This window comes from Muscardinus avellanarius, assembly GCF_963383645.1.
Source record: "Muscardinus avellanarius genome assembly, chromosome: 18".
Taxonomy (NCBI): Eukaryota; Metazoa; Chordata; class Mammalia; order Rodentia; family Gliridae; genus Muscardinus; species Muscardinus avellanarius.
In genome coordinates, this window is record NC_137804.1 from 2,251,210 (window position 1) to 2,323,298 (window position 72,089).

Consider the following 72,089-nt stretch of genomic DNA (forward strand, 5'->3'; position numbering starts at 1 on the left):
TAAAAAGGTCAGTTCCATCTTCTATTTTAATTCCAATTCCATCTTCTGAGGTAACTCAGCCTCATGCCCAGGGCACTGGTGTCCAAGACCTGGACTTTGTGTCTCATCTTTGGCATCATGGCAGGCACCTATTGTCCACTATAGAGATATTTTGACTCATTCTCAAAAGTCCTATTACGAAATAGATTCTGTACCAGAACCCACTGAATAGCACCTATCTTTCTTCCCCCATATGGCCTTGTCTCAGTTGATAGTCTGAATATAATTGTGTTGTCTTCTCCACTCCTGTTTTCTTTTTCTGGTGATTAGCCATGATATTTTATCATCACCTTTTAGTGCCATTCTTTTAGTAAACAGTAAGTTTGTTCCACCTAGGTCTGTCTGGTTTTCCACTTTTGTGTGTGTGCACACACACCATCCAATATTCTTTTTGCTTTCGACAAGTAACATCCATTTCAGTAGAACTGTTTATAGACTTTTGTATTGCCATATACCCACATCAATCAAAGACAAAATGTCTAGAAATTTGCATTCCTCTTGTCCTGAATGGCCTATCATATGCAGAAACATCAAAACCCAATCTCCCATTTTTGAGGATTTCCTGGTAACATAACTTCTTTGTGGCATAGTTTATAATCCAGAGTTCTACTACAGAATTGGGCTAAGGGCTACCCTCTGTGGGACATTGTTTGGTTAGCTCCTCTTTCTTACTTCTTCTCCTTTACTCTGTCCTTGAGAAGCATGCTCTCAGTGAATCACTTGCCTGTGGATTCTTTCTTAGGTTCTACTTCTAGAGAACCCAACCTAAGGCTGCCCATCACTCCATACAGGGACTTTCTCCTGTTGCCCACTGGGCATAGAGTTGGAAAAATCTACTACCCTAGCAGTGATCTGCCCAAGTAAGCAGGTTTAGTTACACACCAAGAGTGTTTCCATCCATCCCTCTCCAGGGGTTTGGCATGCCAGAAAACAAAAGAGCCAGCTTCCAAACCATATCTTAGTTTATTCTTTTTCAACAGGATGTGCAATAGATCTTATGAAGCTTTTAAGCCATATTCATCTCTGCACAGGCACCTAGCTGTTCTTCATTTGGGATTCTGAGCTTTTCCCCAAACACTATTAGTATTGGAAGTATGCTAGGTATTCTGCTACTTGACATTTGTTCCTGGAACACTGATTTACTACCTGTCATTTTGCTGCTATATATTCATAATGATATACCTTCAAAATACCCAAGACATACAGAAAAAAAATAGAATTCATTGTCCTGCCAGTGGGATTGGTTCTTAAAGAATGGGTTGTAATGCTTTCTTTGGCACAAACTGTTTTGCTCTGTGACATCGAAATTATGAGATGGAGAGGTTGGAGAAATAATGGTTACCTCTCATTAGAAGCTGGAAAAAAGAGGACATAAAAAGAAAGACTTGGTCAAGTCCACTCTGAGAGGCAATGAGAAAGCAAGAAGGGCATGCCTATCATTGTAGAGGGTCCAACTCTACAATGAGCTTCCCTCTGGATTTCATGCCTATCATTGTCATGCCTATCATTGTAGAGGGTCCACCTCCCTCTAACTCTTCCATGAACAGAAACAACTATCCTCTCGTCTTCTGGACCCCCACAGCCCATTTCTGATGTTTTCAGGAGCAATCGATGGCAAAATGTAGTTTCTAGTATGACCTCAAGCCATTTGAGGGATGCTGCCGACTTGCTTGTCCCTTTACTTCTAGCATCTTGCAGTGAATGGTTCTCACAGTGATGGTCTTTATATATGCATACGTGTGTGGGTTTAAGTAAAACGTAATAAGGTGCTCTTCTTGGCCTCAAAATATTACAGACTAGCCAGGTGTGGTGGCGCAGGCTTGTAATCCCCGCGCTTGGGAGGCGGAGACAGGAGGATTGCGCAGGTTCGAAGCCAGCCGCGCTGGCTTAAGAGACCCTGTTTTCAAATAAAAATATAAAAAATGGGTGTCTGGGAGTGTATCCCGGAGGTAGAAGGGTTTCCAGGAACCCCAGTACCACAAAAAAAATATTACAGACTAAGGAAAGAATGAGAATACAAAAGATTAAATAATTGAAACTAGAGATAGATCAAGACAGAATGTTCTCCCTTTAGACTTTCTCCCCTCTCTCTTCTCAGGATTGAAGACATTTGTGTAAGAAAAGAGACCTGGTGTAAGATGTTGTGGGGCCCCATAAATACCACTGTGCTGTGATCATTCACCACCTGTTCAGCCACTCTATCAATGTATATTTATAAGAATAAGAATAACTTTTTTCAGAGAAAATGGTTTTCTGGACAATGCATAGTAAATGATGCCAGTGGCTAGTCAGCTTAGGATGACTCTGGGAATAAATAGATAACTGTTTATGGAAGGGAGGAATCGGGAAGGGCAAGAATATATGCCCACCTGATGGGTAAAGTCTGAGGATAGCCCCAGGAGAATGGGAATAGGAGGTAGAGGTAGGTGACACAGGAAGAATGTAGTAGTGTCAGAAATGTTTTGGCCCAAATGGACAAACTCCATAGATTCAATGCTAAGTAAAATAAGCAGACACCAAAGAGTATACTGTATTATTCCTTTTATGCAAATTGGAAAAAGAGATGAAGTCAATTTATTCTACACAGTCAAGATAGTTACCATCTTTTGGAATGGATTAAGCTTCAAAGGGATATAGCCTCTGTGTTAGTAATATTCTGCTTCTTAATCTGGATTCTGACTGCATGAATTTGTTCTGTTTGTGAAGTTTCATCATGCTGTCTACTAAATGGGCACTTTTTTGTGAGTATATTACTCTTTATTCAAACATGACAGATTATTCTTGGCTATTGGCTAGGAGAAGCTCCTTTCCTCATTCTCAAGGATACGATAGGAGAACTACTTTTCATATCTCAACTTCAGAATTTTTTGGAGAATCATATTCTAATGGTGGGCTTTCAAAGAGTTCAAGGTCAACATTCATTCTGAAGCATAGGCTAAGATTTTCTGGAAATCTTTTTCTCATTAATGTGTTTTCTTTGAACTACCTTTCCTCACACTAGAGGGTAAAAGCTACACATTATTCTAACACACTTTCTTAAATATGAGTTGCGCTTTCTATCCTCTATTGCACATGCATGGATATAAAGTAAAATAACCATGAATTTCTGGACCTTTCTAAGCCTGGGCACTACTGTTCAATATTCCATCTGCTTCTCTGTTTAGATTCAAGTTCTTCTCTGAGTATTCTTTACTCTTAACTCCAATCAGCTTTCTTAGAGAAAACATGTTTGTCTGGATCTTGGTTCTGCTCCCTGTGGGTAAATGAGTCCCATCATTGACTCAGCTCGCCTCATTCTGCCTGGCCACAGCCCTCCAGACCCCGCACAACACCCTGCTATTGATGATTCGCTACCACCAAAGCAAAATGTTCTTGTAGACTGCTGGAGAAGTTTGAGTTATTTCATCAGCTTGCCACAGTGTTGGCTGGCTCAGGCCTCCATATCAGAATACTAAGAACCGGGTGGCTTCAACAGCAGAACATTTATTTTCTTGCAATTCCAGGAGTTGGAAATCTAAACTCAGGGTTGGTTTCTGGTGAGTCTCATTCCAGAATTTACAGAAAGCGTCCTCTCATTGTCTTCACAAGGCCTTTCTTGTGTGCATATAGAGAGAGGAACAGAGTCAGAGGCAGAGAGATATCTAGGAGAGATTTAGTTGCTATTCCTCTTTTCATAAGGACACCAATCTCCCAGATTAAGATGCCATGCTTAGACTTCCTCTAACCTTATCTCCTTAAAGGCTCAGTCTGCAAATATAGTCACAGTGGGGGGTCAGGATTTGCACTTGTGAATTTTAAGAGAAAAATTCAGTTTCTAACTGTCCCATTCCTTTCTCTTCTTTTCTTTAACATTCTTGGGGCAGAGAATTTGTTAATTATGATTTTCCTCTGCCCATGGGAAGCTGTTGTAGAAGGCACTAGTGTAATCTTAGCATACTCTTAGGAATATATTTATGATACCCAGTGTAATCTTAGGAATGTACTTACAGTATTGCTCTCAAGTTAAAAATAATGATATCCCAATGATTCGATCAGAGGCTGCCAAACTTTACAGAAATCTAGTGCTCTGTAAGTACAAGTTTGCAATATGTGTGTTCAAGCTTGTAGCGTTTATAATAGAGTTTTTCATATTTCTTCTTGTCCTCCAACTGTGCACAGGGGTGAAGTCAGTGAAGAGGCTCTTGAGACAGTGGCAGTAATGGAAGGCATCTCCAGATGGATACATGGGTAACTGTTCAGCTTCAAAATCACTGAGCTCACAGCCCGCAAGGGATCTTGGGCTCCTGCTTTTAGGGAATGCTATACAACTACTCATGAACTTTCATCATGGAATGATCAGGAAAGCTGAACTCCTAGATGTTCTTGGATCTGCCTCTTAGAACCAGGAATAGTCTCCATGCTGGGCATCTCATAGAGACACCAAGTGTCTGCCTCCCCCAGCTTCCAATCCTAGCTGAGGTCAAGGTTCAGCTTTGTGTTGGGTGGGTAGGATTGGTTGCTCAAAATGCAACATAAACCCAATCGTTTATTATCTAAAATGTATGTCTAGTGATTATAAAAAATAGTTTTCTTTTTTTTTTGCTGACCACCTTATTTCTAATATAAAAAAAATCAGAGCTTTCTACTGACTTTATAGTCTTATGCTTATATGCCTTTAGTATACATGAAATTCTAAAAGTACAGAAAGTTTCATGGACCAGAATATTGAAAAAGCTCACTTAATAATTATATATATCCAGTTTCCCCAGCTCTAAAGTTGGGTTTTATACAAAATTAATTGGTATATAATGTGAAGGCTCTTTTATTGGCTTTGCTATCATAATTGTTTATGTTGTTATTATCATTAACATTTTTACTAGTAATCCCCAAATATTTATTAGTTGCATATCACGTGCAAAGCATGCCTTATATAAAATATCATATTCTTTGGTTCATGTCTCTAGAATTAAGAGGCAATTGAGTTAAGTCAACTTTGTTTTATTTATTATTATATTTATTATTATTATTATTATTATTATTATTATTATTATTATTATTTTCAGTGGTGGTATTGGGGTTCCTGGAAGCCCTTCTACCTCTGGGCTACACTCCCAGACCTATTTTATACTTTTTTATTTTTGGAAACGGTTTCTTAAACCAGAGCGGCTGACTTTGAACCTGTGTGATCCTCCTGTCTCCGCCTCCCAAGCGCAGGGATTACAAGTGTGCACCACCACGCCCGGCAGTTAACTTTGTTTTAAATAGTAAGAAGCTAAGACTCAGAGAGTTTATCTAAGGTTCTATATGGCCGCTACCTTTATTGAATTGATAGACTCCATGTAAAAAGAAATTAAAGCATAGCATACTTAGTCAACCAACACCATTTCTAACCTGTCCCTGCTACCTGTTGTCTCTGAAACATCAATACTGGAATAAGCAGATTGACTGAATTAGGGGAATTCACTGAGAAATATTAGAGCATTCAAATATGCCCTTGTCCATGTGATCTCTGCTTTCCAAACCCTGAGGCTTTCTTCTGCCAGCTTACAGAGGTAGCTCTTTGGTGGGCAGCTGAAAACAGTGCACTGTCCACTGACAAGATAACTAAGCACCAGCAATGGACACTGCTGTGAACATCTCAGCACTGTGGGATGCTCCTCACAGTCCTCAGGGCAACAGAGAAAGAAGGCCACTCTCAGGTCTACTGGGAGTACATTGGTTATAGAAACAAGACACTTCACTGGTTAAAGAAAAAATGGTTTGGTCACTCACTACTTTTTATTTTTAAGTTCTAAATTGACTCGCGATTTTGACCAAGATAATATTATGGCCCAAGAAACAAAAGAAAAAAAAACTCAATCATGTGCCTAAAATGCATGAGTTAGAATGGAGAATTCCAAGCAGCTGAAACCAGGCCCTGTGGAGAACCTAGAACTATTTGTGTCCAAGCTGGCTTCTGTTCAGGGTCTTCAGTTCATAAATTGGTCCAGAATGATTTATATGCCATCTCTACAGAGAAGGATCTTTTGTCCTTAAAATCCCCAAGATCAAAGCAAAAGAGGGTCAAAGGCAGAAGCAGAAGAAAATTAAATTTGCTCCACTGAGAATTCATAAATACAAAAGAGAAAACTTTTTCCTCTCTCAAGAAACTATCAATGACTACATTCCCTGTACTAAGGAACCAGGCTGCAGGGGAATAAAAACACGCGTGAGGCTGGATCCAAGCCTCTGAAGAATCAGTATGCTAACTGAGAAGGTGATAATGAGTTAAATGCTAATCTAATGAGGACAGTTGGGTAAGATAAAACTGCAAGAGATTTATAGAAAATACATCTCACCATTTATGTTTGTGAATATAATCCTAGTTCTTGGCTGCCACAGACGTCTTTGAGATTCTAACGAAAGCTTTGGATCCTTCTTCTCAAAAATGTATATGTGTGTACAGTAACACAGGTGCATTTAAAGTCAGGACCTCATTAGAGCCAGGATTAAAGACCTATGCCCCAGCATTAATGATGTATGTTTGGACTCCAGAGTGGCAGTTACTTTTCATGTATATTTATATTCTTGGTCAAAATCAGCTGTCAAGCATGGAATATTCGAATAGACGAATGTATCAGAGACCTGAATATTTTGAGCCTGTATCAGAGACTAAGAAAATGGAGAGTAAAAATTTTAAAAAGAGAAGAAAAAGTATTTAAAATATATGCTTATAGAAGTGATAAAATAAATTGAGATGTATTCACAGATTATATAGTTGTATATAAGAATATACAACTATAATCCAACAACAAAAAGTAATTCATAAAAGATTCCATTGAGGTTTGTTTCATAGTTCATTATATAGGGGATTTTTATAAATGTTCTATATATCATTGGAAAAAAATGTAAATTCCGGCTTTTTAGGATTCAGAATATCAGGTTTTTCTTAATTGAGTTTTTTAGTACTTTTATTTATATAATGATTTTATCAGACTATTATTAGTTGCTGAGGCTAGTATGTTAATGTTTCTTTATGATTATGAATTTGTCAATTTCTCTTTTTAGTTTTTTCAGTATTTTTGTTTGTGTTATAGAGTTTAAAGCTATATATTATGTGTAAATAGTTGTAGGATAATTGCATCTTCTCATTGAACATGCTGACTTCTTTACTATTATTCAGGTAACAGTTTAAATAATGCTATGCTTATATATGAAATTCTCAGCGCCAATCTCAGTGACATGTATAGGGAAGAGGAGGGAGGGAGGATCCAGACGGAAATGCACTGTGTCCTATCACGCTATACTTCAGTAAGATGCCTAATTACAATATACCAATAAAAGTATCAAAACAGTCTGGCCAGGCATGGTGGTGCATGCTTGTAATTCCCACACTTGGGAGGCGGAGACAGGATCTCGCAGGTTCTCTTAAGCCTCGTTGACTTAAGAGACCCTGTTTCCAAATAAAAATAATATAAAAAATAGGTATGGGTGTGTAGCCCGGAAGTAGAAGGCTTTCCAGGAACCCCAGTACCACCAAAAAAAAAAGTATTAAAGCAGTTTAAAAGCATGAAGAATATTTCACAAGATATAAAAACATCAAGGGAGAAGTTCTGAAAGATCATTTATGATCTGACTTATATAAAAATAAAAATATTGTTTATCAAGTAGAGAATTTTAGTTTCTTCATATTACTTCACCCTGGTTAATATTAACATGACCATAAATTATGACTTGTTTTTTAAAAAACCTAGTTTATTTTATATTTCAGTTGAAATGTGTACAAATATAAAGCAAAAATGGTTTTAAAAGTTTTATTTTTATATACTTAAAATTTCTGTGACTTCTGAATTTATATTTTGTAGCAAATTTAGAATTGAAATCCCAAGAAGAAAGAATTCTTCAATTTTTATGCTTTTTTTCCTAAGTGAGAGGCAGTTGGAAGACTTATTTCTCATAAGGAAGCATATAGGAATCTGACATGTTTAAAACTGGTTTCGATGATAACAGATATTTACTCTCACGTTGTTTGTTTATTCAATAAATATGTAATGAGTTGGGGTCCCTTATTAGTTACTGTGGCTGTGGATAAGACTTCTTTTCAGAAATATCCAGGGAGCTCTAGAAGATACACATGCAGTCAGTAGTTTGGTTTCCATTCTTTTGGGTAGATACCCAGAACTGTATCGCTGGATCATATAGTAGGTTCATTCCCATTCTTCTGAAGATCCTTCATACTGTTTTCTAAAGTGGCTGCACTAATGTGCAATCCCACTAACAATGTATTCGAGTTCCCACTTCTCCACATCCTCACCAGCATTTGTTATTGTTTGTGTTTTTAATAATTGTCATTCTGATGGGAGTTAGGTGAAAGCTCAGGGTAGTTTTCATTGCCAAACTACGGAGCCATCCAAGATGTCCATCCACAGATGAATGAATTACAGAACTATTGGATATGCACACAATGGAATTTTACTCAGCCATAAAGAACAAAATTACATCATTTGGGGGAAAATGAATGGAACTGGTGAACATTATGCTAAGTGAGATTAGTAAGTTACAAAAAGTAAAAAATCGGATGTTGTCCCTAATGAAGCTAGGGAGGAAAAGGGTCATAGGAGGAACTCTGGATGAAGAAGGAGAAACTATATAGATGAGCAAATAAGGTGACCTAACTGAGAGGGATGAGAGAGGAGGAGAGGGAAATCCCCTAATGTACATTCACAAACATATCAATCACTGAGCCAGATATGAGATGGAGGTAGGGAGGAGAGAATGGGGTGGGAATTGGGAAGGGGCTAAATGAGTGATGTGTGCATGTATGCCTGTACCATTTTGTGCCCCAATAAGATGTATGATTATAATGTACCAATAAAAATGTTTTTAATGATGTATAAATTATGTCAATAAATTATTAAAAATAGAAAAGAGATATTAGAAAAGTGATCCTCTCTGAACTGCGCAAATCAAAGGAGGTGTCAGTGAAGAGGTGATTTTGTACCTGGATCATGAAGGAAGAGTAAGGATTTAGGAGAAGCAGGTAAAGCAAAGGCAGTCTTGGAAATGAAAATATTATGAGAAAATCTGTGGATGTGTGACATGGTTAGGAAATCACTAAATATTAAGCTTAGACCACGGTAAATAGTTTTGTGTCTCTACAGCCTTAGAAATATGAAAGATGACAGGTGGCTTTAGATCAAAATGCTGTGGGAAAAAGTGTCTGGAATTTATTCTTTACTCTTTTTTATTTTTCTTTTTTAAAATGCATGCACAGATTTTAGTGCAATTTATTCAATTCTGTTAGACAAAGAGCAAATGAAAAGCAGCAGGGGTTTTTTTTCCCTTTTCTTTTTTTAAGCCTTTCTGATCACCTGCTCCATCCTCTGCGATTTACAAACTTCATATTATCTTTGTTCTTCCTGGTTTTCATCAGGATGATTATTTATTTATGAGCAATCTTAATGTGGCTCTTTCAGGCAATCGGAGTCACCCTGACAGCAGCTCTGTAAATAGATAAATTTCTGCCTTTAAAGTTTGATGTCTTCTGTCCTAATAAACCGTTACTTTGCCTAAACTCAGAGAGAAGAATTCTTCATATTTGGCAAAGAATCACTAAGTGAGTCTCTGAAGGGCTGAAGTAATAATCATAGTTACAGCAAGAGAAAGTCACTGAGCATGTTGGACTTCATTAAAGGTCACTTGTTTGTTGTGGTAGCTCTGCTGCCAAGTTAACAATGAAATGGGATAATACCATAGCTCTTGGAAAACTGTACTAAGCATCACCTGAACTTAAGAAGAAAACAAGAGTCATGGTCACCGTTGCCACAATTTACCCATAATTTGAGGTTTCAGCAACCTAGAAGGAGCAATTTTTTGTATATATAAAAGGTAAGTATCATTTTTTGGGGGGGTTGGAATTTCTAGAACCTTCCCAACATTTCCTTTTATTTGTCATAGAGCCATACTATTAATAATCCTGTTTTTAAGTCCTTAAAATTCTTAGGAAAAGAGGATAACAGGGTAGAAAGAGAATCTCAGTGCTAAGCAAACTTGACCCCACCTTTCGCACATTAATTTACCAGCTTTATGGCAATAGGCAAAAGCTCGGTTAATGTGTTGAAATTCTTCTCCATTCTATAAAAAAGAGAGCATGCCCTGTCTTCAGGGTTGTTACAAGGAATGAGGTAATGCATGTGACAGTGATTTGTAAATCATGCAACTCTTTATAAATGTAAGACATCACCACTGTTCATTAACCCTGCAATCTCAAAAGGGTCAGAGATAGGACACAATTATGCTGATATCACCATTCCTAGCATACCATCCATTAACGTTGTCTGGTTGGTCAAGGACTATGGAAGAACACATTGCATTTTTATGAATCATGTGTGAGATACCCTCCCCCAAGTAGAGGAAAAGACAGGTGAAAAGCCAGGGGCATTCTCCAGGGCCAAAGCATTGTCTCCTCACTTTGTGGGGAGTGATGTCCTACCCCATTTTTTTCTCAGATAAATACAAATTAAAGCAGTATACACATTGTTGTTTTAATCTGTTGTAACCTCCTTAGCCTTAGCCCACTTCTCAGATGAGATTCAGGATATATAGAAGAAAGGGAAGTTCTTGTTTGCTTTCCCATGGAGAGTTTCATGAATCAACTTCCATGGGGAGAATCTGTTATCCAGCCATGGATACAAGTCAGTGGTCAAAAATCTCTAATTCCAAGTTCTGTGTTAGGAAACCCATACTTTAAATTTGCCAGAGAGAGAGAGAGAGAGAGGGAGAGAATGCTATTTTGATCCTCACCTACTTAACTTTTTTTCTGTGTATCAATGTATGTCATTTATTTGACTCCACCAGAATCCTAAAATGTAAGCACTAGGCTATGATCTTAAAATACAGATGGTAAGTGTCAATTGATAAGCAAAGGAATTGGAGACGTTAAGGATTTTTATGGAGTAGGCCTTGTGGGCTTTTGACTTTGATTGCTTGCCAGGGCTCACATTGCACGTGGCAGGTTTTCATCTCCTCTGGAGAGGGAGCTGTAAGTTACTTTTAGCTAAGTGCTGCCCTTAGGCCTTGTGTACATTATAGCTGTTAGTACCATGGAACGCAGCTAAGACAGATGCATAGAGTTCCTAATAGAACACAACCCACTCAGGTCTTAAGCAGATCCCCTGAGTTCAATAAACACAGCATTAGCAAAAGACACAGAGGCCACACAAAGGCCTTGATTAGCAACTGCTTCTGCAACTTGACTTTGAAACAGAGAATCACAGCTTCATCGAGTGCCACTGGGAAGATAGAGGCAAGAATTGTTTATTTTATGCTCTGGTGAGCCTAACAATATTTTCTGCCTTCATAAAATACAAAGAGTTATGGTTGGACTTCAGGCGACTTATCCATGAATCCAAAGTAACCACCTGCCACATGTATTCAAGGTGACTGGATTCACTGTTTACTTTAATTCTAACAATGTCTTTAGATTTCAGATGCCCAAGCGTCAGGCTTTGCTCACAGAAAGATGACAGGCTTTACTTTTAAAAATAAGAATAAAGCCAAGTATTGGTGGTGCACACTTATAATCCCAGCACTTTGAAGGCTGAGAAAGGAGGGTCACAGGTTTGCAGTCAGCTTCAGCAACTTGTGAAGCTCTCTGCAACTTGGTGAGACCCTGTCTCATAATAAAGAATAAAATAGGATTGGGGGCATAGGTCGGAGGTAGAGTGCCCCTGGGTTCAATCTCCAATAGCACAAAAAGTAAATGGAATAAATGAATAAATAAAGGTTTTATCATAAATATTACCATCTTCTTGGGATAAGAAAAGTAAACATTTCAAGGAAATTTTTCCAGACAAAAAGGCTATGAGTAATTTTTGACAACTTGTGCTTGAAACGTTAAGATCAATCATGACATTTGGTAATAGCAAATGCTTTGAAAAATGATACTTTAGCCTTATGTCAGAATAAGAAAAGGTGGGTTAATTAAGCTAGATGAAAAAAGTTATTCTTAAAAGAAAGGTTAAAATTTTATAATCTAGACAGATTTTACAGAAAAAATAGATCTTAAATGTCATGATAGAGTGAATAAAAAGAAAAAAAGACATATCAAAGTTTAATCTTAAGAAGGGTATCAGGAGAAAAGAAAACTTTTGTAGCTACTAAGAGGTTTGAAGCAGTGACCAGAGTCCAAGGAATTTCACAGAGGAAGGAGAAAAGGAACTCCGGTAGACTAAAATATCTCCAGCAGATGGAATATTGATCCAAGATCTTAAGAAAAAAATAGGCCTAAAAAGTCTGCTGATAAGCCGGAAGTGGTGGCGCACGCTTGTAATCCCCGTGCGTGGGAGGCTGAGACAGGAGGATCACACAGGTTCGAAGCCAGCCTCAGTTACTTAGCGAGGCTCTCAGCAACTTAGTGAGACCCTGTTTCCAAATAAAATATAAAACAGGTTTGGGAATATAGCCTGGAGGTAGAAAGCCTCTGGGTTCCATCCCCAGTACCACCAAAAAAAAAAAAAAAAAAAAAAAGTCTGCTGATAGACTTTGATATGTTTGTTAATGTACATCATGAACTAAGCCACACATGAAAAGGAGAGAGGGGGAGGGAATGGGGCAGGAATTGGGTAAGGGCTAATAGGGCGATGTGTGCATGTATGCCTCCACCATCTTGTTCTTCATTAAGATGAATGACTACAATGCACCAATAAAAAGCTAAAAAATTTCTGCCGATAGGAAGACCATGGCGATAGCAACTGGGGGACCTCTCCTGAAATATCATGGAAGCTCTACAGAATGTCTCTGGAAAATCTGGGCAGCTATAAGAGGAAAAGATCAGGAAGATTAGCACGAAATAAATAATGCACTATAAAAGCAAGCTTTAAAGTGACATAGCCACCCTAAGTGGAGAAAAAGTATTGCCTGCACCCTCAAATACAATCGTAGCCACAAATGCCTCCCCAGACAGACCGAAAGCAATCTGCGAGTTCCTTTTGGCATTTTTGCCTTTCTGGGAAACCAGAACTACAACATTTTATATTGTATTGAGTCTTGCTTTTATTTTCACTAAAAGCCATTTCTAGCCTCACAGAAGAAAATTATCTTCTTTCTCATTGTAAAAATAATGCCAAATTTTAGACAGTAAAAATTCACTTAGCCTTAAAAGATAATAAGTAATACAAGTTGTATAACTGAGAGGCTGTAATCACAAAATCAACAAATAGCCCACCTATACGGAAACCAGAAGATTCAGGGAAATTAGTGTAGATTTGTTCAGAAAAAAAAATTGATTTTGACTTTAATGAGCCACACAATATAATAAATGTGTTTATGGGGACAAAAGTGCTCTCAGCAAAGGTTTTCATGAGGGGAAAGAGCCCAAATAAAAGACAACAATTTCTCTCCTTTTAAGTTGAAAATTTTTTAAGAGCAGCCATCTCTTAAAGGAGACAAAATTTATCTGAATAAATAAAGGGGACAGGTGAGTCTCCCAAGATTCATTTTACCCTCCTATTTTCCTTTTCTTTGCAAGCATCTTGAATAAGTTTCTAAGACCACACTTAAAAAGTCATTCATTTATTCTTTTTCTCATGTATCAAAACTTCTGCTCCACGACTCCATCACAGGCCACTTAGATAGTCTACCAGTGGAGGAAGGTTGGCATCAGGCAACTATGGTCCTGACCTGGTGGGTCCATAAACAGATTAGACTGGGGGTCCCTAGAAACCTTAATTAATGAAACTGAAGACTGAGTTATAGCTGTGACCAAATATTGGAACGTACCTTTTAAGCAACCTCAGTTACTGTGCTCTTCTCTGAGAGGTCTTTAAGGAGCAGAGGTGTCCCCATGAGTGAGGAAGTTGGTATTGATGAGGAACAATTGTTTCCTTTGGTTTGTCCCTTCTGTTTCAATCTTTGCAAATCACAACAATCTACAAGCCAAAAACTGCCATTAAAATATAGCGAGACAAAGAGCCTACCTAGATGATCTTCACCCACTGAGTGCACAATTACTGGGCAGTGTATTAAAAACAACAAAAAAAAAAAAGGATGCAGAAAACACTGCTGCACAGACCAGTTGGATTCACAGGCTCACTGGGCCTGCGCGATTACAACCCAACAGTAACTTGGTGGGACTCAGTTTTCAATTAAGAAATAAAAGTCATGCATGGTGGTGCATGCTTGTAATCCCAGTATTTGAGAGGCTGAGACAGGAGAATCGCAGTTGCGGACAGCCTCAGATACTTAGTGAGGCCCTTTGCAACTTAATAAGACCCTGTTTCAAATTAAAGAATAAAGGCCGGGCGTGGTGGCGCACGCTTGTAATCCCTGCGCTTGGGAGGCAGAGACAGAAGGATCACGCTGGTTTGGAGCCAGCCTCGCTGTCTTAAGAGACCCTGTTTCCACATTAAAAAAAAAAAGTTAAAAAATAGGTCTGGGAGTGTAGCCCGTGGGAGTGTATCCCGGAGGTAGAAAGGCTTCCAGGAACCCCAGTACCACCAAAAAAAAAAAAAAAAAAATTAAAGAATAAAGAATAGGACCGGGGGTTGTAGCTTGGAGGTAGAATGCCCCTGGGTTCCATCCCCAGTACCACACACACACAAAAAAAAGATATAAAATAAGGCTAAGGGTATAGCTGTATAGCTTAGGGGTAGAATGCCTCTAGGTTCAACACTCAGTTTCAAAAAATAGGAAAGGAAGGAAGGAAGGAAGGAAGGAAGGAAGGAAGGAAGGAAGGAAAGAAAGAAAGAAGGAAGTAGGGAGAGAGTGAGGGAGGGATAGAGGGAGGGAGGGAGGGAGGGAAGGAGGAAGGAAGGAAGGAAGGAAGGAAGGAAGGAAGGAAGGAAGGGAGGGAGGGAAAGGAAAGGAAGGATAATTGCCTATGAGCTAGTAAGTAGATGGGCCAGGATTTAAACCGATTCAAGGTTCAAGGTGTCTACTTCTCAATGTTATCAGGCTTACATCTTTTATGGTAGCTTTCCTTCCAGATTTCAAAAGAAAATTTGGAAAGCCACATAGCACACGGCAATATCAGACTCCCTGCAAGCAGGCCCAAATGGGTCACTTGGTGAAGTTTTGAGAGCGAAGTCAAGGCTGCAAGAAAACCCCTGAGATTTAAAAAGGCCAGAAATGTGGAACAATTGGGAGAAAAGGCTGCTAGCTGTGAACCATGGAGCCAGGCTGGGAAAGCCAGTGTACTGCCCACTGCAATCAGCCGAGACCTGCCAAGACTTCCTGCTGCCTCGGCATCTATGTGTTGAGGACCCCCACTCCACATAGTAAAATAGGCAGAACGCCCCGAGAAAGAGGTATCGTCTCTGGCAAAAAATATCCCCCACTTTAGATATCCTTCATAACTATTATTCTCTTGGTATTCTTTTAACTCTCTACACGAATTGCTCTGATGATGTGAGATCAGAAATTGAGTCCGTGGAAATAAACGTCCTTGGCTTTGCTCAATAGTAAGGAAAAAACTGGCCAGAACTCAGATGCTGTGATAAGCATTCCAGCTGCAGCAATCACAAAGGGTCTCCGATCCTCACTCCTATAACTAGGTTAAGCTATTAACTCCGGTAACCGGTAGCTCAGTTTAAGGAAACTTTGTTTACCCTTGAGATCCTGCCTAGAGACAGAGAAGATAAAATTTTGGGTGTGACTTCAAAGCAATTTAACTGATGAACAACTTAGTTGCCAAAATACAATAGAGCCAAGGAGAAAGATTGTTGACCTTCACGCCCAGTGTGAGCGTTCCCCGAAACAGGGAGAATGCCGCATGGCTAGAAATGAAAATGACAAAATAAAGGACAGATATTCTAAATATATATGTATGAAGGAAAGGAAATACCATAAGAGTAAGAAAGCACTTTTTCATGAAGAAGAGCTTATCATAAGAACGTCCCAACTGGGAAAGAAAGGAATTAGAAAGTTAGAAGCAGGTTGCAGAGGGTTTGTGATAAGGAAATGGATTATTAGAGACCAATAGGCCTTTAATAGGCTTTTTGTCTAAAAAAGAGTGTTCAGCAGTCAAGGAAATACATCTGACAACTAAATCCAAGAACTTCACAGTGTTATTTGTGGTGTCTTATTTGCCAAGCTGTGTTGTGAGTTTTTGTAAGCTTTCAGACTTCAGAAGGCAAGGCGGATGAGATCTGAGAGACGCCCATCGCATCTCCCTGGACGCCACATCTCCCCATGCTTGTCATTTGGATATAGATGGAAACTTCAAAAAAGAAAGCAAAAGAAGATTCCATGAGAAGGCGTATTCTCCAAGCCCTGGGCCTTGGGCGTGCCTGTATTGCCTTTGGAATTTACCTTTGGACCTGCCCTGCTGCGATAACGGAGGAGTTAATCTCCTAAATGCTGGACTAGTCATTTACTTTGTTTATATGTAATTTACTATTGTTTTGCTGTGATTGCCCCCCTTCCCTTTCCTTTTTCTCCTATTATTAATCTCACTGGTGAAGGGTATAAATTTCTCTGGGTTCCTGTAATAAATTGTCATTGGCTCAAGAAGCCTTTGTCCACCTCAAATTCTTTCCCAAGCGCCGTACCTAAAAACTTAGGGAATTCATAGAGGGGAAAGAATTGCTGCCGATAGCCTTCTGCAGAACTCCACCTGCCTTTTGCCCCATCTTTCTGAGGCTCCCGGTCGTGAGTGGACTTGCCCCCACAGGACTGAGCTCGTCGGTAACAGAGACCCATTGGAAAAGATAATTTAATACTGTGACAATGTTGAGAGATGGACTCAATGCATTTTGCATTCTGAAATGAGTATGCGCTTTTCAAGGGTCCAGGGCAGAATGTTATAGTTCAATATAGAATAGCCCCTTGAAGAGCTCATAAATCGGTGGGTGTTTGGGGCTGATGTAATTGAGTCGTGAGTGTTGTAATCTCAGAAGTGCATAAATTCATCACAATGGATTTCTCTGGGTGTTGGCCTGGGCTGGTGGGTGCAGCTGCAGAAGGTGAGGTGAGTCCTTTTCTGGTTTCTGGCATTTATGTTGTGAGAGCAAAACCTTGTGTGTTCTCTCTCTCTCTCTCTCTCTCTCTCTCTCTCTCTCTCTCTCTCTCTCTCTCTCTCTCTCTCTCTCTCTCCCACTTCCTGCTTCTGTTATACCCAGAGATCAGCTGTCCCCATCCTCACATGGACTGAACCCCCAAACCATGAGCTTTATTTAAAACTTTCTTCTTCTAAGATGGCCAGATCTTTGGTTGATGACTTTGAAAATGCTGGCTAATACAGCCTGTAAAAATCTTTTTACCTGATACCTGGCATCTGCAATAAATATTAGCTTTTCATTATTAGTAATTCTTTGTTCAGTGTGTTGAAAGCAGCATTCCTTTTTTGGATGTTTCTCAATTAGTCCTCAGTCATCAGTGTTGTTGAGTGGCTACTATGAGACAAGCACAGTCCAGAAAATAGAAAATATTAGGCCATAGTTAGCACATGTATTTATTCAAAGGCCCCCTAAGCTATTGCAAAATATGAACTATTGTAATAAGGCTTTAAAGTATCTTTAGGTTATTTCAGCTTTCTAAACAAAAGTCACTTTCAAAGTCTGAGAAATGTTTACATTTTTCTTCTATGTTAACATTTAGAGAAATCTATAAAAGGACAACTTGCTGTAAATTCTCATTATTCCAGTAGCAGAATTTTATCTCCTGTGTCTAAGTGATTTTTGTTTTTGGCATTTTGGACATTTTCTCTGCGTTGTCTAGCTGCGGGTAGACTTTTTTATTTGTATCATATGGAAAGCAACATAGACAAGAAAAACAGAGAAATAAAAGGAATAAGCGACCTTAGCATACCCATATGCTTATTTTTCCCCCTGGTTTGAGCAGCGATGTATACCAGGTAAATGGAAGTTGACAATACTAACATATTCCATTTTTCACCCTCGACGAACATATAGGGAGTCTCTGCCATGGACCAGGCAGTGTGCCAGTACTTAACAAGCAGAAAGGACTTATCAGTCCATTCAGGCAGCCTAGAGAACAGCCAAAGAACAGGCTGCCAGTCCCACCAATGTCCACTTCCACAGTAGCTCAGTAACTACAGGTTGAGAAGGCTCCAAAATCAGAGAGACCTAAGCTCAGACCCCAGGAGGACAACACACTGGCTGCATGACATTTAATATGCAATCAGAGCCTCAGTTTTCTTACCCTTAAAATAAGGACTAACAGTGCTATTTTGAAAGCTGTGAAGGTGAAATGGGGTACATGCTTGCAATGTTCTTAGCTCAACACAAATGCAGGTCTTGTAGCCTACAAGATCGATGCTATGCTAGTCTCCTTCCCTGCCTGTGACTTTTCTTCTAGGTATAGCCTTGGAATACAAAGAGGTCATTGCAAGAAAAACTCAATCATATTCCTAAATTGAGAGTGATTTCTGTTATTTTTGGAGAAAGGTGCTGGGAATTGAGGGGGGTGCTGGAACAAGGGCATTCTACCTCCAAACTGTACCTACAGAGCCCATTTGTTATCTTGAAACAGGGTCTGATTAAGTTGCTGAGAATATCACAAAGTTGCTGAAGCTGGCCTCAAACTTGCAATCTTTTTGTCTCAACTTGCTAAGTACTGGAATTTCAGGCATATGCTACAATACCAGCCTTAATGTCATTCTTTCGAAAGGGCAGAATATATTGCTGTGAATAAAGACCACAAATATCATCTGGAACTTAAGACCAAAATCCTAGTTGCAATTTTTGTTTAGTAACAATATCTTATCAGCACCATAGACTTAATGAATCAAGAGAGCAAAACAGAGTTGGCTTTCTACCTTCCTGCAAAATGCCAGGTAGAACTTGCTATAGCCAGAGTTGAAGGTTGGTTTCAAATCAAATTGTTCACCATCTGTTCATGGACAGATAAAATCCCTTCTTCCTGTATTAATAGATCAACAAGGATTTCAAGCAGAAAGGGTTGTCTCAAATTTCAGCATCAAATGACTGTTTATGTGACTAAAAATTGTGCATAGGGAACAAATATAAAAAGACCAGCCAGTAAAACTAAGTAATATAAACTTTGAAATCCCTTTCTGCATCTCTCAGGAATGATTCATTTGTGTTTTATGGAAAAACATAGAGAAATGGTAAAAAAAAAAAAAAACATAGTTAAGGAGTGCCAGGTAGTTAAAGTTAGTTTTATTATTTTAAGATTTGAACCTTCAAAATGCTGTTTCTATGAATTCCAATTGTTAAAGTCATTTCAGGTCTTGGTTACTTTTATACTACATATATAGGGTGAAATTTCTGTATAATATTTTATGTCCAATTAAGTAACCAACTTATATTTAGAAATAGTAAACAACTGAAAACAAAACACAAAGACCAGAACATTCAAAAGAATCTACAACATATGAGAATCAACAAGAGAAATTAGCAAACACAATTTATATAAAATCAATGAATCAAATCAGTATTATTCCTAATGAAAAGTAGAAGATAAAATTTAATACTGAAATAATTTTATATAAACATCAAACACATGAAGTACCTTGAAATTAGTCTAAAAATTGCACATTATTAAGAATTTTTATTCATCAAATTATTTCATTAAGAGATTTTAAAAGCAACCCAAGGAAGAAATAAGATGTTTGGAAAACATGTATTCAAAATTTAAACATACTGCAACTTATAAATGGCCAACAACCCAAAATAGAAAAATTACTTGAACTAATATTTCACAAATGGGGATATCCAAAATGCTAAAAAGTACATCAGAAGGTGTTCAATTTTATTCATCATAAGAAAAGGCAAATTAAAACCACAACTTAATACCGCTATGCACACACCCAAATAAAAGAGTTTATGTTTTAGATTGACATTGAAATTGCAAGTGCAGGCAATACTATGGTTCAAGTCCCTATACAGTTGTAAATTGGGACAATCACTTTGGGAAATTATTTGTTGATATCTACTAAACACTCTGAATCCCTTCATTCAATTCCTACTTTTATAACCAAGATCATTCACTAAAACCCTGGACCAAGATATTGTTAAAAATGGCTTCAAACATTCTAAATAGCCCATATCTTATTCATGATAGAATATTAAATTAGTTATGGTTTATTCCCTCAAACAACTGCTGTAAGAAAAGAGAGTGAAACACGGTATTACTATATACTGCAAGGATGAATCTCATATAGTTTTGGATGGAAAGAGAAAAACTATGGTTCTATGTATGCCAAGTTCACAGAGAGCCATTGATAACTCCCTGCTATGAGATTGAATGTCTAAATGCAGCTACAATCATATCAAGCCTTATATTTCTCCTGACATGGATTCCATTTACTTTATCAGGTCACAAAAAAACAATCGTTTTTCCGATTCCTACTTTTTCTCTCCAGCATTGTCTCTTAAAAGTCAGTCCCCAATTGCCCTGATGTATTTCAAAGGTTCATAAACACCGACTGTTTCCTAAACATTGCATGATGTTTATTTCAGAGGACCTTGTATATGGTGCTAGTCCTCTTAAAAAAAAAAAAAACACACTGTTTTGTTCCTATTTTTCTCTCCAAAATCATCTCAGACAACATTTTCCCTGGGGAGTCTTTTTGTTCCTAACATTTAGCATTTTAGCTCAGCTGACCCCCTTAAAAAGTTGCAAAGTCTCATTCCATTATACTACCTGCAAAGTTGCTCCTCATTTGTCTATCCAACTCATTACTCTAGGATCCACAAAGAAGCAAAGACTGTATGTTTTCTATTATTCTTTCTTAATCCTGAATAGTTCAGTATGAATGAGTGTATAAGAGAACAATGAAACGGCATAACACTGGGCTGCCTTTCACTGAATGCGTCTCAGCTATACTGTCGTGAAGATTTTGTAAAGGAATTGAATAAAATAAAGTTGAGATTGAATTTTCTGGAAAAAATAGAAATCATATTCTCATCTCTCCTCTATGCAATGCAGAAACCTTCAATAGATAAATAGATATTTTACACAATGGGGGATCAACTCTAGGACTTTGATTCATATGCCCACTTCTGACAAGAATTAAAATGCCCTAAGTTGAAGAAAACTTGAATATATTATCTCTCAGAGTCCTGTGTTATTATGAACACAGTAATGATTCATCCCTCCAACTTTCAAATTGCTCTTAAATCAGGGGCACAGGATTGAGGAAATACTATATTTCTTTGTAAGTGGTTGTAGAATACACAACATAAATGGTCCCATTGCTTCCTTGGGGAGAAAAGAACTTGTTTTAGTAAGCATTCTCACTGCTGTGACCCCAAATACCTGATGAACACAACTTAGAGGAAGAAAGATTAGTTTGTTTACACTTCAATGTTAGACCAGCGTCCAAGCAGGAACCAGGGCTGCAAATTCTTAGGATATAATGGTGGGAAACAAAGAGAAGAAGGAAAGAACTTGTTACCAGTTCATGGAAGCAGGGAAAAGAGATAAGAGCAGGAAGCTGTAGCAGCCAGGGAAATCCCTGTCCCTGGCCAAGTTCTCAGGGGCCCTTCACTAGCAACCAACCCCTACCTGCAACATGGTGGTCTTGGAAGCATTCCACATCCACGCTTTAACAGCTCATCCCTTCAATTGGTGCCCAAAGATCCTAATTACACTTTATGTTCTTGAGGGTTAGCTCATATAGCATAAATCATTAAAAGACTTAAAATGAAATCACCTCCATGTAGCCCACAAAGAAATGAATGAAGATTCTCTTCTCTTGGTAGAGGAGAGAGAGGAGAGAGAGAGAGAGAGAGAGAGAGAGAGAGAGAGAGAGAGAGAGAGAGAGAGAGAGATAGTTATCTTCTGGAGGGCAGACCCTCAGAAAAGTGACCACTGTCTACCACCACCAAGCCACCTGCAAGTGTGGATATGTTATGTTGGAGACTAGAAGAGTTACATGGATACGGTATATTTATGATGTGACTTTTTTCTAAAGCGCTTACTCATCAATTACATCTTCCTGAACACTTTTTTCTGTCAGTGACGACCTTGTACTTATCCAGGTATTCCCTTCAGTCTCTGCCATAGCACTCTTCACCTACATGGTTTTCAGTATGTAAGGGCTTAAACAGAGACTCAGAACATCCTGATTTTTTTTTTAACATGAAAGCTTCTAAGGAATAGAGATTCTTGTCCTCAGTTTTATCTGCATTCTTCAGATGCTCTTTTGCAACAGACTTTTGCTTACAATTTGGTGCATGATAGACAGTGACAGCTGCATTTAAAGCAGCACTGAGCACATAGGAGAAGAGGGAGCATCCATTAGCTCCAGTCTGTGCCCATTAGCACCATTGCCCTCTGCATTTGCACATGAGTTGCAGTCATAGCTTGTCAAAAAGTATGAAATATCCCCTATTCTCTTTAGTACCACCGGGTTCTTGTGACTCATGGTGTCATTTTACAAAGTTGGTGACACTTGTGTCACTATAAAACATACAGCAGTGATAACGCTCATCCTTTGGGGCTGAACATATTTGTTCATTTGTTTGTGTGATGATTTGTAAATGTGTGCGTATGTGTGTGTACATGCACACTTATCTGGGTGTGAGTGCTTGCATTTGAATACAATCAGCAGTACATGACGCAGTCATAAGAAAAGAAAGCCTCAAGAATTTGGAAATAGGCTGTAAAATGAAAAGCAGACATGAGTCGGATCAAAGACAAAATATGCAAAGTGACTTCCAGAGACAAAATGATCCTCAGCTCGCTAGATCTGAGAGCATCTTGAGTGGCAGTGGAAATGTATCTAAACGTGGAGGATCAAAGGAGCCACAATTGGCTAGATGAAGAAACATAGGGCAAAGAGGAAATTAGGAAATGAGCATCTCCAGGGTCCATCCCATCCTCCCCAAGGTGAACGGGCACGTGGGAGAAGTGGCAATAATTAAATCAGTTCTATCTGGTGCAAGACTTTGATCACAGAGACTGTAATCTCTGCACACACTTTATACTAATCCATCTTCCAGTCACAGAGGTGGTTTCCCAGGGACCTTCACACCAAAAAAAAGGGGGGGGACTCTGAACTGAGGGCATGAATATCCCAACCATTCACAAGATATAACACACACACACACACACACACACACACACACACACACACACAAAGACAACATGTGAGTTTCTATTCATATGTCCTGTGTGTACATGAGTTTACTTGACATATGTTTGGTAGTGTTTACTCCCCAGAATCATGTGTGTATGTGTGTTTGTGTTTGTGTGTGTATGTGGGTGTATGTATGTTATTGGGAATTGAACCCACAGCCATTCTACTTCAAAGCTATACCTCCAACATTATTTTTACTTTTTATTTTAAAACAGGGTCTCACTATACGTCTGAGAGTTTCACTATGTTGCTGAGACTGGCTTTGAAACCTGCAATCCTCCTATCTCAGCCTCCCAGGTCCTGGGATTATAAGTATGTACCATCACACCTGGCTCAAATACTGAAAATTCTGAGCACATAAGTAGAGATGTGTCAGAAGGCCACAGGATAGCATCAACATAGTGGCTGAGACGATGGCTTGCAGGTTCTAAGATGGATGTATAGAAGAGCAGAGACAGAAGGTGCAGAATAGAGAGAAGTTTAAGGGATAAAGAGGTGAGGGGAGGCCAAAGGACTTGGAAGGTGGGAGTCTGCATGGCAGAAAATTGTGACCAGATGCTGACAAATCTAGATTTATGATTTAGAGGCAGCAGTAAACAAATCCCAGTGACCACGGGGTTCAGGATGCAGCAGTGGGACATCACTGAGCGTCAGCTCATGATGTTATCTGATTCATCCAACCATTTCAACTTTTATTATCAAGGATGACAGGAGGAAGAATTAAACAGACTGTGTCTCAGGTGCCCCATTCTTCCAACGCTAAAGGCCAAATATTTGACTCTTAAAAACTTCTAGGTTTTCAGACACTGTTTTTTTTTAATATAAAAACTCTTTAATATACAAACTGTAATCGCAACAGCATCTGCGTAGCAGCGAGAAGATGAGGGGGAGGTTCACAGAAGGGAGCATATTGGGGAGGATTTTCAGGGTGCTGAGTGGTTCCCGTGCCCCGAATCACCGTGGCCTAGGAAAGCCTGTGTCTCAGCAGAGGGCAGACCGAGGCAGCCAGGGGTGGAGGGCCCTGATGGTGACACTGAGTTGGCCTGAGCACAGCAGACCCCCCCCCAGCATGCCACCTCCTCCCAGGGCTGCCTCCAGGGCCAGCCAAACCTAGTTAGATGACAAGAAGGTGGCTGAGACTCAACAGGCACCCATGTTCCTCAGCATCCTGCTGATCACACCTTGGGGAGGAGTTTTCTAGGAACTGTTGTGCTGAAAAGCCAAACGAGGAGATGCCCAACTGGGGAAGGGACAGAAACTGTATCTGAGGCTACCTCCTAAGCAGGACTCCCAGCCTGCAGTGCTAGGAGGTGGTGGATCTGCTCAGAGGCTGGAAGAAGGAAAGGAACAACAGAGCCCCTGGCCAACAGCCTTACCAGGCGGGGACCCAAAGAACCGCACGGCAGGAAGGCCTGTGGAAGAGCTTTGGGTCCACAGCACCACAGGAGCTGGGTGGCACAATGGCCTGCACGTGAATTCATAGTGTAGGAAAATAGTGACACGAGGCAGAAAGAACTGAGGGAAGTGCATGCTTCTTTTAGGCCTGTGCAGTGGAGGCGGATGCTCCTTCCAGCAGAGGCAGGCAGAGACCTGACTCCCCTCCTTCCTCAGAGCTCCGCGGGACAGGCCTGGATGCAGCTAGTGGCCCTAAGTCCTCCAGGTGTTCTGCACAACTCTCTGGGGGACCTGGCTTCCCAGTCAGATGCAGTCCATGGAGTTCTTGTGGAAGAGGCCAGGGGTGCAACTCGGGAGGTCCAGGCCCTTGAGAGGAGTGCAGCCGAGGGGAGGCCGCAGCTCAGGGCGGGTTCCTGGCTCTCTACGGCCTCCAACCTGTCTGCGCTGTTGTCCCAGTTGATGTGGAAGCGGGTCACCCAGGGATTGGAGGCCAAGATGTTCCACTCGAGCTAGAGAAGTCTGGCTTCAAGGGTGGGTTCTCCCACAGCTCAGGGTTGGGGTACTCATTGTTGACGTAATAGCCCGCACGGATGAACTCCTGTCCATGGTAGGTGCAGGTGATAAGGACCACAGTCACACCCACAGCATCAGTTTCCGGGATGAGGGATGGGTTGGGGGCATCGGCCTGAAAGACAAACATTTGCCTTCCCGCTGGGACAGGGCCCACCAGAACGGAGTCTAGGATCTGGTCGAACTCCTCACTCTCTGCTGAATACACGTAAATGATCTTCCAGTCCAGATCATCCGCCAGGGCCTTGTTGTACTCGAAGCTGATCTCGAACCGGAAAGGACTGTGGAAGGGGCTCAGGCTTTCCAGCACCGCCACGTTCAGCACCGACACCTTGGCCATCGCCTAGTCGGGCCACGGTGAAGCTGCAGCCTCATTGTTTATGCTCGATCTGATAGAATGGCATCTCTACTCCATACCACCCCACAATATTCACACATGAAGAGCACGTATATTTCCCCTAGCACATGAATTCTTCTTAGTGTATTCTTCCTACAATTTAAGTTCATCTTTGTGTGAAAAACATAGGATTCAATGGCTAACTTTGTTCATGTTTATTAAAGGAAATAAAGAGAACATTACAACCAGGTGTGTTGGTACATGATTGTTATCCCAGTGCTTGGGAGGCTGAGGCAGGAGGATCATAGGTTCACAGCCAGCCTCAGCAACTTAGTGAGACTCTGTTTCATAATAATAAAAAAAAAAATTATATATATATATATATGTGTGTGTGTGTGTGTGTGTGTGTGTGTGTGTGTGTGTGTGTGTGTGGCTGGCGGTGTAGCTCAAAGGTAGAATGCCTCTGAGTTCAATTCCCAGTGCCACCAAAAAAAAATTAAAAAATTAAATGAAAGAAACATTATAATCATGGAGTGAGCTCTGAAATGTAATCCAGGTAATATATTGAATATACTTTGATTGGTGTTTTGTAGCCTACATTATATTGAAGTTTAGTGTAACAGAAACATACATGCACATAGAACTGGAAATTTTATATCTTTTATGGGTTTATTTGCTATGTGGGTGTGGGTGTTTTTCTCTCTCTCTCTCATTCATTCATTCACTTTTGGTACTGAGGGTTGAACACAGGGGCATTGTACCTCTGAGCTACACCCTCAGCCGTTTCTATTTTTTTTTTTTTTTAATGTTGAAGCAGGGCCTTGCTAAGTTGTCAAGGCTAGCCTCAAACCTTGGACCCTCCTGTCTCGGCCTCTCATGTACTGGGATTACAGGCATGTGCCACCAAGCCTGAGAGTGTGTGTCACTTTCTAAAGATGTTACTTTAGGTTTACACTCCACTCCTTTTACCTATCACTGTCTATCTTACTGCACATATGGTATAATAACCTTAAAAAAAGGTTAGTTCCATTCCTTCCCTCTTGGACTTTGTGCTAGTCTTATGATCAACTTTATTATATATAAAATATATAAAATATCTAAACCATAGCCTAGATTAGAGGTCTAGATTTCCCACTGGCCCAAACATTGCTTATTGTCCAGCCTTCTTCTGGGCCCCTTACTGCTCTTAGTTCAATATGTCATCAAGAAGCTGCAGGCTCGGTCTCCTGGCTCTGAGCAAAGGACCTCCCTGTGCCTGGCAGGGCCAGGCTTAGCATCCTCAGCTTGTGGTCCCCAGCCCATTGCTAACCACACCCATGCCCAGAGGGGAAGCCTCAGCCCTCAACTGTGTTGATGGCCCAGTGGTCCCACTGCTGCCTCACAAGGCACCTTCACAGCCCAGCAATTTAAATCCACAGCCTCAGCCAAAACCAACTCTTTTCCTGTTGTCTGGCTGAGGGAATGTCACTGGGCACTCAGAAGCCAGAGCCCAGGAAGAAAAAATTTTATTTCATTTTAACAGACAACAGATGCCATCCTTGGATTGAACCATCATTCTTGTACTACATCATCTTTTCCGATTCATTCTTTGGCTCTTGGCCCTGCCTTCTCCGCCAATCCTTCCTGGAAATAGCAGCTGTCCGTGGAAGTAAAGGGAACTGTCTCGATTCTTATCCCTTTTCTTCACCATGGTTCTCTATTTTCCCTCTTCTTTTCCTCTTCTTAGTCCACTCACAAAGGAGCCCGTCTCCTTAGGAACTCCAGCGAAGTTTCTACAACTGGTCTTTCAGTTTCAGTAAGTCATCTTCTCTTTCTTGATCAGAAACTCAGTAGATCACCCAAATTATTTCATTAAATTTTTATATCAAAAAATTGGTTAACAAAAGGGGACTTCAGAGAAAGGAAAAGAGATATCATTGGAGACAGGGGGCATGGGGGGAAGGAGACTTGGCAAAAGCAACAGTGCAAAGAGTGATGTGTATAAATACAAGATGATCAGTACCGACGTCAATGACATGTATGGGGAAGTGCAGAGGGGCCCAGAGGGGAGTACATCGAGTGCTGTGTGCATGCGGGTTCCCGTCACTCGCACCCTTATTATGATGTTTAATTACAGTGCATCAGTAGAATTATATTAAAAATTATCTCCAACCTAAACATTCTTGAGAACCAGGCAAAGCAATTAAGACTAAAATCCTCAACAACGTAACATCTAAGAACACAAGATCTGGAACTGAATGGCCTGTGTTCCCATGCCCACTCCTCTATATTTTACCTCATGGTCTCAGCTTACTCAACTAAAAAAATGGGGATAATAATAGAAACTTTTTAAAAGAGGTTGTATGGGTAAATAGATAAATGACATGTGCATCATTTATAGCATAAGCCATGAATCTAATGTACCCTCAGGAAACATATTAAACTTGCTTCAGTCTTCTTGTATCTTTTTCAGAACCATGCGCATACCAATTGTTCAAAAATAGGCAATAAAGAAGAACAAAATCATGTCATTTGCAAGAAGATGGAAAGACCTGGAGAACATTATGTTAAGTGAGATCAGCCAAGCACAGAAAGAGAAGGGGCATATGTTTTCTCTAACATTCTCAAGCTAGGGAGCATTAGGGATACCAGAGTGACTCCGTATAATGGAGGGGAAACCTCAACAAAGCTAGAAAGGAAGGGTAGGAGAGGAAGAAAGCTGAGGTTGATTAATGGAGTAGCTATATTCGAATATGTGTACAAGTGTGAATGTAGCATGGTCAACCTGGACACTCATTGCTGGGAGGGGGGAAAAGGGAGGTGGGGTGGAGGTAGGGCACTGAGCGCTGTGTGAATGTATGCCATTTTCAATATGATCTACATAAAAATAAAATAAAAAATAGACCTTCTTCCCTTTCTTCTTTCCTTTGTAAATTCAATCAGCAGTAGCCAGGCATGGTGGCATACACTTGTAATCCCAGGGAGGCTGAGACAGGTGGATCCCAGGTTCTTGGCCAGCCTCAGCAACTTAGTGAGGCCCTCAATGACTCAGACCCTGTTTCAAAATAAAAAAAAATAATAAGAATAAAAAATTTTTAAAAGGCTAGGGGTGTAACTCAGAGGTAGAATGCGCCTGGATGTGATTCCCAGTACCACAAAATAAAAATAAGTAAATAAATAAACAAATAAACAAACAAGCAAACAGTGACCTCCACCCAGAACAACATGCTAGGACTTGGGGATTAATGAAGAAGAAACCCCACTGAATTGAGGGAGGCGATCTAGGGGAGGTTAGAGGGGAGTAAAGAGAATTAAAGAAAAAACACATCCACGTACCTTATGTACATGTGTGAGAATACCAAAGCCAATCTCAGTATCTTGTATTTGGAAGAGAGATAGTGGGGATGGAGCCGGTAAATTTCACCAACTACTGTGTGCATGTGTGCCACTACCACTGTGAACTACTTTATGATGTGAGACGACAGTGAACCAAGAAACGTATCTTATTAAACCCCTCCTCTCAAACAGCTCGCAACCTCGTGGGACAAGGGGCACAGGTGGGAAAGGGGTCTCTTTCCTACCATGAGATAAATAGAAATTTGCAATTAATTTCAAGGGAACTCAACCCCAAATTCAGGAAAGCTTCCATCGTGGTGAGTAGGAGAAGAAATAAAAAAACATTCATAAAGTAGAATTCCCAGGGCTCTAACTTTCCCAGAAATAAATGGAAATCTACTGTTTATAATTTCCAGGATGTTGTGCCAGGCGAGTCCAAGGGCAGCTGAACAGTGAATACCTGTTAAAAGTTTTAGGTATTTATTGCAAATCAAAGAACCCCAGTTGGCGTCCTGAGTTAAATAACTCAGAGTTTCTGGTTATTGCCATAGTCTTTGTTCCATAACTACCCAGCTTTTAATCTGCTCGCAAAGCCCAGGGGGCGGAGGAGCAGCTGTTCCCTCAGAAAGAAACCCTCAAAGAGAAATGCAGATCAAGTAACACCAGAGACTGGCTGTTCTCGGCTGAGTTTCTCCAGGGAAGATGGGGGAGGGTGTCTCCAAAGATTCCTGGTGAGGATGGAAGACTCAGGCTCACCTTGGTGACCCCGACACAGCCCTGGTGTCCAGGTAACTAGTGCAGGATGACTCTGGGTAGGCAGCGCATGCTGACAGCAGAGTCCCTGGAGGAGAGTAAAATTCTGCCTAGCAAAATAGGGTGGGCTCTTGCACGAGGAAGGGGGATGGGTAGGCAAAATATACTTGCATCATAATAGTATGTTTATTCACCAAGAACAGAGGAAACTTCTCATTTTCAACCCCTGTTCATTAAGAAAAATCATTAACTTTCTGTGAAATTGTGTAGGGGGAAGAAAACCAATGTATCACGGGCAGCACCTGGTTGAGTGGGCACCTACCCCTAAAGCCAGCAAGGCCCTCACCCAGAACTTCCACAGCTGTGGACCACACTGCCTTTCCGAAAATGTCTTTCCCTATTCCTGGGGCACACACATGGAGGCAACCCATAAATGACCAGCTGCAAATCAAGAGAAGTGGAAAACGGTGTTCTCTTTCATAAGAAAGTTGGATGTTAGCCAGGCATGGTGGGGAACCTCTATAATCTCATGCTAAAAATAAAATTTCATGGTGTTGTAAGAAAAGACATGTGTTTGAAAATGGTTCAGCAAAGGAGATTTTACTTTTTGCCTAAAGGATCTGGCCACCAGGGAAGCCAGGTATGCAGGGATGTTGAATCGAAAGCCTGGCCAGTTTTTATACTCCTAACATGAATTTCTGCATTATACTCTTATTGGTGGGAACATGGCTTCACAGTCTTAATGTGGCTGGCTAATTTGTCTAGAACAGCATTTTGCAATTCTCAAGAGATGTAACTCACAAACAGGACCTTACATAAGGTTACACAATGGTAGTTATTTCAATTAAGCTAATCCTTTCATAGAAAAAGATTAATTATATTATCATATCCCAGTACTTGGAAGGCTAAGACAGGAAGAAAGCAGATTCAAGGCCAGTCTCAGCAATTCAGCAGAGACACTATTACAAAATAAAATATAAAATAGAGTGGGGACATAGCCTGGAGGTAGAATATTGTTGGGTTCAATCCTCAGTACTATGAAAAGAAAAACGAAAGAAAAGTGGGCATTGATTTATCCAAACTTCAACAAAACATCTTTTTTTTTCAGTACTGGGGATGGAATCCAGGGGCATTCTACCTTGGATCTATACCCCCAGCCCTATCTTTTTATTCTTTATTTTAAAACAGGTCTCACTAAGTTGCAGAGGGCCTCACTAAGTACTTGAGGCTATCCTTGAACCAACTTCCTGTCTTAGCCTCCCAAATGCTGGCATTACAAGCATGTGCCACCAGGCCTGGCTCAACAAAACATTTTTAATTCTCTTTAAACACTAGATTCCTCACAGTCAAAGCATTGGTTCACCAAGATATTTTAGAACCTTATCCAACAGGTAAAGTAAGATTTATCTGAATGGTTGATATAATTCATAACCTTAGTTTTCACAACAGAAACAAAAAAAAAGAAGGATCAAGTTGTTTTCCTATAGGACATTACTAACATAAACTTTAAATCAGAGGCTTACAAATTCCTCTGCAAGGAAATAAGTATTTTCTGAACACTTTGGGAAGATGGCCACTGAGAAAAGCAGCGTTTACAAGTCCCGCTAACAATCGATCTCTATTGCCACAAAACCAGCGATTTTCATAGCCAGAAAACACCATCAGCAGATAAATAAAAACTTTAAATCCAAGGGACAGAGAAAAAGAAGACTAGAAGAACAACCAAAAGCCAGAAAAGAAACCAGTCCGCATTGTGGCAGCGGACCCGCGCTGTTGCCATCTTACCTCACAGCACCAGGCTCCAGAGAATAAAGGGACTCAGAACGGAGCTCAAAACCAGAAAAGAAATACGCCAGCCTCACGGCCGAGGGCACAACAGCAGCGCCATATTGCCAGCAGCTGCAGTGAGTTCACTGCACCCGCAATAGCTCCAGATCAGTGCACTCAACAACCCACCAGGCTCCAGAGAAGAAAGGCAAACAAGGAGCTGAAGTGAGCAGCTGTGGATCATTCAGGTGTAATTCAGCAGTTTTTTCCGTGCAAAGAACACCTAAAACTCCCAATGCCCAAGCTCATCACGCCCTCCAGGGATTCAGAATGGAGCTCAAAACCAGAAAAGAAATAAGCCAGGCTCACGCCTGCCGAGGACATGGCAGCACCGCCATATTGCCAGAGGCGGCAACAAGTTCATCACACCCTTGACAGCTCCAGATCAGCGCCCACAGTAACTGTAAGTGAAATTGCGACCCCTAGAGGAGAAATCCCAGTACTGCATTCCCAGGGAATTGCACAGCTTTAATAATCTCCCTGGGTCTGAGATTTTGCAGTCCAACCCAGTGAAGGAGTAGTGGTGGCAGAGATGCCAAACCCAAGTTGCAGCTCTCCATGGGAAAACACCAAGCCTGGTACAGTCATGGTCTTACACAGCCTCAATTAACTCCCTGGGTCTGAGACTTTGCGATACAACCCAGTAAAGGAGTAGTGGTGACTGAGATTACCACAGACTCAAGATCCAGAGAACCCTAAGTGAAGTCATAGTGACCCAAGGAAGAACCCAGAGAAGGCACAAACTTCTGAAATCATGGGAAAGAGGAATAACAATGGAGCAATGAACACCCACAACCCCATAATATCAGAACCTGATAACACAGAAATTTAGAGATCTCCAAAGATCAAATCAGGAATAGAACAGTAGAAATAATATAGGACATTCAAAAATAATTTAGAGAGAGTTTAAAAGAAATAAAGGATGCAATCATTGAAGTAAAGGCATCAATTCAAAGTATAAACAATTGATTAGACCACATGGAGAATATAATGTTGCTATTAGAAGATGATCACTCCAAAAATGAACGCATAGTTTATAATTTAGAAAAAAAAAATCCAACAGCAGGAATTTGACATTGAAGAAATATGGGCCCATCTTAAGAGAGCTAACCTAAGAATAATTGGAATAGAGGAGAGAAAAGAAGGTGAAACTAAAGGGATCAATAATCTCTTCACGAAAGTAATCGCAGAAAAATTTCAAAACATAGAGCAAGAGGTCAAAACACAGGTCCAGGACCTGTGACCAGGTAGGGTTCATCCCAGGGATGCAAGACTGGTTCAACATATGAAAATCAATCCATGTAATTCATCATGCAAACAGAATCAAAGACAAAAATCACTTGATCATTTCAATAGACACTGAAAAACCACTTGATAAAATCCAACATCCACTTATGATAAAAAAAAAAAACACTGCAGAGAATTGGAATAGAAGGAACATATCTCAACATCATAAAGGCAATCTACAATAAGCCCACTACCAACATCATATTAAACAGAGGAAAAACTTCAGAAATTCCCCCTAAAAACAGAATGAGACAAGGATGTCCATTATCACCACTTCTCTTCAATATAGTACTAGAGACTCTAGCCAGAGCAATAAGGCAAGAAAAGGAAATCAAAGAAGTACAAATAGGAAAAGAACTCAAACTCTCACTATTTGCAGATGACATGATACTATATTTAGAAAACCCAACAAACTCAACCAAAAAGCTTATAGAACTGATCAACAAATTCAGCAAAGTGTCTGGATACAAAATCAATCTTAAAAAATCCGAAGCTTTCATGTACACCAACCATAAATCCACTGAAAAAGAAATTCAGAAGACACTTCCACTCAGATCTCCCACAAAAAAATAAAATACTTAGGAATAAACTTTTTGGGGGGGTGGTACTGGGGTTCCTGGAAACCCTTCTACCTCTGGGATACACTCCCACGGGCTACACTCCCAGACCTATTTTTTTTTTTACATTTTTATGTGGAAAAAGGGTCTCTTAAGCCAACGAGGCTGGCTTCGAACCAGCGCAATCCTCCTGTCTCCGCCTCCCAAGCACGGGGATCACAAGTGTGCGCCACCATGCCCGGCCTTAGGAATAAAGTTAACCAAGGAGGTAAAAGATCTCTACAAAGAAAATTATGAAACACTGAAAAAAGAAACTAAAGAAGATCTTAGAAGATGGAAAGATCTTCCATGTTCATGGATTGGCAGTATAAATATCATTAAAATGGCCATCCTCCCAAAAGTGATCTACAGATTCAATGCAATGCCCATTAAACTAACAAGATCATTCCTCACAGACATAGAAAAATCAGTCCTTAAATTTATTTGGAATAACAAAAAGCCCAGAATAGCCAAAGTAGTTCTCAACAACAAAAACCATGTAGGAGAAATCACAATACTTGACTTTAAACTACACTACAAAGCCATTGTAATAAAAACAGCATGGTACTGGCACAAAAACAAATACATAGACCAATGGAGCAGAATAGAAGACCCAGAAATAAGTCCACACACTTTCAGCCAATTGATTTTTGACAAATAGGCCAAAAACATACACTGGAAAAAAAGATAGCCTGTTCAAAAAATGGTGTTGCCAAAACTGGTTGACCATATGCTGAAAATTGGAAATTAATCCCACTTTCTCACCCTGCAAAAGAACCAATTCAAGATGGATCAAAGACTTGTAAATCAAACCAGAGACCTTGAGGCTCCTTGAAGAGGACATAGGTCCAACACTGCAACATATAGGCACAGATAAACACTTTCTCAACAAGTCCCCAAAGGCACAACAAATTAAAAGGCGAATCAATACATGAGATTGCATGAAACTGAAGAGCTTCTGTTTAGCAAAGGAAACTGTCAAGAACCTCAATCGAGAGCCAACAGAATGGGAGAAGATTTTTGCCACCTACACCACTGATAGAGGACTAATATCTAGAATATACAGAGAACTCAAGAAACTCAACACTAAGAAAACAAAGCATCCAATAACAAAATGGGCAACTGAACTAAATAGACACTTCATGAAAGAAGAAATTCAAATGGCCAATAAATGCATAAAAAATGCTCAACATCACTGGCAACCAGAGAGATGCAAATCAAAATGACCCTGAGATTTCACCTAACTCCAACTAGAATGGCAATCATTCAAAACACAAACAACAACAAATGCTGGCAAGGATGTAGAGAAGTGGGAACTCTAAAACATAGTTGGTGGGATTGCAAATTAGTGCAACCACTTTGGAAAACAGTATGGAGAATCCTCAGAAGAACAAATCTACCATTTGATCCAGCAATACAACTTCTGGGTATCTACCCAAAAGAAACCGAACCAAACTACCAAACTAATGCATGGGTATCTATGTTCATAGCTGCACAATTCATCATAGATGGAACCAGCCAAGCTATCCATCAACAGATGAATGGATTACAAAACTGTGGGATATGTACACAATGCAATTTTACTCAGCCATTTAAAAAAAATCTCAATTACATCATTTTCAGGGAAATGGATGGAACTGGAGGACATTATGCTAAGTGAGATTAGTCACAAAAAATAAGAAATCAGATGCTTTCCCTAATATGTGAAAGCTAAGGAGAAATGGGTCATAGGAGGAATTCTAGATGAAAAAGGAAATCCTATAGAGGAGCGCAAACAAGACAACCCAAATGAAGGGATGGGAGGGGGGAAGAAGGAAATTCTCTAAAACACACAACGTACTTAAACATACCGAAGTCAACCACTAAGCCAACCAAAGGAAGGAGGGATGGTGAGGGAATGGTGTGGGAATTGGGTAGGGGATAAATCAGTGATGTGTACATGTATGTACACACAAATTTTTTACCCCAATAGGATGTATGAATATAATGCACCAATAAAAATTAGAATAAATAATACATAAATAAATAGAAATAAATAAGTATTTTCTGTGATCCAAAATAAAATACAGGGTTTTTTCGTTTGTTTGTTTGTAGAGGAAACTTACTATTTTTTTTTTTCTTTTGCGGGTCTGGGGATGGAACCCAGGGGCATTTGACTTCTGAGCTACACCCCCTGCCCTATTTTTTATTCTTTATTTTGAAACCAGGTCTCACTGAGTTGCAGAGGGCCTCACTAAGTAGCTGAGGCTGTCCGCGAACTGTGATCCTCCAGGTCTCAGCTTCCCAAATGCTGGGATTACAAGCGTGCGCCACCATGCCTGGCTAAACTTACTATTTTTAATATTGTTTCTGTTATAGAGTTTAAATATTGATGCCTGTTATCATAATCAGTCCTATAATGAGTATATGGCAGTGGTTAGGTTTTTGGGTTTTTTTTTTTTTTGCGGGTCTGGGGATGGAACCCAAAGGCATTTGACCTCTAAGCTACACCTTCTGCCCTATTTTTTACTCTTTATCTTGAAACAGGGTCTCACTAAGTTACGGAGTGCCTCACTAAGTACCTGAGGCTGTCCGTAAACCACGATCCCTTGGTCTCAGACTCCCGAATGCTGGGATTACAAGTGTGCAACACCATGCCCTCCTGGCGGTGGTTATTTTTTAATAAATTTATGTATTTGGTTAGATTAAGTTCACTTAATTGATATTCCATGTTATTCCTCAAAGAACTCAGTGATGCTTTATTCCCTGATCAAATTATTTCTCAATCTGTTAGAAACTTCATCAATTTACTTAATCTCATAATTAAACAGTGCCAAAAATATAGTGTTTGGTGAATGAAAGAATGAGTTAATGTGCTTTGCAAAGAACACTGAGAGATTTATCTTCCATAAAGAGAAACCCTTGATATTCTGTAAGTCCAAGGAACTATTCATAGGCAATATCTGAACTATTACAAAGTAAAGGGGACAGAGATGGAAAGCTTCCATAGGCATCTTTACGAATAGAACCTTGATATTCAGCCTTGCCAAAGGATTAGAAGAAAGAAAACTACACATAAATCTTACTTTTAAATTTTGTTTTAAAATTCCTAAAATAATTTAGATAAATACATTTCAGTGATATTTTAAAGCCCCAAACACCCATTATCATTTAGATTTGTTTAAGCACCAAGTATTGCTTGAAATTTTTAAGTTGTTAATGTAATCATCATTCTCATTAAAGTTGAGCAAATCAAAATAACAATGATATCGTAATACTTGTACTCCCCCCCCCAAATTGGAAAAGTTTAAATATGATCTGATAAGATGGCATTTAAAACCAGTTGGGAAAGAATGAAGAGATTAAACCATCGAGTGTGTTTAAGACATTTCTTAGTAGGAATACTTGTGTTTAGATCCCTAAGTCATAGACTACACCCCACAAAAACACCCAACTAAAGACATATATGACTATTAAAAAGTAATAAAATCATTAGGAAAATATAGAATACATTATTGTTTTCTTTTCTCCCTGTTCTTACTGTATTCTTCCTCTCCTCCTTTTTCTTCTTGGTTTCTTCCTGCTCTCCCTCTTCTCTCTTCTCTCTCTCTCTCTCTCTCTCTCTCTCTCTCTCTCTCTCTCTCCTTCCCTTTTCTTCTTTTTTCTTGAGAGAAAGTTAACATCCAACGGCTAGGCATGGTAGCTCATGCTTGTCATCCCAGCATTTGGGAGGCTGAGACAGGATGCTTACAGATTCACTGCCAGCCTCAGCTAGTGAGCCTCCCTACAGCAACTTAGTGAGATCCTGTTTCAAAATAAAGAATAAAAATTAGGACTGAGGATGTAGCTCGGAGGTAGAATGCCCCTGGGTTCAATCTTCAATACCTAAAAAAAAAAAAAAAAAAAGATAACATCCAAAACAGCAAATAGCAGAACCAAATTTTATGCTTTAGATATAAACAACGCTGAGTATCGGGTAATCTACAGAAATTGCTCGAATGAAGGGCAGAGTGGATTGCTTCCAAAATCAAGGATAGAAGGAATGGTTAAGGACATAGAGCACTGGCATCCAGGCACTGACTAATACATCATTCACCAAGTGGTCACTGAGCCCTGAAAGTCTGCTGAGCCTTGGGTTAACAGAGAGGAATTGAGCATGGCTTCTCCCTGCTGGAATGCAAACAGGCATGTATGAGACAGTGGTTAGATGCTATGATAGCATTACAACCTGAGTGGCATGGACCAACTTGGGAGTTATATCTTGTCTCAGATGTGCTGGGAATAGGTTAACAAAGAACAAAGAGGTGAAGGAAAATCCCAAAGTAGAAGTTCCTTTTAATCTAAACTATAAAGAATCACACAATTTAGCCACTTGAAAGATGAAGAACTGCAGGGCATTTTAGGAAGGAAAAAAATGGTGCTTTTAAAAGGCTCAAAGTGAAAGGGCATTTGAGAACCTGCAGGAGGCTTGCTGTACCTGGGACCTTGAGAGTCAAAGACAAAGTAATGAGACTTGGGATTAAACAGGTGAGCCAGGGGCCAGAGATGAGGGCAACCTCGGTCTCAGACACTCCCCCGAACAGCTTCCCATTCACCATCCACAGTTGTGTGGCTATAAAATTTAATTTGTTTTCTGCGTTTAAATTAATGTAGTAGGCTCGGGGATCATTTAACAATTTGGTGCATATTATTTTCCATTTTACTTCAGTTTTTCACTAAGGATTTTGTGATATTTTCCCTGTCTTTCTTCATGGCACTTGGATGTCATTTGTCTCTGTGCTGTTTTGCATAAAAGATGGATAAGTTAAGAGACAGAAGTGGATTACAGAGTCCAGACGCCAATCAGCGTGCATCCTGTCAAGCTAATTTGCTCAGCCTGTTACAGGTTTACTTAATGTCACTTGATTATAAATATATACATGAAGGTACCTAAATAAGATGCATGCAGATGCATAGACATATCCAGAGACCCATCTTTACAAAGACCTATAAGGTCAGCTTTATGTACATTTATTTAATGCAATGAAGCTTCTATTGGTCATTTGCCATAGTTTTTTTTTTCCAATAAACATGATTAGACACAGTTTTTTTTTTTTAAATGCTAGGCCACATAAGTCATTTGTCAGATTATACTTGTTTTTTTTTACATAATAAGTATTTCTTGCTCAGGGATATCCTATCATTTGGAAAAGAGGTGACTCAAGGAGTTATTTCAGAAATGAAATGCAAGGCTCCAGGTTACTGGCAATAAAGTAGTTGATGTTGGAGATCAAGAAACAAGAAACTAAGCATTTGTTTTCCAGAACACGAATGATCCAAAACCTGTGGTCAAGAACCTGCTGCAGCCTAGTGAAAATAGCTAGCAACCCAATCTCTCTCGGTAAGCAATTAGGGACATCGAGCCTTGAAACTGTAATTCATCTCTGAGGGGCACACAGAGCTTCCATCGACAAACAGAGTGGCATTTGCAGAGCAACCCTTGCAGTTCTAATTTAAAAGACTGACCACATAACTTAGAGGAAAGAAGATTTATTTTCTTATGGTTTGGGGTTCAGTCCATGTGAGGCCGGGGAACCACAGATCTCAGGGAATGGAGGCAAAAAAGAGACATCACATGGGCTGGGCTCCGCATATCATGGAGGCCAGAAGCAAAAGAAAGAGAAAGCAGGGGAAGGAGGAGCCATCTATATAATCCCCAAGATCACACCCTCAGGGACCCATCTCCAGCCACACCCTACTGACCTGGGTCCCACACACTTAAATCCATTACACTGCTGATATTACAATCCTCATGATTCAATCCCACCAGCTCCCAACATTAATAAATAAGCTCTTTAGGGAACATTTTATATCGAACTACAACACAGATGAGAAATAGTTCATGAGGGAAGCTGTAAAATTTGACTGCATTCCCCAAAGAACATTTTTATTTTCTCTAAAAACACTAGAGATCTGGGCATGGTGGCACATAACTAATCTTAGTACTTGAGAGGCTAAGACAGGAGGATGGCGGATTCAAGGCCGGCCCCTTAATGTAGCAAGGCCCTCAGCAACTTATTGAGGCTCTATTGCTAAATAAAAATAAAATAGGGCTGGGGGTGTATCTTGGAGGTTGCATAACCCTATGTTCAATTCTCAGTACTACAAAATGAATAAATAAATAAAATCACTTGAAAGCCTTCTATGCCAATAAAGTTTTTTTTTTTTTTAAAGTAATTAGCCAGGCGTGGTGGCGCACGCTTGTAATCCCTACGCTTGGGAGGTGGAGACAGGAGGATTGCGCAGGTTCGAAGCCAGCCGTGCTGGCTTAAGAGACCCTGTTTCCAAATAAAAATATAAAATAGGTCTGGGAGTGTAGCCCGGAGGTAGAAGGGCTTCCAGGAACCCCAGTACCACCAAAAATTAAAAAAAAAAATTAAAAAGTAATTAAATCTTTCTGAGAACATTTCCATGAGTTGCCTCAGATTTTTACTGCCCTCGTCAAAACGACCCATTGCCATATTTTTCCGCTATTTATGAGTTACGTCATTAACATTTTGATTAAAATTCTGTAGATGAGTATATCTTAAACAGGCACCTATGTTCTTGAAGGGTACTCAGGGTATATACTCAGCCCTGAAATATCTGAATGACATTTGAAGTTGTACTTTATAAGCACTGGTAAATATTAAGCATTTTACATTGAAACCACCTGTGGCCCTAACATCCCTCACAGCGTCAGTGTTTAAGCTGATATTTGAACACTGGCTGATAAAGGATTTGTCAAGAAAAAATCTGGAGACGCTTCACTATTCAAAGATTTCTGCAGTCCACATGGAGACAGACAGTGAGATGGAAAATCAGGGGAGGGTTCCACAGTAGCTAGAACAGAGACATGTGGTATGAGAGCCGAGCCATCATTCAACCCCAAGAATGAAGGAATCCCGGCCTGAGCAATTCCTGACCATAGTAGAGGACCAAATTCCTTCTCTACGTGCTGATGTGATTCCTGCAAAGTCACGTCTCTTATCACTATAATATTGCTAATTTCATGTATCTTTGTAGTTTTTTAGATACACCTTTATTGGTACATTGTGGTTACACATCGTAAAGAGATTCAGAATGATGGAAACATATATGCACACAGCACCTGGAGTGTTTCCCCCCATGCTTCTACCCTGCTCTCTCCTCCCCACTGTATATGTCATTGAGGTTGGTATTGATCATTTCATATGTGTAAATAGCAGGATTTTAATATTTTCCTCATCAAGTCTTCTCTCCTCCCCCGCTCCCTTAATCCTCTTACACTGTCTTACTGGAATTTCTCCTCCTTTGTCTGAAATCCCTTTTGTTTCCCAGTTTCCCTCTAACTTCCACATACGAGGAAAAAAAAGACATACAACTCTCTACTTCCTGAGACTTGCTAATCCCACTTAGTATAATGTTCTTTCGTTTCATTTCTTTTCCTGCAAATGGCATAATTTCGTTGTTCTTTATGGCTAAGTAAAATTTCATTGTGTGTGTATATGCCGGTTTCATAAGCCACTCATCTGTTGATGGACACCTAGACTGATTCCATAATGTGGCTGTTTTGAATTGTGTTGCTATAACCGCGGCATGCTCCACTATAATGTTCTCACGTCAGTTCCTTTGGAAAGACACCAAGGAATGATATGGCTGGGTCGCAGGGCGGGTCATTGCCAGTCTTCTGAGGAATCTTCACACCATTCTCCATAATGGTTGTACTCATTTGAAATCCCACCAAAAGTGTATGAGGGTTTAGATTTCCCCACATCCTCACCAGCATTTATTATTGCTTATGATTGCCATTTTAACTGGAACCTAAATGGCTTTTCGGTGTACTTTTGACTTGCATTTCCCTGATTCTAATGACATTGAACATTTTTATATAGCTACTGACCATTTGCATTTGCAAATTCAGTTTTTATATAAAGAAACATCATAATCATAAGGCATATACAAAATATTTAACAGTTTTACTTGCATATATGCACACAGCTAACACTATAATAAAACCAGCTTAAACTCTTATCTTTCCCTCAAAGGGGTCTCTGCACTCTGTGGGTTTAGGAACTCTTCTCCTTTCATGGTTCCTTGTCACTTCCACAAAATTTTGAGTTTCCAGACAGTGAAGACTCATCTTTGCCTGGCTAACCCTCAAGTCAAGAGTTGGTCACATAATTGTTAATAAGGAACCAATAAAACATGCTTTGAAAATATTATCTTTTTTGTGCAGAAGCTAGGGAGAAAATGGGTCATAGGAGAAACTCTAGATTAAGAAGTAGATACTACAGGATGAACAAATAAGGCGACCTACCTGAGGGGATAGGAGCGGGGAAGAGGGAAATGCTCTAATGCACATGATGTACTTACACAAACATATCAATGCCAATCACTAAGCCAAGCATGAAAAAGGGAGGGTCAGGAACTGGGGCAGGAATTGAGTAAGGGCTAATTGAGTGATGTGTGCATGTATGCCTCCGCCATCTTGTACTCCATTAAGGTGTATGACTACAATGCACAAATAAAAAATATTGTTTTTTTGTTATTGTTCCTTTGCATCTGAATACTTCTTCTTGGGCCTGAAATTCCCATCCTGTTCCACCAACAGAGACATATATGTTTGTCTCAACAAACATGAGGGTGGTATCAAATCAAGAAGAAATTATCTCAAATGTGCTAAATAGCCAGTTAAAATTGTCATCAACTGAAAATTTTCTAATTAAAATGTCTAATTTCCCACATGTGTTTATTTCCTGGGAGTAAAATTCTGACAGTCAAAAACATATTTCTGTATGCTTTGGTTATTCTGGAAAATCCTTGAACTTATGTCCCACTTGGCTTACTATAATGACCCTGACTCCCAAAGGAGCACTATATTTTGAAATAGCAGAACTCTGATTCCAAAGTTCTGGTAAAAAAAAAAAAAGAAAAGAAACGTCCTCTGTCTTTGCAGAGAACTAAAACTCATCAATTAAGTACAGGCACAGCATAAAAATAACTTTTAAATCTCATACAGTTTTCTGTAATGAGATATGGTAAAAAAAAAATTCTAGAAAGTGTAATAAAAATGTTGGATATTGATACCTTAAGGAAGTTGCCCAAATCTTAAAAAAAAAAACCTTTAAAACATTAAGTTTATTGGAGAACTTTGAATAAATTTTTACAGTTGCAAACTGTCCCTATTATATTTTGAAATATCAATACATGCTTTTCAAAACATATTTAATGAAATAAGAAGCCCATTCTTACTTGATGTAAACCTAGTGATATGAAATAAGCTAAGAGAAATAAGATCTTTCTTAATAACTAGATTATCAGATCTACTGATCAGAAGACATAAGGGCTGATTTTTGGCTTGGGTTTTGGTTGTTTGGGCTATGTGTTGTTTATCATAAAAATTTTACAACTTATTTTATATAAGATAATATATATATATACATATATATATCATATATAAGTTATGTGTATATCTATCATAAACATCCAAATTATACAGGCATAGATAATGTAGTCATAGCCCCTCTTTCTCTTCTTCCCAATTCTAGAGTTTACCACTATTTTCTGTTTTAGTTTCAGCTTTCTAGACAACTTGCCATACATAGATATTGATTCTATTAAAATAGGAAGATATATCTATCAGTTAAGGTCACAGCATGAAACGGATAGTACCCTCCAATTAATGTGAGCAGAGGTTTTTTTTTTGTTGTTGTTTTTTGTTTTTTTTTGGTGGTACTGGGGTTCCTGGAAGCCCTTCTACCTCCGGGCTACACTCCCAGACCTATTTTTACATTTTTATTTGGAAACAGGGTCTCCTAAGCCAGTGTGTGCGCGGCTGGCTTCGAACCTGCGTGATCCTCCTGTCTCTGCCTCCCAAGCGCGGGGATTACAAGCATGTGCCACCATGCCCGGCTGAGCAGAGTTTTAATAATCAAGTTAGATATAAAGCCATGGTAACATGCATGCTGAGAAAATGCAGAAGCTGCAGGCTTCCACAGTCGTGCCACTGCCACCCTAGGCCCCATGGAGTGGTGATCAGGCAAAGCAAGGTACCCAACCAACTGATAGGAAGGGAGTTAGGGTCCTCCATTCTCCCTCTGAGCTCCAAGCAGAACCAGAGGCAAAGCTGTAGTTCAGTGTGGTCTGCACAGTTTAGTTTTAGGCGCTATGAGACAGAACGGAGGCAACTGAGCCTATGGGAGAGGCCCAGCACATCTGATTCACTGTCATGCAATTCCCACCTAGGGACAAAGTGCACCTGTCACTCTGTCAGCAAATAGGAGCTCACCTTGTCCTCTATTTGTTGCTACAGAGAATTCCATGGTGTGGCATTCTTCCACCGGTCCTACGGTGACAATATTAGTGAGTGCTCACTGTGTCATTACGGTAAACAGCACTACAAAGAAAAGCTCACACATCCATGACTTAATACTGGTGTGAGAATCTATGGACACTTTTGTAGGTAGAGAATTTGCTGAGCCAGAGGGGACTGGGGTGTATTTCAAAGAAACTAGAATGTCCGGCTAGAAAATCGATTTATTTGACACAATATTCAATATCATGTTTAAAAGCAGCAATATAGGAAGATAGAAAATTCTTCTACCACCCCTGTCACCCTAAATACTGCTGACTTCCACTATCCCAGGAGGCCCTGGGAAGGCTTTGTCCTTCAATCCTCTGTTGCATGACATTCCTGAGAGTCATAGTCTCTGCGACATGTTATGCTCAGTGGTACAGTAGTTGAGTTGCCCAACATACAGGATGACTTGGTTAAATCCCCAGGAGAGAGAGAGAGAGAGAGAGAGAGAGAGAGAGAGAGAGAGAGAGAGGAAGAGAAAGAGAGAAAGAGAGAATGAAGGAAGAAGGAAGGAAGGAAGGAAGGAAGGAAGGAAGGAAGGAAGGAAGGAAGGAAGGAAGGAAGGAAGGAAGGGACAGACTACTGGGCCAGAAGGAGTGGGTGTAGGAAAAGACTCAATGCCAAGGACCGTCTCAGAATGTTTCCTGGGAAACAGGGAGGATATTCTCATGTGATATATATTCAGCAGCATAAATCCACAGAGTAAGGAGGAATCCATTTCTCATTTTCTCTTGTTTTGATATGAATGAATGGACTTCCAACATTCCTCAATTTCCTCAGGAAACATTTTCAAGAAAGTAACCCATGCAGCTCTACCACTCTTGGGTATCTTTCCAAAGGCACTGAAATCAGAGCATGAAGGTAATATGTCCATATCCATGTTCATAGCAGCACAATTCATAGTATCCGAATTACGGAACCAACCTAGGTGTCCATCAACAGTTGAATGAATTACAAAATTGGGGGATACACACACCATAAAATCCTACTCAGTAATAAAGAAGAATAAAATTATGTCATTTGTAGGAAAATGGATGGACCTGGAGAACATTATGTGAAGTAAGATTAGCCAGTCACAGAAAGTGAATTATCATATGTTTTCTCTAAACTGCAGAAGCTAGGGAATAAATGGGATATCAGAGAAACTTCAGATAATAAAGTATAAATAGTTCATTGGAGCCAGGGAGGTGGTCTAGGGGAAATGGAGGGAAAAGAGTGAGGATCAATGAAGGAATCACTATCATTGACATGATGTATCTATGTGAAAATACCAATGTCAATCTCAATATTCTGTATGGGGGAAGGGGGAGTGTGGAGGGAGCTGGGGAAAAGCCCACAACATATTGTGTTCATATATGTCACTATCACTATGATTTACATTATAAAATAAGACCATACTGCACCAATAAAAGTTCATGAAAAGGAAAGTAGCCCACTGCTGAAGAACAGCCTTTGTTACCAACGCCACTGCAATTTTTGTGTATGTATGTGTGTTTCCACGGATACTTCAATACGAAGGTCATTAGGAAGCTCAGTCTGCTAATAACTGCAAGCAAAGCACTCAGAGCTTTGGGGAGTTTTTGCTGTTTTTTTTTATTATTCATCCCACTGGGGCTGATAACTATGAACTGTATAAAGGGAGGAAGTAGAATTATTTTTGGTGCTGCTATGTTAAAGAAACAAACCTCTCCCATGGCCTTTCAGCCAGTTCAGGGAATTTTCTCTTGCAGTTCTGGCATTGAGCTTTATTTTTCCCAAATGCTGCAGATAGAAGGTTTCCCACCTCAGGCCAACTGCAACTCTTTGTAATTATAGAATCTCCATTGCACCCTTCGAGGAGGGAATACTTCTCTAGACTTGGGCGGGCGCACTCATCTGAAAAAGCACGCGGTCTCGGTCACTAGCGTCCGTGTATCTGAGCAAGAGTCGATCACACAGAAGTCCCACATCTCCACACCTGATGTCTCGTCTCCCCTTCCTCTAGTTCAAGTGAACAAATGTTATGATCAGATATAGGATGTCTCCAGAAGAGCTCAGGGTTGATATAGTTAAGTCATGAAAGCTGTGATCTCATTAGTAGATAAAACCATTGTAATGGATTTATTTGAGTGGACACCTAGGATGGTGGAGTATGGCTACAGATGGTGGGTCCTGAGGATGTGGCCTTGGGGATTGTGCTTGGGTCAAGCAAAACTATAACCAAATGGACACATCATTTATTATATCCCTTCTCTTAAATTGTTCATTACCAAGGAGGAGAACCATGTGTAAGGTATTTTAAATGCCCCCAGCCTCCTCCCATTGTCTAGTAGATAAACACTGAGTTTTACCATACATGTGTGCCACACAAATCCAGATATTCCCTACTTAGATAAGTAGATGTGTGCATATGTCCTCGTGGCCTTACTCCTGCCTCTTCCTCCCACATGTGTCGTTTGCAGTAGTCAATTCTCAATGCCCTGAATACTCCATGCTTGTTCTGGTCTGAGGATCTTTGCACTCACTGCCTCCTGTATAGAATGCTTCCTACTTTCCACGTCCCCTCTTGTCCTGCTGCATAGCTCAGCTCCAAGGCCACCTTCTCTCAGCAGCCTTCTCTGACACATTACTTGGACACACTCCATGTCATTGCAGGTTTTAATGTCTTCATAGAACTTACATCTCCTAAAAACATTTTATTCATAGAGTTGTTTATGAGGCTATAGTTCGTCATCCATGCCTCAGATATGAGTCCAGGGGACAGGAACCTGGACTGTTGACTGTAGAATGCACAGTCGACGATGAAGCCTGGCATACATCAGTTACTCAAGTGTTCAAGTGTTCACTGCTTCAGAGGTCAATTGGAACTCATTTACTGCACCTAAAAAAGAGAAATATTATTATTAACTCTCTCCCTCCTCTCTCTCTCTCTCTCTCTCTCTCTCTCTCTCTCTCTCTCTCTCCAGGGATTGGATCCAGGGAATTTTACCTTTGAACTCCACCCCAACCCTTTTTTATTTTTTTTTTTTTGTTGTTGTTGTTGTTTTGAAATAGAGTCTCACAGCCAGGCGTGGTGGCGCACACTTGTAATCCCCACGCTTGGGAGGCTGAGACAGGAGGATCGCACAGGTTCGAAGCCAGCCTCAGCTACTTAGTGAGGCTCTCAGCAACTTAGTGAGACCCTGTTTCCAAATAAAATATAAAAAAGGTCTGGGAGTATAGCCCGGAGGTAGAAAGCCTCTGGGTTCCACCCCCAGTACCACCAAAAAAGAAAAAAGAAATAGATTCTCACTAAGTTTCTGAGGGTATTACTATGTTGCTGAAGCTGGCCTCAAATCTGTGACCCTCCTCTCTCAGCCTCCCAAGTACTGGAATTACAGGCATGTGGTATTTTTTTAATTCACCAAATAATATTTGAATTAATCACCAAGGAAAAAAATCAGGCAAAAACATGTGCTTACAGAAAGGCTGACATTTATAGTGACCTCAACCAAAGTTGGAAAATGGGTTTTTGCCTGATTTTTTTCTTTACCAGTTTTCTAAGGTTCTTAAGTGTCGATCAACAGATGAATGGATTACAAAACTATGGGACAGGAGGTACACAGTGGAATTTTATTCAGCCATAATAAAAAAATTATATCATTTGCAGGGAAATGGATGGAACTGAAGAACATTACACTAAGTGAGATTAGTCAGTCACAAAAAGTAAAAAATTGGATACTCCCTCTAATATGCAGAAGCTAGAGAGAAAATGGGTCATAGGAGGAACTCCGGATGGAGGAGAAGAAACCACAGATGAGCAATTAAGGTGACCTAACTGAGGTGCATGAGAGAGAGGAAGAGGTAAATTCTCTAAGGAGCATGGTGTACATTCACACACATATCAAATCAGTCACTAAGCCAAACATGAGAAGGAGGGAGAGGGAAGGGTGGTGTTGGAATTAGGGAAGGGCTAAATGTGTGATGTGTGTATATATGTCTCTACCATCTTGTACCTCATTAAGATGTATGACTGCAATGCACCAATAAAAAATAGCCATACCTTCCTATAACTCCTAAAGGAGAAATTATGGCATTCATGGGCCTTGAGGAATTCATTTTGAGATTAATCAAAGCTCTACTTCCATTTGATTTTCGCTGATGCTTTCCAATCTCCTTTGCTACTACAACAGCCTGCAAAAATAGCCTTGCACATAAATTATGCATCAAGTCTTTAAATATCCTGGTCGTTTTCTTTTCCTGCCCCACCTCTATCCAAGGAGAAAGATAATAATACTTTTGTGCAATACCTGTTGTTTCTACATGTTGGGCTTTTTAAATTTTTAAAAAATTTTTGTTTCCTAAAAACAAAAATTTTGCTTCTTGTGTTTTCAGTTACAAGTGAGTGAAATGTTGTGCTCAGAATCCACATTATTTGCACATTTGTTTGGCTTTCTTTTTAAGATATAAGAAATAATTATCTTGCTTCTAGCAGCAGATTATTTTCCTTTTGCCTATTATGCCAGGATTAGAATCTGCTAATTCTGAGGGTTAGCATGATTCTTTTCATTTTCTATTGTTTTGTTTTCTGTTCAGATATCTACTTGCTAGATTGCTTTTGTCTTTGAAAGTACCAGAAAAACTATATTGACAAAGCTAATCTTTACTCAGGATGCACAGTGTGCTCCATGTCAGACACACATTAATTTCAGTGCTAACAGGGACTTTAGCAAGGATGGATTCTTAACACATATTTACAAACAACAAATCTGCATTATTTGGTAAGTACAAGTCAGTTCCATTTGACTCTAAGTCCTACATCCTCCTCCCCATCTTACCATTGCTTTACAACCCATGGGGTAATTTCATCCCTTAAATGTAAAATTGCCAAGCACAGCATGGTGATCTTCAGGAATAAACTTAATTATCTCTTTTGCCCTCCTTTTTTTAGATCTCCCTACACTAATCCAGCTGGTTTCCTACCAGCATGAAAATAATTTGTTCAACATCATTAGCAATCAGGGAAATGCAAATCAAAACTACCCTGAGATTCTATCTAACTACAGTTAGAATAGCAATCATCAAGAATACAAACAATAATAAATGCTGGTGAGGATGTGGGGAAATATGAACCCTTGTACCTTGTTGGTGGGATTGTAAATTAGTACAGCCACAATGGAGATCAGTGTGGAGGTTCAACGAAAAACTAGGAAAAGAACCACCATACGCCCCAGCTATACCACACCTCAATAACTTTCCAAAGAATAACAGTCAGAACATGAAATTGATATAGGCATACCCATGTTTATAGCAGCACAACTCACAGCAGTCAAATTATGAAACCAGCCGAGGTGCCCATCAACAGATGAATGTATAAAGAAAATGCAGTGTATACACACAATGGAATTTTCTTCCTCCAATAAGAAGAAAATTATTCTTTTTACAAAAAAAATGAATGGAAGTAAAGAATATTGTGATAAATGAGATAGATCAGACTCAGAAAGCAAAGGTTGTATGTTTGCTCTTATATGTGGAGCTAGAGAGGAAATAAGAGCCATTACAGATTCCAGATAAAAAAGGAGAGACATCAATAGAAAAGTGGGAGAGGACTGGGGGAGAGAGCTGGGTGGGAGGGGAAAGAATGAGGCTTGAGGAAGGAAAAAGTTTAAATAGTGCCATGTGTATATCGAAGGTATCACTACCAATCTCACTAGCACATATAGGGAGGGGAAAGGAAGGAGGATGAGATGGGGAGAGAAAAACTCCCAGTGATGTGTGCACGTAAGGTTATATCCCTTTGAATCTCACTATGATGTGTAATTGCAAGGTACCAATAAAAGTATGAAATAGATAAGCAATCACAATGCAGAAGGGAAAGCTGCGCAGCCTGGGCCGTGGGCTTCATGGGTGCAGACTGGCCCTTGTATTATGTGGCTCGGCTTGTCATCTCAGAGGATGACAACAGTATATTGGAATCCCAAAGAATGAGAGACATGTGCAGTATTTGCTTGCGCTCCCAGAGCTCCCATAAAAATGAAGCCTTTTGATAGCCTGCTTGGGACTAGGGACTTTTCTGTAATGCTAGGGTGTAGCCAGCCAAGACCTTTTTAGGATTTTCTTGACATGGGAAACTAGACCCACAATCTTTGTGTTTCAGTGCTTCAAAGAGGTAAGAAAGCAAAAAGAAATATTGAAATGTTATCTTTAAGTCATCAAAAGTTTGGTACCAGACAAATGAAACTGTTATGTGAGATTATCGATGTTAATATTGTATAAATTGCTATAATACTAGATGTCAACCAGTAAGCCAAGCGTGGGAAGGAGGGATGGGGAGGGAATGGGGTGGGGATCGTGGCAGGGGCTAACTGGGCGAGATGTGCATGTATGTCTACAAAAGTATTTTCTTTATACCATTATGATGTATGAATACATTGCACCAATAAAAAATAAATTAAAAATAAAAAAAATTTAAAAAAGAGGTAGCAGACAAACAGCCTGAAACCGTTTCTCCTATATTTTTGTAAAAGAAGAGCACTCGTTTTCCTTCAACCATTAGAAAACACAATGCATTAAAGAATTTGAAATACCCAGAAGGTTCTAATGAGGAGAGGGTATTACAAGGCTTCATTCCAACTACCAAGTTTCCCTCAAACCCGTGGTCATTATCAATAACATAATGACAATGTATTTTCATTGTCTATAATATGATGACAATGTGTTTTTATCCCAAATTTAAATACCATTTTTAGTAAACTCGTAAAATACATATTATTATACTATGAAGGGTCCATATTCTAGACATGAATAATTTCAACACTTTTAGCAGAACCAACACTGTATTTACAAATAAAGTACCCTTCTTTACCTGAAATAATTTGCTCAATCATAACCATAATCCCATCAGATAGTATCATTGTTGTATTTTCTTTTAAACAAAAAGTTATTCTCAGACTTCATTCTGTAATTTCTAGTATTCTAAAACGCTTTCATTATAGTATGAAAGGTAATTGATTCAACATTTATAACTAGTTATTTTCTTCTGTGTAGATACTAGAGAGTGATACTATGCATAATATTTCAGAGGAAGTACACCAAGTTCTTTGAAGTTTTTAAGTCATCTTAAACAGTTTATAATCCACTAGCATAATACCAATCATCATTCTTTATTTTATGCTTTTAAATTTTTTTTCCGAGTACTTGTATATAAAGACAGCCCAAGAGAACTGACGTTTGATGATAATCTTTCTCCAAAACAACACACACACACACACACACACACACACACACACACACCAATTGAAATACGTTTTAAAAATTCAAAGTAGGAAATCATGCTCTAAATTAAGAAAAGACATTTTGCTAATGCCAGAAATTTAGAGAGAAATCCTTTCAGTTAGGAGTGAAACTAAAATTATATGTTCTGTCAGAGTAACCAAGCAAAGTGTTGTCCCTGAGAGACTGCATCTTCATTTTAAAAAAATCCTGAGGAAGACAATAATGCTACAGCAGTCTAGACTACTGACTACTCAAGCTCCCTGCATAAATCTGGGAGCAATAAAAGTATGTCCCCATTAGCAAAAGCTCCTATGATCACCCAAGGATAGGACCCAAGGATGGGTAGGAGTCCTGGGACACAGGAAGAAACACAGCAAGTTAATAAGAAACCAGTGGTAGACGGTAGCCTGGGGTGGCTGGAACCCCAAATCTCTACTATCTCTAGTACAAAAATATAAAAAAACAGATGTAAAAACTTTTCCAGAACTTGTAAACTGTAAAGGCTGGAAGAGATATAGCTCAGAACCTGCTTACGTAGGTATCTTTATGTGCTATAAACCACCCAAGACCTGTACTAAAAGAGGATTCTTGTTGAAAGTTATCTCACAGACAGAAATTATAAGATGCAGGTAAGAGTCATCAGCTAACAAAAACACAGAAGGCATCAACTTTAAAGATTAGAAAATAGCACAATTTGAAAGGCCACTAATAAATTCAATAAGATGGGGCAAGTAAGGTAGAGATCCAGGTGGTCTTATCCTTGGAAAGAATAAGCTGAATAATTATGTGCAGGTGTGTTTGTCACAGGCAAAGTATAAAAACCAAAGAATGAGTTTCTAGGTACAAGATGATTTTCAAAAATTAATAGCATTCCCGTTCACCAATAATAATCGAAAATAAGTTTCTGAACTCTGCATTCATAATATGAACAAGAAGCACAAGATACTTGGGGGGAAAATCTAATAAGAGACAAACATGACCTTAATGGAGAAATTTTCAAGTGTTATTTTAGGAGACGAAGAATAAATGAAGATGGATAAATGGATGGAGAGCCATGTGGTGTTCATGACACAGAACAAAGAAAAGTGGTTCAATAGCATAAAGATATAAAAAAATTCTCTCGAGATTCATCTACATCCTTAAATCACTGATTCTAAAGGTCTTGAGAGACATATGCAGGACAGCAATTAAAAATGAAAATGTTTTTTTTTTTTTAAAGGGCACATATCATGTTAGTCAGCTTCCAATTACTGTAGCAAATGCTCAAGACGATCAACTTACAAACAGAAAAGGTTTATGTTTGGCTCAGAGTTTTCTAGGTTTCATTCTATGGCCCATTGGTCCCTGTTGCTGCCCCATCATGGTGGGAGCTCATGGCAGAGAAAACCTATTTACCTCATGGCCGAATTGAAAGAGGAAGAGGAATGGCCAAGGTCCAAATATCCCCGGAAAGGATATACCACTGTATGAATAAAAATTTCCCACTAAGCTCCACCTCTTAAATATTTCTACTATCTTCCAAAAGTACCCAGTTGAGAACCAAGCCATTAGGTGACATTTCAGACCCAAATAAGAACATCGCAAATTACCAAAACTTATAATAAATGTATAGTAAATAAAACACAGTTTCACTGATACAAGAATAGTTGCACGAATATAATGGTTCTACAATGTATGAAAGGGCATAGGCCAGAGGGGCTACAAAGAGGACTGTAATTTATCAGTCATGTTTTATGTCCATGTTATGTTTAAAATATAAAAAATAACAAAACATTAGATTTCCAATTCCAATCAGGTATTATAGGCATATCTTATTTTTAATTGTTTTTCCAACTGAAACAAATCAACTTCTTTAAGGAAAAAAGCTATTATTTTCACTTTAGATCTCTCATCAGAGCAGTAGAAAGGAGTGATATTTAGATCAGATTTGAACGCATGAAATAAATTGAAGTTGCACAGTGTGGGAGTGTTAGAACATACAAAGAATTTACTGTGTTCTTTGGATAATCCAGCTGCAGTGGCCATGTTAGAGAACATTTCCTGCAGATGAGGTGGACAGGGGGCCCTGCCGAAGAAGGCAGAGGAGGGAGTAGCATAACATCTCAAAGGGTCCGGTTCTGTATTAAAAGTCTTATTTCAGGGCACAAATGTCTGTGGTTTCTTTAGAAAAGACCAAGAAGAGCAGTCTATAGTACCAGGAGCTTGATGTCTTATTTTTATCTTAAGATATTTCCTACTTATGAGATGTTTAAACAGCTAGATAAATTGTATAAACATACAATTGAGCTAAAGAAGATACCTACAAGAAAATAATAATTCCACTTATATACTTTTCTTTTTTTAATTGGTGCATTGTAGTCATATATCTTAATGGAGTACAAGATGGTTGCCATGAAATATTTTGTTGCTTTTCTTTTTTTTTTTAGTGGTACTGGGGTTCCTGGAAACCCTTCTACCTCTGGGCTACACTCCCAGACCTATTTTATACTTTTATACTTTTTTTTTATTATTTGGAGACAGGGTCTCTTAAGCCAGCGCGGCTGGCTTCAAACCTGCCCGATCCTCCTGTCCTCGCCTCCCAAGTGCGGGGATTACAAGCATGCGCCACCATGCCCAGCTTTATTTTGCTGTTTTAATTTACAATTATTTTATAGTTTATGAATATTTGAATTGTTTTCCATTTTGTACATTATTTTTTAAATTTTTTATTGGTGTACTGCAGTCATACATCTTAATGGGGTATAAGATGGTAGAGGCATACATGCACACATCACTCATTTAGCCTTCCCCAATTCCCACCCCAATCCCTCCCCACTCCCTCCTTCTCGTGTTCAGCTTAGTGATCGACTTTGGTGCGCTTATGAATGGATGTCATGTACATTAGGTAATTTCTCTCTCCTTCCTCCCATCCCCCCTCAGTTAGATCATCTTATTTGCTCATCTATGGTTTTCCCTTCTTTGTCTATAATAATAAACATCCTTGCACAAGGAAAAACCAGCTAGATAACCTGAACTACAGAACCTATATGTCATTTATTTTAAATTACAAAAGAATGCACATAGGAAAACAAAAGTTCAACCCAGCATCCAGCGGGAAATGAGGTAACATGTGTATTTAATTACATGATTGTGCATTTTAAAATATACCCTAAATGAGCTTTTTAAAGCCTATAAAAATCATTCAAACAGATACTAAGGCTTTCTTATTTTAGAATCAAATTATCTTAATAGCCTAGTAAAGCTGAGGAATGTCCTGGGTAGGAAGAAATCATATTGTGTGTGTGTGTGTGTGTGTGTGTGTGTGTGTGTGTGTTATTTAATTTAGCTAAGCTCAGAAATAAGGTTCAGATATTGTAATATGGATTTTTGGCATTGTGAAGAGCATTGGACTTTTACTGAAAAAGAAAAGATCAAGCTGTGTTTTCAAATGCCTTTTCTTTAAAAAAGATACTTACAGAAAGCCTCTTGGTCTGGACCCAAACACTGGACATCAAGATGATGCTTTATGTAAGATCCTGAGAAGAACCCACTGGGACCCTCAGGCTCATAACATGTTGCAACCAGAGATGCTCCCTGGCCCACGGTTCTTTTGCACACAGGCTGTGTAACTTTCCTCCCTAACGTCGCTTGGCTCCCCTGTCCACAGCCCCATTCTGGGAGCTCTCTTCTGGGCTCCTGCCATGCTGGTCCAGGACGGTCCCTCACACCCCTCTAGACACTCAGTCTCCTGTGTGCTGTCCTCAGCTCCTTCTCTCCCACCTTCATGGCTCCTCCTTACTCGATCTGCTCTTGACTTACTGATGCCAGCTCTTTCACAGGTGAAGATTTCTTTCCTGGGCTCCAGCTACACAGATGTTAGTGCCCATAGTTGAAAGACCTACATCCAGAAAGAAGGGCATGCTGGTCATATGGGGTTAAGAACAGAGGCAGAGAAAACTTTGGCTCACCCTTGCTCTGCTCCTATTCTGTGTCCAGCTCATCTTCTCAGCACCAGCCCTCCAGACCAAACTAAGCAAGCAACCCTGACCATGCAAGAAACACACCACAGAGAGGCAGGACCTCAAAGACTTAGGAAGAAAGAGGTGGGAAACTCAGTCTGCCCAGGGCAGTCCTATGAGGGGTCACAGGTGGGTATTCCATTACATATTTTTATTTTTCTATCCCTGGACACAAAATTGACACGTGATTTGTTTGGGTTCCAGGGAGAATGGGGGAAGGGAAGGCAAGGCTGAAGTTGGAAGCTTTTTGGAAGTTCTTCTGTGCTTCCATTCCGTGAGTCTCAGTGTGTTTTCCCTGAGAAAATATACCATGATTAAAGTAGCTTATTATTAGGGAAGAGCTCTCCTGACACCACTGTCAGTCTCTCTCAGATCCTGAGAGGTCCCTGCAGGAAGCCCATCCTTGATGATAATTCACCAGAAATAGACGGAATTTAAGTGACAGGTCTGATTTTAGAAGAGTTCTACTGTCTGACAGGGGTCAGGCTTGCTCTGCTCCATTAAACGTTTTGAGAAGTGTGACTAGGGCTTCTAAAGTAAAACTTTGTCTATTTGTCTGATTGTTCTCAGAGAATTCAACATGCTTAGCCAGCCCATAATATAATAGTTATCGTGAGTCTACCTTTGACAGGTTCTATGCTATGGTGACCAGAAGCCACACTCACAGACTCTACATGGATTGTCCATTGTGGTGAATTTCAGACTTTTTTTTTCTTCTTTCTTTCTTCTCTTTCTTTCTCCCTTTCTTTCTTTCTTCCCTTTCTTTCTTTCTTCTCTTCCTTCCTTCCTTTCTCTCTCTCTCTTTTTTTCTTTCTTTAATGTGCGGTACTGAGGACTGAACCCAGGAGCCTTCTTCCTCGGAGCTATACCCCAGCCCTTTTTATTTTTCTTTGCTTTGACAATGGGTCACGCTAGGTGGCTGAAAGTCTTGCTATGTTCCCAAGGCCGTCCCCGAACCTATGATTTTTGTCTCAGCCTCCCAAGTTCTGTGATTACAGGCAGCAGCACATGGGGCCCTTTGTAGTAGATCTAAAAAATCTTACCCAGGAAGCTCAACGAGATGGAGTGAAGTCTATAAAACAAGACAAGGAATCGTGGCTCTTATTCAAAAAAGAGATGAAGATCCCAGCTTTCCTCTTCAGAGCAAAGTTTAGGAAAAAACAGGTCCAGTGAGTGAGGGAGGAGACATTGCTTAGATTTTGGAACAAACTAAAAAGTCCTCAGCATGGTGGCCCAGATCATTTTGTAGATGGGGACAAATCAAGTCTCTCTCCAGTGTGTCCCCAACGATGCTTCCTTCAGATACTGCCTCTTCTTCCCAAGGATGGAAGGGAGGCTGCCCCGTCCTGTGAAAGTTGGCCATGCATCTCATTTTGTCCTGAAAGTTTCCAGACTTCCTCTACTTCTACTTTCTATTCCAGATTTCTTCTAGCTACTTATGGGCCCTGAAATCAAAACTCTTTTGTTTGGGGACACAGCCATTCCATTTTGCTATATATACTATACTATATATACTATATACTATATACTATACTATATATACTATATTATACTATACTATATATACTATACTATACTATATATACTATACTATACTATACTATACTATACTATACTATACTATACTATACGTATAGTGCTGCTTGGGCCCTGAGGACCGCTATTCTTCTCCTGTTGCTCAATCTTCACCATGTCTCTGCCCTGGAAGTCTCAGGACACTGGTGTGCACATGCACCATAATTCCTACTAGTCTTAAATATGCCTTCATTTCTTTATTTTTGTGCACGTGAACTCACAAATGGAGCCTTTGAGCACCTGCACAAGGACCTCATCTTATCCACGATGGCATCCAGTAGCCCCTTCATCTGTTGAGTACACTCTAAGGCTGCCATATTTGGGGTTTGCGGCCTTTACCATGATGTAAAACAAATTATATTTCCTCTTCCTCCGTCTTTCAAGGTCAATGACTTATGAGCTGTATGCTCAACTCATCACACCATATATGGCTCAGTCCATATTTGACGAAGTCAAAATGTCAGAATTCTCTAAACCACTTCACTGGTTTCTGCTGAGATGTCTGTGGTCCTGAACTTAATGATGTCTTCATATCCAGTTGCTCTACTCTTTCTGGTTACACAGGAGACAGAAAATTCTTCAGCTCCTGCACCTGAAGGCATCCCTCCCAGGTGAACGTCACAGACTTAAGGACCTGCCTTCTCTGAGATCACCATCATCTCGTTCAGAGTGACTGGCTCAGGTGAGTTTGAAAGAGACTTTCCAGGTATTGAAACTAAACATACCCATTCCAGGAGCACAGATCTCTAACTTAACTTCTATAACTACAGGCTACGGAAGTGGTCTATGATCATCTCTCTCTCCTTTCCTGGCGTCCATCATTGCACCCTCTTAACTTACCATCCAGGGTAACAAGTTACTTCTTATCCATCATATCCATGAAAAAGAGCTAAAGATATCCACAACATCTACTTGTGTTCTGTAGTGATCTACAGAGAAACACAAATTTTGGTTATCCATGGATAACCAAGCACAGAGAGGAAACTATGAGAAGGAAAAGAGTCTAACTAATTAATCTGCCACAAATGGAAATTGTTTAGCTCAATGCCTGGTGCATAAGGTACAGTAACCATTACTATTGTTTCTGTGTACCAGGCACAGTCAAAACAAAATGCCACATAAATCTAACCTGCAATGACCTCACACTTCCAGTGAGAAAGACAAGCAAGAAAGCAGATGGATGTGTATATATTTTAAGTCTGACCTGACCTGGTACTAAATTCTTTGTCTAACCTGGTGTGCTGAGGTGGGCAAATTTCTTCTGAGTCAATAAAAATGAATAAAAGAGGCCAAAGGGTCTACAATGTCTGGAAAGAGGCCATCAAAGGAATCTGTGATAGCAATTGTGCAACAAGTATGTATATATATATGGCTTCTTCTATGTAGGTGTGGATTTTGTGGTTTATCCTCCTGGACAGTTTCTGTTTACATCATTTCTTATAGACCTGCAAATCTCCTTTACTAGCTAACATGAAATTCTGCTGTCTGTCTGAAAAATACAATATGAGGTTATTTCTCTAGATACTCATTGTATGGATCTCAGAATGTGGGTTAGAGTTTTGGGACCTTGCGTCATCTGTAGCTAATGGGGACTCAGCTTTAAAACTGGTTTGGGTTCTTGCACTTTTTAATTAGGTCAATAAACAAACACACTAGACAAATGCTATCTTTGCAAGCTTTTGCTGGTTGTGCATCCAAAGATTGCCCCAGAGACCCTCACTTTAATTAGGTTCAGTAGGGGGTCTAGACACTTTCATTGTCTTTAGAATTTTGGGATGTCCCACTTCAGGCATGCATTTAGGAAATGATGGCTTGCACGTGGCTGCAAACCGAAGCATGTAAAAATATAAATCTGATTTTCATCATGTGGCCAATATTCTTGCCAACACTACGTTCAGCAAACCACTTTTCAAATACTAACTTTCCAAGTTCAAGAAATTTGATTCTGTCAGAACTCTATTGATAACAGTAATAAATCAACAATAGCCCAGATGTGTATGCAGATGGGCAGTTCATTAAATTACTTGCATCCACAGAATATTATGTAGTACCATTTAACATATAGAAAAATATATAAAATATATATAATATATATAATGCCACACAAAAATACATTTATAGGACAATATGCACATTGCAATTATATATTTTTTTGGTGGTACTGGGGTTCCTGGAAGCCCTTCTACCTCTGGGCTACACTCCCAGACCTATTTTATTTTTGGAAACAGGGTCTCTTATGCCAGGGCAGCTGGCTTCGAACCTGCGCAATCCTCCTGTCTCTGCTTTCCAAGCGCAGAGATTACAAATATGTGCCACCACGCCCGGCTCTATTTTTGAATATTTATTATTAGAAATGAAATATAACTGATATTTTATATCTTAACATCATTTTATGCATTGATGTGAATTACTGAGATATGAGTGAGTAGTATTATTTAATTTAATCATGTTAATTAAAATGAAATCAAACAATGTAAATTAGAAGACAGAGATTACTTTCTGTTGTAACAAAGAATCACTAATGACTCTAGAGAACAGAAAAACTAAAAAAAAAAAAGGACAACACAGCAGGAGGTGGTAGAATCAGAACTTGTCAAGCCCAGTGCAACTCTAGAGACCCAATGATAGTCCTTCATTTTATAGTGAGGGAGCTAAAGTCCAGAGAGACATTTGTCCTTCTTTAAACATGACTGTTCATCAAGATAGTAACCAAAGTTCTAAAGCACGCGCTGTAGTCTAAATGAGAACTACTCACATACACCTATCAAAGACACACCATGTACATAGTTATACACGTTGAAGAATTTGGAATAATGTTGATATGCAATCACTAGTCACAAATGGAGGGGTGGCTGTTTCTGGAGATTGCTGTTTCAGGCTAGATCTGGCTTGGTTGGTTCACAAATCTAGGGACTTGCTGGGATGGTGAGATGGGGGAGATGCCTAGTCTTCCTTTGGTCTCTTCCGTTAACAGAATAATCCAGCCTGGGTGCACTTTGCAAGGTCTCTTGAGGACAGGTACAGAATGGACTGACTGTCATTTCCCCCATATTCTGGTAGCTGAAGGAAATAGCATAAACAGCCCTGCTTCAAGGGACAAGGAAGTGGACTTTGCCTCTTGAAGGGAGAAGCTGCAAAGGATTGTGTCCATGCCTGTAATTTATGACACAAGGCAATCAGTCAGCTCCTACAAGAATAGCCTAGCACGAGGAACCAACACGGTTCTTCAAGGAACCCAGTCTACATATGAGCCTGAATATAAGGATGTAAACAGCTTCTAATCACTGGGTCCAAGAGTTAAATTTGGGACTCGGGTTCAGCAAGGGCAGAACCAACAAGGTTCTTGGTGAAACTACCGAACCCAAAAGGCAGCTGTTCCAAATTGTTACTGGTATGCACAAACCATATATACCAACAAGCCTTCCTTTAGCCTCCAGAGCAATAAACAGGTCATCTATGATGGTCTTTACCTACCTCCCTGTGCAGTAAAATTATTTTCCTACCTTCATCACCTATTATAAATTTAGACATTGTGATCAGTTGAGCACTACATCTCCTGAAGCATCAAGCAAAGCAAGCACACATGAGGACACATTTGCTTTCTTCAAGACATTTGCACAGATATTAACAACTGAGTTTTTCTTCCATTGGACTATCTTTGGCAGCCTTTTAAAAATGATGCACCTCTGTTTTTAAAAATAATTGGAAAACTTTCCTGATATTTAAATAATCGCAATGTCACTGTAAGTATTTAAAATAAAAAGAAAGCTGGGCGTGGTGGCACACCCTTGTAATCCCCACGCTTGGGAGCTGGAGACAGGAGGATCACGCAGGTCTGAAGCCAGCTGCGCTGGCTTAAGAGACCCTGTTTACAAATAAAAATATAAAAATAGGTCTTGGAGTGTAGCCCGGAGGTAGAAGGGCTTCCAGGAACCCCAGTACCACCAAAAGTAAATAAAATAAAATAATAAAATAAAATAAAATAAAAATGTATATATTACTGTAAATACTTCTCCCTTAAAAGTATAGAATAACTTCATAGGCTAAGACAGGAGGATCACAAGTTCAAAGCCAGCCTCTGAAAATTAGTGAGACCCTTTAAATAAATAAAAAATAAAAAGGGGCTAAGGAGATACCTTGGAGGTAGAATGCCCTTGGGTTCAATCCCCAACATTTAAAAAAAAAGCACAGTATAGGATAGTTTTCCTGTGAAACCATCTATACCTTCATACGGAAGCAATCTTTGACATTTTTCTCTATTTTTTCTATTATAATGAGCTTGTTCAAATTTTCTGCTTCCAGTGGAGTTAGTTTCAGAAATTTATATTTCCCTAAATGACCAACTCTTTTATTCAGGGTTTCAAATGTCTCATCTAAATATGAGGGAAGCCATCTCCAATGATCCTTTTAAGTTATTTCTCCTTAATTTATGTTAATGTCCCCATTATTACTCTTAAATTAGGATATTTGTTTATTTTACCCATTTCTTCATTTTAAAGTTAATCAGCTAGTGGTTTTCAATTGTATTATTTTTCCCAAAGAATCAACCCTTGCATGCACATACTAGCTTTGCCATGCTTTTATTTTTAATGCAAAAATTTCTATTTTAAAACATTTAATTATAAAACATAATGTATACAAAGGTGAAAGAGGTATGAATTAAAATATACAACTTTGTGAATTGCCGTATCTTTGGGGCTTATTTTGCCACCATTGAAGTCAAGAGAGAAAACTCGCTATAACCCAGTGCCCCAACATATGAGCCTTCCAATTTTAACAGCACCCTCCTGCTTAATTGTGGTGATAGTTATTTGCTTTTCTTTTATAACATTAGCACCTATGTAGGCAACCTAAACACTATAATTTAGCTTTACCTATTTTTGGATTTTTGTGTAGCTGGATCACAAAATATAAACAGTTAGATAATTTCATGTGACTGGGTACAACTGAAGACTGATAATTTTACTGCTGAATGGTAATTAATTATATGAATGCACTTTGCTTATTTATTTTATCTTTTAATGAGGTTGGGAGTCTTTCCAAATTTTGATTCTTAAAAGCAATCTTGTAAGGTGTATCCCAATGCATATTTTTACATCTTTTTCTAGACAGCGGTTTTCAAACCCTAAATCTATAGATAGAATCCACAGAGTCCATGGCTTTGAATGAGAAAAACTATATATGTTTATTTTTACTAACTCCTAATTGAAATGTGGAATTTTCTTCCATTACAAAACTGGATGAAAAAAAATACAGTACCCATACGTGTAACTTTTGCTCACGTATCTTAGCATTATTTCACTGAAAGAACTACCATTTTTATCACATTATGACTGTATATATCCAGAAATATCATTTGCACAAATCACAATTTTAAAATTATGATTGTCATTATGCCCACTATTAGTTGTTATTACTCAATATGTTAAAAAATATGGCCAAGCCAGGCATGGTGGCGCACACTTGTAATCCCCGCACTTGGGAGGTGGAGACAGAAGGATCGCGCAGGTTCGAAGCCAGCCGTGCTGGCTTAAGAGACCCTGTTTCCAAATAAAAATATAAAAATAGGTCTGGGAGTATAGCCCGGAGGTAGAAGGGCTTCCAGGAACCCCAGTGACACCAAATATATATATATATATAATATGTATATATAATATATATACATATATAATATATAATATATATAAATATAAATATATATAATATATATATGGCCAATTTTTACTATGGCACAAATAAAAATAGCAGTGTTAGTACCTGATAGCTGTATTCTAATACAACTGTTTCCTTTTATAAGTATTATACACTTTATGTACTTAAAAATTTTTAAATTTTTGTAAGAAGTTATCTCTAGGCTTTGCCAGACTTCCAAAGAATATATGACATAAAAAAAGTTTGGTATTCCAAGTCATTAATAAGGAGGTGAATAAAGTCTGTGAATCAGTCAGGGATGAGCAAGAAGTTGGTTTTTTGCTGCTATAACCAAATACTTGAGAATAGGTAATATATAAAGAAAGAGGTTATTTAACTCAGTGTTGGAGCCTGGAAGTCCAATGTCATTCATTGGGCTCATGGTGAGGACCTCAGTGTCAGATGGCATCATGGTGGCAGCCCATGCAAGAGGAAGAGATCCCAAGAGGAGACAGGAAGCCAGGTAGTGGGGAGGGGCCAGTCTTGTTCTTTCACAATACCACATTTCCATGGGAAATGGCTGGAGTAGTATGAGACCTGCATCCATGAACTAACCATCTCCCACTAGGCTCCACCTCTTCAAGGTCCCACCACCTCTGAACATCAGTGTAAGGAGGGCCAAGCTTTGTACGCATCAACCCTGACCTGAAATCACACTCAAACCACATCCACTAGGTTAAACTGTAACCGCAACTTCCAAATCTCCATGGTTTAAAACAGCAAGGACTTATTTCTCCTCCATTCTGCATCCCTCGAAACTTTAGGATAATTGCAGAGCTCCCTTAGCAACCCAGGATGATAGAGCTCCCATTACCTTTAACGGACTATAGTGGCTGGGACAGAGGAATTAAGTAGATGCACTGTGCATTGGACCTTAAAGGCATCGATGCAAATCCAGGTAACAGGCTTTGTATTTTCTTGCTCACGCTCCATTGGCCAAAGCAAATTATATGGCCAGAGTTAGTGTAAAAGGAGTAGAAATGAGAATTCTATCAAGTGTCCAAAGGAGGAAAATTAAAGATATTGATAAGCAGCACTTTTGATTATGAGACTATACACAGGTTCAACTGTATCAGTAGAGTTCCCCCACTCAACTTTGTTTCCAAAAAGTCTCCCAGTTACCTTCTCCTGGTCATTGTATAAACATTCCTATTGTTCTATATATTTTCAACAATACTTGGCATTATAAAGTTTATTTTGTTTTTAGAAATCGAGCTGTTTAAAGTTTCTGCTTTTTCTTCCTGGATTACTTTTTTTATGAGTAATAGACATTGAACGTCCTGATTTCTAAAGTGCCTTTTCAGATCATTTGCCCATTTTTAAATTAGATTGTTTAGTTATTTTCACATGTATATACCTTGGATTTTACTTTATTTTTTTTCTTGTCTTGCTTTCTGTTTTTCTCATATTTATTGTCCTCTACTTTTTTTTTACTTTTTAATTTAAATGAAATTTATTTTAAGAGTACACATAAAAACATAAGAATTATCCAAAATATGTTGGTGTAATGTGATGTTTTGACAGGTATATAATGTGTAATATTGAAATCAGGTTAAATACATACACACATATATACTTTAAAACTGACTGCCTTATAATGAAAACTTTCAACACACTTCTAGCTTTGTGAGATGTATGATTCATTATTGTGATCTGCAATCACTCTAATGTGTAATAGCTCACAAGGACTTCTTGTTCCTGTTTAACTTTATATCATATTACCCATAAGTCAACCCGCCTCTTTCTCCCTCCCCACTACACTCTCTCTCTCTCTCTCTCTCTCTCTCTCTCTCTCTCTCTCTCTCTCTCTCTCTCTCTCTCTCTCTTGCGCTCCTCTCTCTCTCTCTCTCTCTCTCTCTCTCTCTCTCTCTCTCTCTCTCTCTCTCTCTCTCTCGGGCTTCTGCAAACCACCACTGCACTTCAACTTCTATGAGATCAACTATTTTAGATTCCACATATGAGTCAGCCCAAGTGGTACTTGTTTTTCTATGCCTGGCCTTTTTCACTTAACATAATGATCTCTAGTTCTACCCATGGTATTGCAAATAGCAAGATATCATCCTTTTATGGCTGTGAATAATATTCCACAGGGCATATGTACCACATTTTTTATCTCCTCACCAACTGAAGAACATTTTAGTTGATTCCATTTCTTAGCTATTGTGAATTAATGCTGCAAATGTCTTTTTGCTTTCTCTCTCTGCTGTTGTCTTGAGAGGCAATGGATCAGTGTTTCTTAATTTGTAGAGATAACTATGGTAGCAAGTTTCATCTCCTCCATGGTAATGTGTTTTTCATTTATAAATTTCTAGTTCTTTCAATCATCTGTTACCATTGTCATTCTTTTATTTATTTGGGGGATACATTTTTGTGACTCTTGTTTGAAGTCTTTTTTATTTATTGCTCCCTTGGAATGAATTAAATACTTTCCAGAACAGCTAAACGCAGGAAGTTCATTGAAAGGATCATGTATCTGGCTTTCAGGGATCCTTGTGAATCATATTTTCATGCTATGATTATTATAAATTTTTAACGTTAATTTTTCCCAGACACCTAAGATCAATACCTGTGACCTGCTCACATTGTGAGCTTTTTTTTCCATTTTAAAATTGCTTCATAATATGCTATTTTCTGCATAAATGCTCAATTGCTTCAGACTCTATGCAGTTGGAAAGCCAGGAAGCGCCCGCTGCTGGGTCATGCATCAGTGAATGCTGTTGCAGACAAGAAGCTGTTGCTTTTGCCCCTGGAGTCGTGACACACACACTTAAGCAAGCGCCGCTTTCCTTTGGTTTTTCCAAATACTTTCAGTCTTCCCACTCCATGATTCTGTTGTAATTGCTTTGCCTACTTGTGAGTTTTCAAATGTAGCTGTTTCACTCGAGGATGAGACTGTGTTTCCAGTCCTCAATATCCTCCTTTTTTAAGGCTTTAAAATGAAAAAATAGAAAGGACTAATTTTCCAAGAACAGTTCTAACCTGAATTCCAGCAAAGGTTAAAAACAAGTGATGCGCTCAAGTCTATTTTTGTGGATTGTTCGTGAAGAGGCACGTTAAGAACAAAGACAGAACGATGACCAGCGAAGAGTCCTTTCAAAGGGTGATAGCAGTATGTGAAGCAGGACCATGACAGAGAGGCATATTTGAATTGAAGAATCAATACAAATTAGGAACAGTTTAATGTGAGAACTGATGAATGAAAAAGAAAAAAGATATTCTCATGATATCGGACTATTAGGAGAATATGTATTTTTTTTCCTTTTATGGCATTTAGACCAGGGAAGAGCATATTTCCACATCTAAGGCCTTCTAAACATGTGCAAAGGTACTGATAAGCAGATGCCAAGCCTAGATAGGGCCTGAGATGTTTCAATAAAGATAATTGTGTGCTTCATAACCATGCCCTGCAAGAAGATATTACTTCTGCAAGACAGACTCCCTCTGTGGACCTTTTTTATTAACATACCTGCATCAGCTACTCTAATTATATGATGTATTTATTGTCCTCCTTCGTCTCTGCAGTATCCTGCTGTCATGAGATTGGCAGTGATGCCTTCATATATGGACACAGCATTATCTAAACTCTTTCCTTTATCGGCTCTCTTCCTTCCCCTCCCCACCTCCCTTTCCCAAATCCCTTCCACTTCCCACTCTCTCCTCACTTAAAATCCTATTTTTCTATTTCCTGTCTAATTTCCACATATGACAGGAAACACATATAACCCTTGATCTTCTGAGACCAGCTAAGCTCACATACCACAATATCCTCTAGAGCCATCTACTTTCTTGCAAATGTCACAATTTTGTTCTTCTTTATGGCTGCATGAAATTCCATGATATGATATACCATATTCTTATTTTTTGTCTGTTGACAAATTATGGCTGGTTCCTTAATTTCACTATTAAGAACTATGTTACAGGGGGCGTGGTGCTGCACACTTGTAATCCCAGCATTCAGGAGGATTTCCATTCACGGATAGCCTCAGCTTCTTAGGCCCTTTGCAATGCAGTGAGACCCTGTTTCAAAAAAAAAAGAATAAAAAATAGGGCTGGGGGTATAGCTGGGAGGTAGAATGCCTCTGGGCTCCATCCCCAGTACAGCAAAAAAAGTATGTAATATGAAATCAAAAGCAATAAATGATTAAAACATGTTACCAGAATGTTCATTAGGAAATACATAATTAAAAACTAAGACTTAAGAACTAAAGAAAAAACTTTTATTTATAAATATTACAATTAAACCAGGTGTCAGGCATCTCCACCCTGGGTCATTGACTAGATGGAGTCACAGGACTCAGAAAAGCTGTTTAATCACAGTGATGGTTTATTACAAAGGAATACTAGGCTTAAAACCAGCAAAGAAAAAAGGTACGTGGGTGAAATCCAGGAGACACCAGGCATGAGCTCCCAGTAGTCCCTCCCAGTGGACTCACATGGGCATGCTCAAAGCCTCCACAGCCAGCCAGCAACATGCAAAGGTTTATAAATTAGAACCACTCACTAAGCAGAGTCCTGGGGTCTTTCTGAGCTTCAACATGTGGCACCTGCTGATACACTCCAGCTCCTCACCAAACACCACAGCTCAGGCACACAAAACAGGCCTTTGCCACAACCCATATGATCAGTACTAGGTCCATACAGCCAGCAACCTCAGCTCCCCAGGGAGACTCCGCCAAGGGCTCAGAGCTCCTTCCTCCAGCATCCATCCAAGGGGCAGTCAAAAAGACTAAAACATCTAAGAACTGGAAGAAAACTTAAGCCTTGGTGCACTGTAATTATATGGAGTGAAAACAGATACACGCTCACAGGATTTGTTGTACGCTTCCTTTTTGTTCCCATACCAGTCCGCCTTTTTCCTTACATTGCAATTACATCCATACGTGTAACTTCATATATGAATGAAATGTTATTTGAGTAGTTAACATCATATCTTTCTCCTCCAGTTTTCTGATACTATAAATTGAATACCACAGATGCCGTAATTTATAAAGACTAGAAGTTCTGGGGCTTATGGTTCTGGAGACTGGATGGTCAAAGGGCCAGATCTAGTAAGGGCCATCGTACTGGTGGAGGCTCTGCAGAGCCCGAAGGTGGTCCAGGATGTCAGAAACAGAGCACAAATGATAGACAAGAGGCAAACTGGCTTTCAGGATAGATTCATTCTTGAGAGAGCCCATTAGCCCACAAATTTATTAGTCCATGTGTGAGGGCAGATACATCAAGACCTAATAGCCTCTTAAACATCTCACCTGGTCCCAGCTCTTAGTATCTCACAGTGGGGACTGCATTTCAATAAGAGTTTTGGTTGAGACAATCAAGCCACAGCATCAACACACATCTCAGTAATAAAATCAATGACAAAACTAAATAGAAAAATAAAAACAATGCAGGGAAATGATAGGGCAAGAAAAGCTGGGCATGGCGGCACCTGCCTTTAAACCCAGTACTTAGGAGGCTGAGACAGAAGGATATCAGGTTCACACATGGCCTCAGCACCGGGATCGGAGCCTGCCGTGAGACAAGGCCGGTGCTGGGGCCTCCGAGGCCAGGATTGGAGCCAGCCGAGGGGTTAGGCAGGTGTGGTGGCCAGCAAGGCCAGGATCGGGGCCTCCCATGAGGCAAGGCCAGTGCTGGAGCCAGCAAGGTCTGGATCAGAGACCTCCGGGTGGCCAGGCCACTCTGGGGCAGTCAAGAGTGGTATCAGTACTTGCAATGTGGCATGCACAGAGAAATATCACAGAAAATAAAAACCAGATGCTTCCCCTAATTAGCAAAAACTAGGAGGCAAGGGGTAACAGGAGGAGGTCGAGTTGTAGGAAGGGCCCTATAGCGAAGCAATTAAGGTGACCAATCAGAGGGGATGGGATGGGGGAGGATGGAATCTCTTTAAAACTCAGGAGGTACATAAACAAATGTATCAAAGATAATCACCAATCAAGCATGAGATTGAGGGAGGGGGAGGGAATGGGATAGGGATTGGATGAGGGCTAATTGGATGATGTGTGCTTGTGTATCCTCTCAAGTCTTGTATTCCAGTGTGATGTATGATTACAATGCACCAATAAAAATATATTTTAAAAAACTGAAAAAAACATGGCCTCAGCAATGTAGTAAGCTTCTCAGTATGCTAGTGAAGCCCCTTATTTTTAAACACACACAAAAGTAAATAAAAAGGACTAGAGTTTTAGCTTGGATGTAGAATGCCCTCTGGTTCAATCCCCCATACCATAAAAAAGGGAAAACAAAGAGTGAAATCAGCTATAGGTGAGCACACGAAATCATCCAGCCGAAAATTTATGATAGATAAAAGAGATCTGGAGACCCTTTCTTGCCTTTACCTCTCACCCAGTCCCACATGCCCAGTGATGTTCTTAGTTCTTCCAGCACCTATCAGATGGTTCCCACCTCATCTGAGAAGACAGCCTCCTCCAGAGGCCTCAGCCAGCAAACAGCCCTGACCCCTTGCTTGCAAACACTCAGGTGCCTCCTTTCTGCTAGAAAGGCTGCTGGCTTCTGTCAAGCTTATAAATTATGCAGCACATCCACATAGTCATTGTGGATTGCAAATTGATGGTTCGTCATTTCACCAATCACTTAAGGGATGGCTTAGCCATTATCTTGCTCTTAGTCATTATCGTGTGAAAAGTGCTCCCAACCTCTCCCCGCTTCTGTGTATCTATGTATTGAAGAAACCCAAAGATTGTCCATTCAAAGAAATAAGAAGCCAAATGGACAGCATGACCCTGGGGGATAGGAAGTATGCCAAAACTCCCATGGTAAATCCATGGAACTGCGACGAATAAGGGAGAGAAAAGAGTATCTCTGGCTTTCAAGAGCACACACTGCTCCTCTGCAAAGTGAAAACACATTTGCTGAAATCAAACTGCCACCACTTAGCAAAAGCTATCAGGGCTCTGCGTCCAATTAGAGAAAGGGAAGAAAATCAATAGTGATTCACTTCCTTGTTAGGGGGATTGATTTTCTTGATAAAGTTCACAATATTTTTAGAGTTTGTCTTAATCATTTTCTGGCAAAATGGCACCGCTCCAGCTCTTGCAAATCTTGTGGTTAAATTGAGATGAGTGGTTTCTCGATGCAGGGAGCTGCCAATCGATCCCATCAGAGGGGTCAATACTTCCTCGAGACAGAGGGTGACCAAGATGCCATCCACCCATCCAGCACTTGCCAGGTGTTCAGAGATTTCTTTTGTCTCTTAAAAATCAAATAAAAATCAGGATCTACTAGGTCTCACTCGGACATTGGTATCCAAACGGATCTTTAGTTTCATATTTTTCTGCTCTGATAAGTAAAGCTATGGTCCTTGCATGTGGAACACCTCGGTTTGTGTGTCAGCTGTCTCTTTTGTTGGTTGCATGACCCCTAGGGAATTATTTCACTTCTCTGAACAGTTTCTTCCTCTTTGCAAAGAGATTGGATTTGCCCCTGCGTGTGCTTGATGGGTATCTGGCTACAAGACAATTACATGCAATTCAGCAATCACATGTAGCTGACACTGATCCGAATGCATCAGCTCCCAACCACCCAGTGGAAAAGCAGCGGTTCTCATTGTATTTCATAGATGAGGACGCAAGGACTTAAAGAATTTTCATCACCTTGTCCAATCTTAACCACTAACTACTGTCCTCTCAGGATTGTTCCTTACTCTTTAAACTTTTTCTTTTTTCTTTTTTTTTTAAACAGGGTCTCACTAGATTGCGGAGTGTCTCACTCCACTGCTGAGGATGTCTTCAAACCTGCTATTCTCCTATCTCAGCCTCCCAGCTACTGGGACTACAAGCGTGTGCCACCACACCTGGTTTAATTCAGTTCTTTGAATGTGAAATAGGAGAAATAGTTTTTTAACCATGAGCTACACGTGTCACTCTGTCATTCATAAAATTTTCTTTTTTAAGAAATGACCTACTCTTATTTTTTCTCTGCCATCTAGCTTACTACAATAAAAAAGAAAGAAAACTGTCCAAACAGCAAAATAATTGAAGCCCATTAGAGGCTTTTCTCCTTTATACTCACTTGACACAAATCTCTATTCATTCCTGATGGTTTAAGTTATTGCCCTAAAAACTAATTCTATAAATCCCACAAGCATCATTTGAGACTGAGATTTAAGGGGAAACAAATGCCCAAGCCTACAATTGTTCCAACAAATTGAAAAACACACGTACCTGTGCACAGAAAATTGTGTTCCAGCAGTGCAATCTGTCTTCTTTTATTATTATTTTTAACTTGTCTTCCTATTACCTGTTTTTTTCTCTTGTTGTTACCATGTTTTATGGCTCCTACACATATTCTAAAACATTGATATTTTACTACCATATGACACATTAAGGTTGAAAACTCAGCAGGATAAAAATTTCTCTCTAGATTCAAGGAATTTACCTTCAAGAATCCTCTTCTGTGTGTATGGATGTGTGTGTGTTGACACCAGAAAACAGTGGCTCAAAAGCCAAGTCCTGTTCTCTTCCTGTTTCTATATAGCCTGAGTGATAAACTTAGTTGTTTCGTTTTTGTTGTTTGTTTTGCTTTTGTGCTACGGATTAAACCCAGGGACATTCTACCTCCAAGCTACACTCCGAACCCATTTTACTTTTTACTTGGAAATACTAAGTTGTGGAAAGCCTTGCTAAGTTGCTGAGGCTGGCTCAAGCCTGTGATTCTCCTGTCTCAGCCTCTAAAGTACTGAAACTGCTGCCTTCTTGATACAACAGCAGAGTCCAAGAAGTTTAGAAAGAAATATTATGCTCACAGAGCCTGAAATATATACTATCTGGACCTTTACAAAAAAAAAAAAAAAAAGATGTGCGTCCCTGCTGTGTGCGCATATTTTAAGACAATGTATTTGTCTGAGAAAATAAAGTTACTCCACCAAACAGACATCGGGAAAAAGCTTAGCCTTTTAATTTTCTTCTACTAGAAGGCAATATGGCTTAGTACAAATCTTAAGGCTTCGGACGTAACATTGACTCTGCCTCTAGCTTTATCACCTGTCTTTCCTCGGATAAGCCATTTGAATGGTCCCATTCTCAGTTTCTTATTCATGGAACTAGACTGGTGTTGAGTTTATCCCAGTCCCTACCACAAAACTGTCTTCGGTGAAAGGACAGTTCCTCCCCCAACATCCCAACAAGGACATTGTTTCACAAGGAAGATAATTGCAAATGGATCCCAGCAGTTCATAGTGCAGTCTCAACCACAAAACAATTGAAAAGCAAAGCAGTGGCAAGCCTCCAGCCTGCTTTCTGCAGCAGATTCTCAGCTCTCACGGATGGAAAACAGTACCTGCCAGGCAGATCACTTGGGTTAGCCTTTCCTTCTTGTAAACAACTATCTAGCTGCACGTGTGTCTCTCCAAAACTGGGCTTAAATGCTGCACTTCCAGCCAACATGCTCCAACAGCCTCCCCTCAGAGGGTGAGCCCTAGAGAACTCGGGCTCAGCGTCCCCGGGTGTAGGGAAGAGGGAGACGGCTGGGCAGCGCTGGAGTTTGTCGTCTAAGGCTCGTTTTAGTCAGCATTCCTCACCGTTGTCATCTAAACATCAGACACACAAACTGGAAGATTTGGGGGCTCACAGTTTCAGAGATTTCAGTCTTTAGGACCAGTTTCAAAGCCTAAATAGTAACAGGATGTGCAAAGGGGGTATGCTGCACACATGTTGGAAGCCAGAACAGAGAGGAGGCTGTGGACATATACAGACCCCAAGACCACATCCCCAGTGGTCCACCTCCTCTAACATGCCCCAATTGCCTATGTTGCCACCCAACACATCTACTGAAATTATTAATTCATCTATGGACTTATCTACCGATGACACTAGAACCCTCATGATTCAATTAGTCCACCTCTGAACATGTTTGCAGTGCCAATGCGTGGCCTTTTTCAGGGGACATGGTTTATCCAAACTATGGACCCTCTGCTGCTGCCTGCTTTCCTAAGGGCTGTAAATGCAATGAACACAAGCAAGCAAGCTTTGCCCGGCCCCTCAGCTTCAGTACTCTCCTGCATTCACCAGCCTTATTACTTACAGTTGTCAGACACCTGTATAAGGCAGATGCTGTGGTGACCCACCCAGTGTCTCTTTATCAAGAAGGTACATCC

At 39.7% G+C, this 72,089-nt stretch overlaps 1 pseudogene across 1 annotated transcript; it reads right to left on the bottom strand.

The window, feature by feature from the left end:
• Positions 1-24,760: 24,760 nt before the first annotated feature.
• Positions 24,761-25,367, bottom strand: LOC308276840 (histone chaperone ASF1B-like; annotated as a pseudogene). The gene has a single exon. The product of its transcript is annotated as a histone chaperone ASF1B-like (transcript).
• Positions 25,368-72,089: the final 46,722 nt, after the last annotated feature.